Raw genomic sequence first — 72,089 nt, forward strand, 5'->3', positions numbered from 1 at the left:
GGGCTTGATGGGTGGGCTTATCATTTTCTCCGGCCTCTCTTCAACCCCACCTCACCTGTTGCCAGTGTTCTAATCCTAATAAGGATAACCTTGGGTTTTCTTAATGATGTCTGCTGTTCTGTGCTAGGGAAAATAGTAGCCATTCTGCCTCAGAGGGGGTTGGGCTTTGAGGAGGTAGAGGCTTGAGCATTCTCCAAATCATCTTCTTCAAGAGAACATTTGTTCAAGTGGTGTTCAAGGAGTGAGGTCAGGCTGGCTGTCCTGCCGATCTGTACAGGATGCGGAGTGCCATGCTATTGAGGACGGAGTGCCATGCTGTTGAGGACGGAGTGCCATGCTATTGAGGACGGAGTGCCATGCTATTGAGGACGAGTGTCATGTGGGAATTCCTCTCATCTTTCAGTCTTTGTGCGACCTTGCTGTGGGAGGCATGAGGTGCTATCGTACACCCCTCAGGAAGGACAAAGAGGTCATAGAGATAGAGGGCCGGGCTACTGAAATACATAAAGCTAGGCCTGCACACAAATCCACAGGCTTATCCAGGCAGGGTCCTTACATAATTACACACGTAGCTATTTGTGTTTGTTGTTGCAGTGTGTATCTATGGGAGTCATTGTTCCAGACGCAATAGTGCATGATTGCCAGTTTCACAAGGACACGCATGTTCATGTTCATCAATGCATATAGGAGCGTCGTTACATATATGTAAACAAATATATCATATCCTGCTCTTGTACCCCGAGTACTTCTATTAAAGGAGAGGGCAACGAAGGTGGGCAAAGACATGATAGGGGCAGGCAGGGGTGGGGAACGTGATGGGGAACCCTTAAAACTGCAAGAACTATAGGAAAGTAATGAGCTAAAAACTCATGCCTGGCTCCTTCCCACCCCAGCCCTTCATAGGCCCTCCCAGAAGGGCCCAATGCCTCCGTCCCTTCACCTCCCTTGGAGTCCTAGTTTTAATTTGGGCGGTGTAATTTTGGTGCGAACGGTTGGGCGCCTTTCGTTGGGAAATTGGGAGGAATGCAAACAAGATTTCACTTCATTAAACAGGGGCAAACAGTAGAGAAATTGCACTTACTTATGGAAATGACTTTTAAACATGCACAGCATTTACTGGCACTGCCCGAGCTGAAATTCTGCGAGGATTATACATGTGAATAATTCACCATGGGCCAATTAGATCTCACTCTGTCCCTAACCTCCAGCAGACCCCATCCCACTCAGTCTCCATTATGGCGCTGGCTCCCCCCCTCCCCAGCTTCTCCCAACTCCTCTCACTTTTTGGCTTTTACTTTGGAATCCTTGCTGAGAAACAGGTTATCACATTGACCTTCAGAGACACCCCAAGCACAGCGACATCTCAACCATGTTCCCACACATACAGACACAGGGTGCTTCTACCTGGCAACACACACGTACACTTTGAAAACCCAAACATGCTGCTTCGCGATAGGAACACTCAATGACTGCAAAGAAGAGTTTCCAGTGCCCCCGACATGGCTATACATAGTGTGACTACTTAAACACGATACTCATAGACATTGTAACGCTCTAGCATGAGTACAGACACATAACTCATATGTGATAGCAGACAGCCATGCAGTGTGACAGCTGAAGCACGATTCACACAGTCACATGTTGTATCAGCATAAATGCTTGATAACTCAAATAGAATGCCATGTACATACACATGCCAACTCAGAGAGAGACAAGCCATGTTGTTAGGATGCAAATATATTGTCACACAATGGTAATCTATAGAAATTCAAAATTAGAGTCATACACAGAGACACATTGTGATCAGTCAAACTGAATAAAACCATCATGATTTGGGGACAATTCAAAAAAGGCATGTAACTGTGCTGAAACTCATTCTATACCTGATAGCCCTGAGAACTCAAACCTGGCAATGTATACACCTTACACTGTAGAAATACAAGCGCAGTAAACGGTACACTCATGGTGCCAGTTTAACATAATGGTGACTCCCAGCCTGCCCACTGAAACACGTGGTTTACAAGAACACATGGTTGGGTCTTTCAGACATGATGGCATGGATTTAAGCACATATGATGTCAACTGAGACGTCATGTTAATTCTAGTGTGTCGATCCACACATCGTGTGAATAACAACCGCAGCGACACACAGAGAACACATTGCCAGACTTCCAAGGCGACAGTACACTCACTATAACACATCAAGTACTCACATGCTTGCATGTATATGAAGTAAAACACGGAGCATGTTCTGTGACCATGCAGACACGCTGGCACATGGGAGATGATATGCATAGACAGCGCAGGACATACGTGGTGACGATGTCAAAGCAAACACCCTGCAATGAAATAGAAATAATTTCTAAGCCAACAAACACAAACACACTCAAAGCGTGGACATACAAAGGGCACTCCAGTGATGAGGACATACTTGGAGACACAATGGCACTTAGGACGGATACATCATAAGATCTACACACCAGTGCAGGTCTACTGCTGTACCCATATCTGCAGATGTGCCCGGACTCCAACCCCCCACAGGCCTACCACCCTGTAACTGTATCTACTTAATAGGGCAGAGACGGGTTGCCTCATTCTCTCCACTGCAAGTACGAGGGGAGGACAGAGAAAGGAGTAGAGAGAAGGACTGCCTGGCTCAGGGACACAAGACAGAACTTCCACAGGAAAAAAGCCACGAGCCATACTGTGGATGGCTGATACTTAGGGAACACCTGCCCATGCTGCTGCCTTAGGCCAGTCTGGGACAGTGTAAGTGGTAGGTGGGGACCAGGGAGGAGATGAGTGTGTTGGAGGAGCTCGTCAGCATCTGGAGCCTTAAGGAAGCCTCCCAAGATGTCCCCCAGTGACTAACAAGCATCTCACAGCTGTCACCTACCCCATCTCTTCACACTGCAGAAGTTCTTCTGGTCACCACGTCTTGATCTATGTCTACTCTAGGCTAGATTGAAGGCAGGACCCAAGACAGTGCAATCAAAGCCTTCACAGGCAAGAGAGGACGCCTCTTCCAGCCAGGGACTGCCCAAGCTGCTGAGTGGGTTTGGAGAACTGAGAGGATATGTCCATGTCAGGACTGAGCCTTCTAACTTCCCACGTTAGGGTGTGCTGCTAGCGTTGTGTCAACTCAACACAAGCTGGAGTCGCTGGAGAGGAGGGAGCCGTAACTGAGAAAATGCCTCAATAAAAATCAGGTTATAGGCAGGCCTGTGAGGCATTTTCTTAATTAGTGATTGATATAAGAGGGCCCAGCTCACTGTGGGTGGGGCCACCCCTGTGGGGTTCCATAGGAAAGCAGACCAAGCAAGCCATGGGGAGCAAGTCAGTAAGCAGCCCCACTCCATGGCCTCTGCACCAGTTCCTGTTTCAAGTTCTTCTCGTTTGAGTACCTGTCTTGACTTCCTTCAGTGATGGGCTACAATGTGGACGTGTAAGCCAAATAAAGCCTTTCCTCCCCAACTTTCTTTTGGTCATGATATTTCATCACAGAACTAGAAACCCTAAGACACAGAGTTAGCAAGAATTTGGTTACAGGTATCAGCTTATAATGAGATTCATGTGCCACTAACAATCAGTGTCTCTGTCCTGTGGGTCCAGATGTGTCCAAGAGCCACGCCTGCCCTATGCTAGGTATCAAAGCAAGGGCCTTGCATGTACTATATAAATAAGTGACATTTTGAATATTCATGTATTGGAACATGTACCAGAGTGCTTACAAGCTTTATGCTGGTAACCATGCAATGATCTATGTACAGCTGCTGTACATGTGTCCCTGTGAGTATCTGGGTTCAGATTTGACTGGTTTGTTGTATGTGTTTTTACCATGGTACCAGTATTCCTGTGGTATGTCATTTCAGATGAAAATGCTTGACTTAACACGTGAACCATCTCCCCATTAGGGTTGGCCTTCTGTGCCCGGAGGTAAGTTGGTAGGATTTGGTTGTCACATGGTGCAATTCTGCTAAGATCTCAAGACCCCTGGAAGCAAGAAAAGATCACCATACTTTCTAGAGCTACAACAGGTCTCATTATAAGGCTGAAGACCAGAGACTGACCTCTCAGAACCATGCCTATCCTGAGTCTTGTTCTCATGAGTCTCTTGCTCTCTATTTTGGGCTATCCCTATTTCACAGAAGGAGACATTAAATACAGACAGCCAGCAAAGTCATGCTTGACCTGGGGAGAAGGGTGAAAGCCTAAAGAAGGGCGAGGGGCAAGAGAAGATAGGGTACCAGGTATCACGCATCCCCTGTTCACTGTGGTGGAGAATCCCTGGGCCACAGCTGGTCCACTGTTCCCTTTCCCCCCAGTGCCAAGTCCCAGTTATCCCATTCTCTCACTTTCTCTGTCCCCTTCCCACTTTCTCCCTTGCTCTCCCTCTCTCCAACGGGCACATGTCAGAGAACATTATGTGCACCGCAGATTTGCATAATTCAAGAAGCATCAAATTAAATTTGCATAATTCCTTTGATTACACTTGTTATTAAATGTAAGTGACATTGATTTACAAAATGGCCCAATATAAGGTTAATAGCAAATGTCACCTTCCAACAGGGTGAGTGTGTGTGTGAGAGAGAGAGTATGTGTATGTGTGGCAGGGGCAGGTGATTGCTGGAGGAGGAACCTGACTCCTAGCCTTTCTCTCCTGTCAGACACAGTTCCTCTCCTTTCTGTCCATCCCCTCGGCCACCGCAAACTCCAGTTTTTCCTTCCCAGCCCCTGAGTCCTGACAAAAGGACATAAATTCTTTGTACAGCTCACTCTGTTTTTGTACCCCTTCTTCAGTGTTGGGTCCAGGAAAACTAGGTTGCTGGTAGATGCTGTAACTAAAGAGAAGCCCAGAGTTGTAGGGTTACTGGCGAGGTGGCCTGGGATCAGAAGCTGTGACGCGTGGGAGCGCTTTGGAACTGGCCCAAAGGACATTAATGCCGTAGGGAGAGTCATGAAAGGAAGACAGTTGTTTCTGTTCCCAGAGGACCTAAGAGACACAGCAGAGGTTGGGAGGCAGAGTTCTGGGGTTTCACATAGAGGACTGGGGGGGACACCTGAGGTTACTGTGGATGAGGAGACTCAAGTTCAGGGTCATGAGGACTCAGGAGCACAACAGGAGTGTCCTAGGAAACAAAGACTGGAGATGGGTCCAGAGTGCCATACCCTGGCATCCTAGTCACCAGAATCTACTCAGAGTATACAGAGGAAAAGTATGGAAGCTTCCTTCAGCAGCCCTGCAGAAGGCAAATGGTCAAGCCTTGGTACCCAGAGAAGGATGGGAACACAGCCACCTGGGCCACTGTTAGGGACAAGGGCAAAAAAAGCACACAGAGCAGAACCCATAAAACCAACCCCTACCCTAACACTCACACCTGTATAGATGTCCACCTGCACAAGCCCAGCCTGGACATGGGTGAGAATGTGCATGCAGGTGTGGGCGTGTGTAGCCACATTTGGACTTGGAGGCACTTAAAGGCCCACATGGTCTTGGATATCTGGACCATCGATGTGCTCCAAAATGTGGCTTCCTAGTCACCAAAGCACACAGAGCTGGAACTTGCAGACAAATACACACAGACATTCTCACACTTCCAAGTGAATGGCAGGGAAAAGGCAGACAGGCTTGCTCTATCTCAAGAAGGGTCTTCCTTTATGAACCCCAAGATTTCTGGCCTCCCAGAACCCCGGGGGACTTGGAGAAGAGTGGCCGAAGGGAGTTTATTCTGCTCATAGCCACCACCTTTGTGAAAGCAATTGGAGGGTCCCAAGGAAGGGCCCTAGTAATGTTCCTGAAGGGCCTCCCCTGGAGCAGCCCTCCTCCCAGTACTCTTGGTGGCAGGGCCCCTCCCTCATCCTCAATCTGCCGAGTATATGTGTGTGTGTCAGGGGCGGGGGCAGGGCCTCGCCATTCATCCTCTCTCTGGGTGAGGATATCGACAAGGCGGTAACTAATCATTAAACCCACTGGCCCTTTTAAACAAGGAAGTAGAATTATGGGCAGAACTGTGGGGGGCAGGGACCCTGGCAAGGGTCCTTTGAGGTAGACTAAGGGCTGAACTCTAAACATACCTCAGAGCCAAACTCAATCATCATTGTCTCAAGTGCAGACAGCATGGGGAGCTCAGACCCGGGAGACTCACAAACCCACAGGGACAGGTGCTTGAATTCGCACAGTGTCCACAGGAGGCCACATGCACAAGGACATACAAGTGCTGCACTTTGGAGACCCCACAGATAAGACTGCAGGACAGGCGTGGGTCATGACTGCATTTATTCCTACTGCCCAGACTCACCCACCCTCAAATAACACGAATAGCCTAGAGAAAGAGTTATGTTCAGGGATCATAAGGAATTGAATTCAAATCTCTATCTATCTATCTATCTATCTATCTATCTATCTATCTATCCATCCATCCATCTATCTATCCCTAACTAACTAAGTTACTTACTGAACTATATAATCATTATATATCCTAGGCTGGTCCCAATCCCACAAGCATCCTGCCTCAGCCTCCTGAAGGATCACAGGTTTGTGTCACCATGTCTAGCTTCAGGTTCGAAACTTGCTTTGGCCATTTCCTATCACATTACCTTTAGGGAATCATTCAGAACTCTTTTTCTTTAATCTACGCAGAGGTCATAATAGCACCTGTCCATGGAGCTGTTGTATTTAATGGCATAATAAATGAGAGGAATCTGGCTTATATGAGGTGTTGTTACTTCCTGTCATAAGTACTGCCTAAATACTTCCATGTGCCAGGCTGATTCAGGTTGGAGCGTGGGATACAGCGATAAACAAAGCAGACATAGGAGTCCATGTGGACATCATCTCATCCACCCCCATTGAGGGGCAGGTACAACAACACAAGGGATTGGACGTTGTTTTGTCATCTTTCTCGGGTGTCAATACTTTGTATCCTCCAGGAAGGTTTGGGGAGCTCTAAGAATTTCTCCCCCTTTCCTGAGCAAACCCCACATTCTGACTCAGGTGCGCACACACACACCTGTGCCCCCACCATGGTATTTTCTGTTTTGCTTTTCCTATATCTCATAGACCAGGTCCATTCAGGGTGAAGACTGCAGGGGTGTGTGCACAGAGAGGGTGAAGAATGCAGGGGTGTGTGCACAGAGTGGGTGAAGAATGTGGGGGTGTGTGCACAGAGTGGGTGAAGAATGCAGGGATGTATGCACAGGGAGGGTGTAGAATGCAGGGGTGTGTGCACAGGGAGGGTGTAGAATGCAGGGGTGTGTGCACAGAGAGGGTGAAGAATGCAGGGGTGTGTGCACAGAGAAGGTGAAGAATGCAGGGGTGTGTGCACAGAGTGGGTGCACAGGCTCTTCCGTCTTGGTTCTTTGTCTCAATAGACTCACCTCACACCATCCTACGCTATCCAGGTGGGGACACTGTTTGGCTGCCTGCCTCCTGGTTAACAATTTCACAGGCTCCCCTCAGTATTTCTTCTCTTCGACCTCAGCAACCTCTGCTCATTTGGCAGCATCTCCACCCCTCCTCCTTGAGACAGTCTCCTTTCTCAATTTCCATGACATTGCACCTTCCCATTCCCGATCCTCCCAGCTCTGAGGCTTTTGCTCAGCCTCCTACAGCTTCCCTCTGCTTTCTGCCACCTCTAAATGTAGCTGTGACCCCCACCCCATCCTCAAGCCCCTTCTATCCTCTTTGCCTCCTTTTCATCAACTGTCAATCATGTGTGACCTGTAATCTTCCTGGAAATAAATAGCCAATGGAGATTTGTAAGATACACTCTATGTCCTAGATGACAGGGTTGGAGTCTCACCTGCCCGTTCCGATTGGTAAATCAAACTTCACCCTTTGCAGAACTGAACAAGTTAATTTCTTTGGACAGTCTTTCTTGAGGACTTCTGTCCTGACAATATGCCAGGAACCTATACTAAGAGAACACAGCTGTACCTTTGAATAACTTAGAGTCTAGTAGATTCTCCTCCTCCTGATGTCCCTTCTCACCCCTGCCCCGACTCCATCAGTCTGGTCACACAACCCAAGAATCCTCTGGACACTCTGCCTCCCCACCCTTACTTGTCAGCTTCAATAAAAACATCATTTCCCAGAACCCCTGGCTCTAATCATGACCTCTCACTTCTTGCCTCTTGAGTGCTCTCCTCAACAGCTGTTTCTCTAAGATGTAGCTGGTCCCACTCACCCCTACTGATCAATCTGTCCTGTATACAGCTCCCGCCATAGCTTGAAATGTGCTCCCCTCAATACTGCCTCCTCATGCAGGTTCCCTGAAGTCCTAACCCTTGGCACTTGTGACTGCAACCTTTCTTGGAAACAGGGCTTTTGCAGCTTTAACTAAGACATGAGTTCATGTCAGGTCTTACTGTGTAGGGTGACCTTCAGTCCAGCATGACTGGCGTTATTGTGGGGCAAGGAAAATGGCTGGTGAAGATGCAGGATCCAGAAGAAAGCCTTGTGTAGAAGAGGCAGAGATGGGAGCCATGTGGTCACAAGCTAAGGATGTCCCCACCTTCCAAAAGCTAGAAGACACAGGGAAGGATCCCCCTGACCCTCAAGGGCATAAAGGAAACAAGGCTCTGCAGATAGCTTGATTCCCACACCCACACAGTACTAGAGACTGAACTTAGGATGCTAAGCAGGCTAGAACAGCCCTCTATAGTTGAGCTACACCGCCAGCCTTTGAACTTGAAGCCTCTAGAGTAATGAGAGAATAAATTCTGTTGTTTTAAGCCACACAGTTTGTGGTACTTTATTACAGTCCAACTTTGGAATACTCAGTGGTTTCCAACATGAATTACTCTAAATCACTTTATGATAATAGCTATTGCTCCAGAGCATTATTTTCCTATATTATTTCGTTCAAATTTCACCACAATCTTAGTAGCTATTTCAATTTCATCCTGTTTTACTAACCAGGAAACTGAGATACAGAGCCTAAATAAGTCCTTTGAACCACAACCCTTGGACCGAGGTCCCGAGCCTGTACCTTTAATCTCTGGCGATTTCCTCTCCAGTCCAAGTCATCGTATTTTCCTTCTTCTCCCTCCTCCTCCTCCTCCTCCTCTTCTTGTAATTTATTTTTTGGGACTCACTCTGCAGACCAGGCTGGCCCCTACCTCACAGAGATCCCCCTGTCTCTGCCTTGCAAGTGTGGGATTAAACGTTTGTGCCACCACCGCTCTGCGCAAATTTCTTCTTTTGTCATTATTTCCAATCCATTTCTGGATTTCGTCAAACTCTTTGATCGGTTTTCTGTTTTTCTAAGGATCAGGTCTGATGACCCCTCCCTAACAGATCACAGAACGAGAAGAGACTCCTCTGTAATTCCTTTCTTGTGACCAGTCTCTAACAGTCCCACACAGCTTCCAGTGTGTGGCATGTTCCTGGCCTATCAGACACATTGACTGGATGCTCCTCTCTTTGAGGAAGTCACATCACCTATGTCAGGGGCACCGGCTCTGGCAGCAAACACACCTGGCTCTGTTTAGATCCAGGCTCTAGGGCTAAGCAGGCTAAGACCTGAATCTCAGTTAATATGTCTGTAAATGGGGGGAGTGTAGCACCAATTCTCTCAGATACTAGGGGGTGAAAACTGAAAGATCAGAGAAGTAAAACAGACCGCCACTAAAGTTCTTACCTCTATGAAATCCTCAGAACGAAAGGCAAGATCCTGCCTCTACCAATCCTCAAAATGAATGGGCCAGAGATCCTGTCTCCACCTGCTTTATATTCCTATCTCCACCTCCTTAGTGCTGGGATTAAAGGTGTGTGCTTTCCAAGTACTGGGATCTAAGGTGTGTGCCACCACTGCCGGTCCTATGATTAACTAGTAGCTGGCTCCTGACACTGATCTCTAGGCAAGCTTTATTTGTTAGAGCACAAAAAAAAAAATCACCACAGAGTAGGAGTAATAACTCTTTAAAATTAATTAATTATTTTATATGTATGAGTATTTTTTCCTATGTATGTCTGTGTACCACATGTATACCTGATTCTCTTAGAGATCAGGAGATGGTATAGGACCCCCCGATATGGCATTTACAGTTGTGGGCTGACATGAAGGTGCTGGAAATCAAACCCAGGTCCTTTGGAAGAATAACCAGTGTTCTTAACTGCTGAGCCATCTCTCCAACCCCAAGGCTAACGGCTCTTACCATGCAGACATGTGAAAACTAAGAACTTTAGCATCTTGTAGAAGGAACCTTGCTGGTGGAGGTCCCTGGAACATGGACTCATCTTTTTGAAACTAACAAATGGTCTCAGAGAGTCTTCTATTCCTACTCCACCCTGTCAGGGTCTCCTGGTTCTGATATAGCAGTTGACCTGTGGGGACCAGTCTAGATTCACTTCTGGGCTTCTTCGTGAAGACACTGAGAGTTGAGTCTTCTCCAATGACAGCAAGTGAATTCTAGAGACACAGCACTGGGTAGCCAGGTAGGCCCTCCTATGAACATCCCTGGGGCTCAGGAACTCTGCTCTTTCTTTCTTGGAATTTTCAAACCTAGTTCTGATCACCTGCAAAATTCTCCATCCCTTCCAGAAGATTCCATTCTGTACTAAGCCAACTCAAAGTCTTTCCCCATGACTAATGCCGAATGAGAACTGACAGACGCCACACATCGTAGAGCAAGATTATTCCCCAAGGAAGACTCTTTTTTTTTTTTTAAGATTTATTTATTTATTGTATATATAGTATTCTGCATGCATGCATGCCTTCAGGCCAGAAGAGGGCACCAGATCTCATTACAGATGGTCGTAAGCCACCAAATGGTTGCTGGGAATTGAACTCAGGACCTTTAGAAAGGCAGTCAGTGCTCTTAACCACTGAGCCATCTCTCCAGCTTCCAAGGAAGACTCTTGAGTGATATCTTGTCCCACAGAGGTACCCTTTGGGCCTGTCCCAGAGAGGAGCAGAAGCCTGGATGTTTTTTCCATGGGAAAGATATAGGACGACCTAGCAGAAACTTCTGCTCCAAGCTCCAGCCCTTGATGCCACAGTGAAATTGTAAAAGTCTTATCCATACTCTTTTCCCACAAATAGTGTATGAGCAAAAACAAGCTGAGCTAAAGACAGAAGGGACTTAGGTTTGCTATAGACAGATGAAGATGGAAAATTTCAAAATGTCTTGTATATAATAATCCTGGATCGCAAGGGATTCATTAGAGGTGATCCAAAACCTGGGATCACTTGATCGATCTTTCTGTGGTGAGTGGCAGGCAGGTGTGTGGGCAGAAGTCTCTGTCACTCCAGACACCTGTCTAAGGTATGCTCCAAGTAGTGCTTGGTGTGGACTGGCAGCTGGGGGCAAATTCATGGTGGACTCACCATGAATGTGACATTTCTGCTAAAGTATTAGAAATAATTGTCTGTGGAAAAAAATAAAGTTGGTGGGCTGGTCCACTCTAGGGGATCTTCACATTCGTTCTGTGTATTTCTGGTAGCACTGTCTGCTTCACTTTGAGCCTGTCTTAAACAATCTAGGAAAAATAGGAAACCACCTCAATTGGGTGCATATTTGGGAGGAAGTACTGCGCTTGCCACCCCCCACCCCCACCCCGCTCTCTGTCCTCATGCCATTGTGAGAATGTTGATGTGCTGAGTCCTTACCCTGCAACTTGTTCTGCACAGCTCAGCACGCTCAGCTTCTGGGGTACAGCTACCCAGGCTCAGGGTTCAGGCAACAGAGTACTGCCTGCTGCACAGAGCCCCAGGACTGAGGGGGCGGGGTGGCTCTCCGTCTGCTTCCCATATGGGGACATTGTCTGTCCCTGCCTGAGGGGCCACCTCCCTCCTGCTTCACATTGTCCCTTTGCTGTCTCCTGCTGGTCCAAGCCCCAGCCTGCATCTTCCCTTCTCATTAGCCTCCTAGTGGTAGCCCCAGGCAGGACACGGGAGGCTAGGATTCTGTCTGCTCTTCTCCAGACCTGACGCCCCCAGCCAGCTCACCTTGGACTCTTCTCCATCCAGGGCCTCAGTCTTGGCACACAGTGTGTATGTGGAGGGGGCGTCATGCCAGGAAGGCCTCCAGTTACTCTGATGCCTCTGCTGGCCCTGGTTCAGAGCCCTTCACACCCTGTGTGAAAGCCCCATGTTTTATGAATCTAAACCTGAAGGGACTGAGGCTGAGGTTCCACAGTCATTTAGGACTGTCACTTCGTGAGAGGACGAATTCAGGAAGCCTAGGGATGGCAGGGCATTCCTAGCTTGGGCCATATTCTTCTTAGGGGAGAGCTCAAGGGGCTGTCTTTAAAGATAAATTCCACAAAGTCCTCGAGATACTCAGGGGAAAATTAATTAATAAGGCATGGTGTCCAGGGGCGTCAACCCAATAGCCCAGCTCAGTTTCTGCTGTATCCCCAGCTTGGAACCTCACTTCAACAGCCGGACTCTTGACCTTGTCGAGTCAAAGGGCATTTATCCCCGTTTCTTTCCTTTGTTGGCTCTCTCCAGAGCTTACAGATTGGATTCCTACACCCAGTCCCATGCTTGGTTTTAGAGATGGAGCTTTGCTGTGTGTTCTAGGCTGGTCTTGAGCTCACTATGTAGCTCTTTTGGCCTCTTTCAGCCTCAGCCTCCAGAGTGCTGAGATTATAGGCATGCCCCACCCACCACCTGCTTTCCCCTCTCTGAAGTCTTCCTCCTCCCAACATTCAGGACTTAGGCCAACTCTCTCCTCTTGCAGAAGTTTCCCTTGGACCCTGCTATTTCCCTGGATCTTCTCAGGGCTCCTGGCTGACCCATTGCTCAGTTTCTGACTCTGTGACTAGGCTGGGGTCTGAAAGCTTGCCTTTCAAACAAATTCCCCGCTGAAGCTGCTATTGCTGTTCAGGGATTTGAGAACTTCTAGTTTAGACCATTTCCTAGGGCTCAGGATCCTTAAATGGCCAGCCTCAGAGGCACAGGAAACCTGAGGAGCCCCAAAGGCAAAGGCAGAGGAAAGCTCCTTGGCATCACAGTTACACTCACAGGGTGTCTGACATTTAGTGACAAGGGCATGGGACTTAGAATGAGGGGCTTGGGGTACTTGCTGTTGGGCTTGACACCAATCAGTTTCTTTCAGTCTCAATTTCTTTGAATAGAAAAAGGGATGTCAGGGCCAGGAGAGTTGGTTCAGTTGCTAAGAAGACTTCCTTGCAGAGGATCTAAGTTTCGGTCCCAGAAACCAAGCTGGATGCTCATAATTGCCCAGAGCTCTAGCTCTGGGAATCTGATGCCCTCTTCTGGTCTCTGTAGGCACCTGAATGCAAGTGTGCACACACAGGTGCACACACGTGTATACACATACATTAAAGGGAGATACAGGGTCTGGAGACACGGCTCAGCAGTTAAGAGCACTTGTTCTTGCAGAGGACACGCGACTCAGTAGCACCCATGAGTCACTCACAACATTCATAACTTGAGTTCCAAGAGATTTGACCCTGCTGGGCTTAGCGGCACTTGGGAGGCAGAGGCAGGTGGATCTCTGTTTGAGGCCAACCTGGTCTACAAAGTGAGTACCAGGACAGCCAGAATTATATAATGAGACCCTGTCTTGAAAAAAAAAACAGCAACAACAAAAAAGAAATTTGACTCAATCTTCTGACCTCCTTGGGCATTGGGCACATGTGTGGTGCACATCCGTACATGCAGGCAAAACAAATGCATAAAAATAAATAAATATAAACAAAGATTAAAAATGAAATAAACATTTATTTTAAAAGATTTGTTTTTAAAGGTGGTGATAATAATCATGACTCTCGGGTCCCATAATTCTAATAAGATAATACCCAAGAAAGCATGATGTCTGCAAACCTCAGGAGCTTAGTTTTAGCTTTTCAGACTATGCTCTCCATGGTTTGCTCAGCCTGCTTTCTTGGACAATTCTGGTCCACTTACTCAGGGTGGACTGGGCACTTCCATGTCAATCATTAATCAATAAAATGCCCAACAGGTCAATCTTAGGGAGGCATTTTCTCAATGGAGGCTCCTCTTCCAGATGACTCTAGTATGTTTGAGTTGAAAAAAAAAAAAAAAAACAAGCAAAAGCAAAAAGGGAAAAAAAAAAACACTCAGAATACCACGTTAGACTTGTCTTACTGTTGGCCGTGCTGAGCAGGTAGCCCAGGCATCCAGAGGCATACCTGGGACGGGCTGGTTTCGGTAAACAAAGGGACACTGGAAACTACCAGGCTGCACCAGTACTGTGTATGTCTGGGATACCATTTAGAAGAATGCTTTCCTGTGAGTATCTCTTTGTCTGTCTATGCCCAGTCCTCTCTCCAGCCATCCACTCCTACCTGTCTAACAAATTATTTTTGTTTTGTTTTGAGACAGGGTCTTACTAGGCAGCCCTGCTATGCAGACCAGCCTGGCCTTGAGCACACAGAGACCTTCCTACCTCTGCCTCCCAAGTGCCAGACTTGAAAGTGTGAGACACCATGCCTAACACTGGGTCTAGTGTTTGAAGAACCAGCTGTGAGAGATTGGAGACCTGAAAAGGGAAGAATGGTGGCCTCTTTCACCTCTAAGTTCCAGGGATGTGTTCCCTTTGATCTAAGTGACTGTAAAGAACGGTCCATCCAGGGATGCTGGGAGGGGAGGGCTCACCCCAAAGGGAAGACACATCCACCTCCCCATTCTTAACCATGCTAGGCTCCAATGGGCACACCCTGAGAAGACAACTTAGGAGCTGGTCCTCTCTGACTGTTTGACCCTCACATGGTGGGTCTATGTTGGAATCCAGATTAGTTTATATCATCAAAGCTGACTTCCTTTGTGTGTCCCCTCAGCGCTGTTTCCTTTCGTGGGGTGTGTGTGCTGAGTCTGGGTGTGCACAGATGGAGGGGAAGTCAAAGAGCTCCGCTGTGATGCTTCCAGGAAGGCAAGACGGGTGAGCCAAGGAATAAAAAAAGATTTGGGGAACAAGAAGGAACAGAACGGTGTGACTAATAAGTTTCTTTTTGGAATTGGGGCAGAATTACCTGGATCTGCTGGGGTAAGTATTACTTTCTATCTTGAAGAAAAATGTGTGATGTTGATACTGTCTCAGAACAAATAGGCCTGTGACTGATGGATAGTTTACCATTTATGTAGCTGCTTTCATGTACTTTTGACAGCTCAATCAGGATTCCAACAGTTATAAAAAATGATTTTATTCCAGGAAGTTACAGAAGGGGAGTGCGTGCCCTTGCCCCTGCCCTGGGCCCACTGGGTACTGCCTCTCGGAAGACGCAGATGCTGAGCAGGGTGGGGAGGTTCTCTGGTAGGGCATGGGGTATTTTAGGAACTATTTGGCAAGGCTAAGGCCCGGAGGGATACCTGGAAAAACCCACAGTCCTAGGGACAGTGGACTCTGGGAATGAGGACTGTGGCTATCTCTGGAAATGGGGTAGGGGAGGTCACTGGCATGAGGACAAAAAGATAAAGCCATCAAGAACCCAGGAGAGTTGGAACGGGATGAACACCAGCTTTAAGACCATATGGAGGTTTGAGCTTGAATGTGGCTCTCCTGTCCTCGGTCCAGCTTGTAACCAAGCCACTGTCTTGGCTGACCCACGAGCGTGAGGACAAGAAGCCACACTGTGGCCCTCTTGGCCCTCAAGTGGTGGCATACAAAATGACAGTGGCCAGAGCAGAGATGTGGAAGGCACCAGACAGGCTTTCACCACTGGGCACATGTGGGGATGGGGTGGGGGGATGAGGTGGGTGCATTTTGGGGTGGGACTTTCCAGATTTCAGTCTGGAAAAGTCCAGATTCGTGTGGAAGACCAGTTAGAGTCCGCCGAGGTGATGACGCTGAGAAACAGGATTTTCTCAGCTGGGTGTGCTGGCTTTGTTTACAATGGGGCAGGTGTCAGGCCTGTGAGGACCCAGAGCTGGCACTGACTTGTCCTCAGAGGTCTCTCTAAGCTCTGGCTTATGCCTGTGAGAGGATTAGGAGTGCCTTCAAAGGAGTGGCCCTCAAGGTGCTCAGGGGCTCCCCTTAAAGGCATGTATTCAAGCATGTATATGAGTGTGTGTGTGTGTGTGTGTGTGCGTGTGTGTGTGCATATGTGTGTGTGTGTGCTTGCATGCACCCATTTTTCAGCATTGCCCTCCTAAGCAGAATCTAGAGCCAGACTACCTGGGTTTGAGTCGCTCTCCTTCACTTACTAGCTGTGGGACTTTAGACAAATCTCTTGACCTCTCTGTGTTCTGTTCACTTGCAAATCAATATGCGTTAGGCCAGTCTCCAGTAGCATTGGCAGGTTTGAAAGAAATGGCGTTGAGTCTGTTTAGCACAGTGCTCGGCACACTGCGGGCACTCACCCGGTGGGCATTTGCCCTCTTTGCTCTTTTCATAATTCCCAGTGTATCAGCCCTGGCTACATGCAGAGCTAAACATACCTTTATTCAAAAATGCATAGTAAGTAGGGCTGAGACTAGAGACCGACAGTCATGACATTACCTAGCATGTATGAAGCACTAGCTCCAGGTCAGAGTAAGTAAACACTCAGTGTGCAATATCTCATTCATGAAGTCTTTGCCCATATGAACTAGCAGTTTCAGCAGAGCTTTGGGGGGGGCTGAGAGATGACCCAGGACTGAAGAGCACTTGCTGCTCTTGCAGAAGCCTGGAGCTTGGTTCCTAAGACCCATGTCACAGGGCTCACAACCGCGGGGAAGCTGACATCCTCTTCTGGCCTCTGTAGGTATCTGTGCGCTCTCTCTCTCTCTCTCTCTCTCTCTCTCTCTCTCTCTCTCTCTCTCTTTCTCTCTCAATATTACCTGCTAGTCTTCATATGTCTCCCATTTAAAGAGGAGGAAATTGGACCTCGGCCTCAATTTAAAGCCAGCTGTGGTTTAAGCAGTTATAAAAAAAAAAGTGTGTTCTTAGTTAACTGGCCTATCTATAGGGACTGTGGGCCTGAACCCCCAGACCTGGATGCATTTCTGTGACTAGAGGCCCCCTGTTAATTGTGGGGAGGTTTGTGGAACTCAGTTTTTAAGTTCCACCACTGAGGGAGACTTATGGGACATTGGGCAATATAGATAAGTATACGTTCTTTTGGATTATGGACAAGGTGACTCTGTGTGTGTGTGTGTGTGTGTGTGTGTGTGTGTGTGTGTGTGTGTGTGTGTGTGTGTGTGACGGGGTGGGGGTGGGGGAGTGGGGGCTGGGGAGCTGTAGTGGACTCAGTACAGAGAGGTGCTGGGGGCTGCAGACTGGTCTGCTAGCGAAAAACTTCCTGGATGGGGTATCTTTGGGCCTGGACCCCGGCTTTGCCCCAAGGCTGCTCTGCTAGGTGCTGAGAGAGAGAGATGGAGCTGATTGCTTCCCCTTAAACACCACAGATTAAGTGCCCGCAGTGGGCACGGGCGGGCGGGCGGGAGGGCGCATGTCGCTCATGTTACAAATCAATTCATTACCGGCACTCGCGGTCGCCTCCGATCTTCAAGGATCGGGGGTTTGATGAAGAGGATTCATTTCAAGAAATAAACCTTTTAAATTAACCACGAGATGAGGGAGATTTCTTTATTTAAAAAATGCTCAGGCCCCGCCGGCTTTGTTTTCTCTCTCTTATTAGTGTTGTTATTAATAACCCCACCCTCACTCTCCAGGGGATAGTCCACTCTTGCCTGAGAGGCAAGGCGCTACTAGGGGTGCACCCACATCCTGGCATGTCGCCATGTCTGTCTGCTCCACCAGGTCTCCAGTGTCCAATCGTAGGGCTCCATTCAGGCTTGACTCGGGCAGGTGGCTGGTGGCTGGGAACCTGTGAAGTGACCTTGGATGAGTCGTTAGACTTCGCTCACCAGCAAATGAAGGTAGAACTCTCATTTTCTACAGCTGTCCTTGACTGAGGAGTTCAACCCTTGAATGCTTGTCTACTAGCTAACGGGTCCAAAAAGGCCAGGAAGATCACTCAGAGGGTACCGGCTCCACTACCGAGCTTGGTAACCTGAATTCAAATGCCAGGACCCACAGGATGGACGATGAGGAGCTGAAAGTTGTTCTCTTGACCTCTACAGTAGTCCTGTGGTCTGCCATACACATACGTACACAAACGTAATCACACACACACACCACATACAAATCTCGAATTCACAAGGCTGGCTAGGGGCATCGCTCAGGGACAGAGCTTTGGCCTAGCATGTGCAAGGCCCTGGGTCCAATCCTACCTAGGGCAGCCAGGAAATAAATTACAAAGAACTGAACCTGTGTTGTTTCACCTGGTGTGAGCTAATGACTTTGTGTTGCATACATTATGAAACTCTCAAGTCTCCACTGGGTCATCTGTGGAGGGTATAAAAGAGCAGGTATACGGGCAAGGAATAGGACAATCACAAATAATGGTGTGGTACCCGGGGGCAGCGAACAATGGGTAGCTAAGGTGGAGCCAGATCTGAAAGTGATAAAGATGCTGGGCTCCAGAATAACACCAGGGAGAGGCATAGATGAGGAGCTGTGGACAGCTGTGTGTCCATAAGCAGCACCTGGAAGGGCTGGACCTGAGGACCTTCTATTTCATTTTATTCATGATTCCCTTTGGTCTGTCTCAAATCTGATTGATAAGACTATGTGGCTTAGTCTTGCAAGGCCCCAGCAGACAGCAGGGTGGGAAGGGATCTGCATAGGCATGTACTGACTCAGGAGGATGTGACCTGCCAGTGAATGACAGAGAAAGGATGTCTCCCCAAGACTTGTTCACTAAGTAAAAGCCCATAGTTTTTTTCTTGCCACTCCACTCTGCCCCAGTGAGACCTGGCCCCTGCCTCGGGATCTTTGTACAGCTTAAACTAAAGACTGAACCCGAAGCTGCATCCTAGTATGAGGAAAAAATACCGGCACTCAGCAAAGACGGGTGATGCCTGTGGCACAGGCAAAACTTTCTAGAAATGAAGACTTACTCAGCAGAGCATGCAATGGGAAAGACCTTGGGCTCCCTGCAATAGGCTCACCAAGCAAACAGGGTCATGCCCTAAGAATCTGCAGATCATAGAGTTACTATTAAGGTTTGGATAGAAGAGACATCTTAATACACACACACATGCGCGTGCACACACGCGCGCATGCACACACACACACACACACACACACACGCATGCTCTCAGTACAGGGAGGCTGTCTGGCTGTCTTAGTCCACTCAGTCAGTGCTTTGAGAAAATTACCTGGCTAACTGATGATCAGTAGAAGCTTGTTGCTCATTTTGCTCTGGCTGCGGGAAAGTTCAAGATCAAGATGCCAGCAAGTCAGTTTCTAGCCCTGGCTCGGTCTTTGCTTTTTGAGATCCTGCTTTCTTGTTCCCTCCATTCAATCTCTTCAGCAAGGGCATCGAGCCCTTCCAAGTGACCCCACCTGTCAATATGATCACTTTTTAAGTATTAGGACCCAACATGATTTGGAGGTGGGGAGCCTCATCATTCATACTATATCAGAGGGAGAAGAGTGAGGCTCACGAAGAAAACACTGGACACAATTTCCTATGGCTTGATGTGATTTAGGTTTGGGGGAGGGTGGTCCAAGAAAACTTCCTCTTCCTTGCCTCTCCTTTCCAAAGGGAAAGCTAAGCTGAATGATTGATGTAATAGAGAAAGCTAAGAGAAAATGGGACCCAGAAAGGTGCAAAGCTCAGAGCTCTGGGGCAATCAGAGCCTGGGGGACATCAGGGAACCATGGGAGAAGGAGGGATTGGAAGCAGCAGGGCGGAGAATCACTACACTGTTTACATCCTTCTTTTTAGCTTCTATCCAACTGATGCCTGACCTAGGAGTCCTTTCAGAGATAGAGTCTGGGTCCATATTCTTTCAGACTTGTCATTGGCTGGGTGGAGCCCTAGCTCATTCTCTGTGTGGCCCAGGACTTTTTCCTTAGGGGTGGGAGGATTCAGCCTAGACATAGCCTCCCCACCTAGGAAGAAACCAGCCCAAAAGGCTCTCCTGCCTCCTTAAGCTCCCTCCCAGCCTCATTCCCCTACAGCATGGAGGAAGGAAGGGAGGAGAAAAAGGCCTTCCCAGCTCAGGCATAGACCTGCCCAGGTGTGTGGGGGGGACCAGCTCACCATCTCATTAATGTGGAATTGTTTTTAGGTTAATAATCTTGCGTTAATTTTCCCTTAAAATATTGTCTTTGACCGTTAAATGCTCACACTGTTATAAAAAGAACGTAATAAATGATCTTGAAGCAAATTCTCCTGCCAAATGTCATAATTTATTTGCATAATTAGCTCTTAATTTTAATTCAATATGCAAATCCATGCTTCCTTTCCATTGCAGCCGCCTGTTTCCCAGCCAGGCAGCCATGGATTTACTGTGAAGCTTTCTATGGTTGTCAGAGGTGGGGGTGGGGAGGCAGGCACCTTCTGGGGCTGGTGCCTTGAGGAAGGGCTGAGATACACAGACTTAGATGGACAGCCTCAGGGGCTCCCTTCCATCCACAGAGGCCTTTGTGGAGGGACCTGTGCGGAACCAGAACACTAACATAGCTGGGCTTGGGCAGAAATGCTTGGAAACATAGTTATACAGAGACCTGAGGATGAAGGCACAGGATTCCAAACTTACAGGCTGATACATGAAGTAACCCATGGCCGGCCACTGAGACATGTCATACAGACAGAAATATCCCACACAATAACATACAACCATGAAGTCACAGACATAGGACTGACCTTCAGAGACATGGGTATGCCCAGAGACACCTACAAAGGCAGACATCCGGACATATACATAGATAGATAGATAAAGAGATAGACATACATACATACATACAGACAGACAGATAGATAATAGTCTTAAGAGTTGAGGATATAGATCATTGTCAGAGCTAGAGCATTTAGTCCAATATGGGAGATACCCTAGAGGAAGAAAGAGAGAAAATGAATTATTGTTTAGGTCAGGAATGAAGGCTCTTTCCTATAATCCCAGTATTTGGGAAGCAGAGACTGGAAGATTGCAAATTCTGGGCCAGCCAGAACAACGTGCAGAGTTCTAAGCCAGCTTGGAGCATGAGACCAACCATGTCTCAAGACAAACAAAGTCACAGTTTTATTAGGATACAGTTCACACTCCACACAATTTACCTATTCAAATGAACAAGACAATGGCCTTTAGCATATTTACAGGGCTATGCAACCATTCCTACTGTAGCCACCCTCTCTCCCACCAGTACCTTCTCCCAAACCCTAAGCAAACACGACCCTAGTTCCAATCTCCGTGTATTGCTTACTATGAGCACTATATACAAGGAATCACTTCATGTGTGTGTGTCTATGTGTGTGTGTATATATGTGTGTGTGTGTATGTGTGTGTGTGTGTCTTGTTTCCTTACTTAATGTGATAGTTTTTCTTTCTGCTTCCCCCTGCAGTGCTGGGATTAAACCCAGGACCTTGCACACACTAGACAACTGCTCCACCACTGTGCTATACCCTCAGCCTTGGCATTAGGTTCCAGTCTTATGCTTCAGCATAAACAGGCTACTCACTCCTTCGAATAGGTGGGTAGTGTTCACTGTACCAAGAAAGACACATTTTATTTATATATTCATTGGCTGATAGGCATTTGGCTACTAGGGATGGAACCTAGGGTCTCCTGCATAAGAAGACATTCTCTTACTGAACTGTAACTGAGTCTTCCTTACACTGTTGCTATAAGGAATAGGATTCTAAACATTTCATACATTTTTTTCTGTGAACCTCTTTATTTCTCTGGAGTTTATTCCTAGGAATAGAACTTCAAGGTTTGGTTTCCCTGTCCATTCTATAGAATAATAAAGATTTGTTCCAGGGGCATCTCGGGATGTCCACACTGCATTTGTCTATGATGGACACAACATTCTCCGCATTCTCCGTTAGAGTTTTTACTTTCTTCACATGGCCAGACATGCAGAGAAACTCAGGTACTTGCATGTACTCATGTGCTCAGGCACACACACACACACACACGCACACATCACACTGCACAGTAACACACTAAGTAGCCATCACAGCAACCTGGGCAGAAGCATAACCCCCAAGCACAAACAGATGTGCCCAAGGGGATCTAACCAACCACAGAGGGACCGTGAGGACAGGGCCTAGAGGAAAAGATGAAACTGCTGTCAGAGGGACCGTGACAGCTGGAGAAAAGAGCATCCTGACTCAGGGAGGGGCCTGCCGTGGTACCAGACCCGTGAAGCTTGGAGTTTGGGGAGTTGAGAGTCAGTCAAGAGGTGGTGAGCAGAGGCAGAATGACAGGGGGCATCATGGTTGGGCACAGGCTCAGGAGATGGGCTCTGTGTTGGAATCACATAGTCACCAAGACCCGAGTCCCGCTTCCCCATCAGTGTCAGCCTACCCTTCCCATAAGCCAACGGCCTTTGTCCCTTTGCTTCTCCCACCAAGGAAATGTGACCCTCTCCTACCCTTTGCCCCCATCTGACAAGAACTCTGGAGACAAAAGAGATCTTTTTCTGGCATAATTAAGCTTCAAAGACAGCGACTCCTCCCAGGAAACTGATCGCGTTTGCCCTGGCAGAGCCCTCTGGGTGGGAGGGAAGGCCGGCAGAGCCCAAGAGGCCAGGTGACCAGAAAAGCAGAAAGCAAGTTCTGAGACGTGACCTGTTTCTCCTTAGGAAAGGGCCTTATCCAGCAGGGGGCCTGATTAACAATGGATTCCCAACCCCGTCTTCTCAGCGTCCCAGAAGTCCTGGGTGTGGGTGAAGAGAACATATGTGGGTGTGTGCACGTGTGCATACCTAGCTCTTCAAATATGTATTGCTATTGCTGTTGAGACTCCATGCCAGTATGAGAACATGCGCCTGTCCCCATCCCCCCTCCCGTCCCCACCCCTACCCATGCCCCCCTGCAGAAGACTCACTGTGCGGCCTCAGCTGAGTTTTTAACCTGGAGTGATCGCTTTCCTGATTTGCCACTTTAGTACTCTTGTTAATGAATTTTTAATCTTCTTAATGACATTAAACACGGAAAGTAATTAAGGAAAACAAGTTTGAAACTGCTGACTTCAACCCTTTATTCACAACTATTTAATGTAGAATTAATTTGATTTTGCCCATTATTCAAATGAACGCACTACCTTCTCCCTGGCCCCAGGCCTGTCCCCTTGCCCCTCCCTTAAATGCCCAGAGACCCTCTGTCATAATCACCCAGTTATCATTGACCCGAGTGGGTGACAGTTTCCTGGTGACATGTCTGTGCTTCGGGTCTGGGCAGGATGACTAAACCAAGCCCTGGTGGACGGTAAGGAAGACAGTGGTCAGTAGAACTGAAGGGACTCAGAAAGGAGGTAGGAAAACAGGGGAGCACCTCAGAGAACGTCACTGGAGCTGGGGGGGTGCAGAGCCCCTTCCCTCCTTTCAGTCTGAAGTCACCCTTAGGTGCTCTGTGATCTGCACACTCAAATAGTTGATGTTGGAAGCCTTGGGCATTCAGAAGTTTGAATGTTCAGGTTCACGGATGTTTGGCTTTGGAAAATAAAAATCTATGCAACACAAAAGAATCTAATGTTCAAAAGCTCAGGCCCCCGAGTAGCCACTGGAGCAGCAGGCCTCATGGTGTCTATTTTTTAAAAGTTTAGATCAAGAGAAAGATGCTTCCCCATGCTCCAAGCCTTGGGCTGTCATTTTGACTGAGATTCTGGGCAAGAAGGCAAAGCTCTTCAAAGCTGGGCTATAAGCCCTGGACTTCTGTCCTTAAGCGTCTTTTCCTTTTGACCTTGGGTTTCAGGGTCCCGTTTTATGTGAATGTCCATGTGTCTGTACTGGGGACTTTATAGGAGGCAGCAGAGCCATCTTAGCAATGGCCCGGGTGGACCTGACTGCAGTCCTGAGTGGGGTAATCCCCTGATCCATGTCCTTCTTGCTGAAGAGGGGAAGCTAGGCCTATCTATATCTCAAAGAGCTGTTGTAATGACTATTCAAGATGTGCCCCGGTCCATCCCTAGCACCATGTCCCCTGGAAGACATCCCATCAATTCCTGCTCTGCTGGCCCCACGCCCCCAAGGGGTAAAAGATTCTAGGATTTACCAGAGGAAGAAAGTGAGGGCTTCTGGGTCTGGGAACCAAGAGGAGGTCTAGGAAGCTGGGGATCTCCCTTGCTATGCCGAGGGTAGGGAAAGAAGAGCTTCGAAAAGAGGTTGGCTTGGAGAACTTCCTCCCCACCATTGGACGGTTCCAAAAAAGTTCCTCCCTACGGTCTCCTGAGTAACAGGAGGGTTTTCTCTTCCCCTCTACCCCCTTCCTCTTGCCTCTTCACTCCAAACAAGCCTCGCCCAAGTCATTTAGCCCATACCAGCTTCTGGAAAATGACTACTCTTGGCACCCCCAGCCCGAGCACTGAGCCATGACCCGGCTGAACTGAGGCAAAAGTCTCCCTCACCCCCTTCCTCCCATTCCAGGGGCTCCATGGGCTGAGCCGCTGCTACCCCTCTCCTTCCTCAACCCCCCAGCCCCTGCCCCTCTCTGCGTCTTTCTTGATGCTGTTTCCCTGTTCTTCCTTTCTTCCTCGGTGGTTCCCAGTCTCCCTGGCTCTGCTGTGTCTTTCTGTAGCTCCTGTCCCTGTTACCTCTCTCCATCTTCCTCACTGCTTGAATGATCATGGATTCTAGCATGGATTTCTAGCTACAGCTGTCAGGGTTCATGATCCGAGGAGGAAAGCCAGGCTGAGACAGGGGACACAGAAGGAACCGACGCTTGAAGTGGCTGGTTCTTGAGATTTACGCCAGTGGAGGCCAGTGCTGGTACGACATGTGTCTCTTGTTTCCCAATTTTCCTAACCCCCTGTTCCCTTCCTGTTGCCATCCTGAAAGGGCTAGCAAGGCTTCAAAGAGAACCGACCAATGGAAACCACCTAGACACCCATACACACACACACACCTACCCTGTCTCACACTCCTAAGACCCACATCTTCACATAACGCACACTGGAATAACAAACTTGCACACTACCCAGACAGACACACATGAGTTCTGATAAACATGAATGCAGATGCATGCGCAGATACACACAGCTCCCCCCATGCATGCACACGCACACACAGACGCATATGCACACACACACGCGCACACACACACACACACGCAGAGATCCCACAGGCGCCCAAAAGCACAGGGCAATGATTAATGTCCCCTCAGAAAAAGAAATTATATCGAATAAATTAAACTACTGTGGCAGCAAATTGAAAAATAAGGATGTAAATGAGGTTTGAATACTTAATATCGAAGACAAGGGGGGAACGAAAAGGGATGGCTGGGTCCCCTGAGAAGGGAAAGGATGGTCCTTCCTGCCCTGATTTGACTAGTTCCCGTCCACAGACCTCAGAGATGGGTGAGGGACGATACAGAGGATTCAGTCAGCACCAGAGCCCTCTCCTCCTTTCCTCTGGAAAGAAAGTCCCCCTGGAAAAACTCCAGGAGAGGAGCAGGGAGGAGGTGGTGTGACTACCTGGCAGCCCCCCAATGCACAATGGACACTTACTGCTTCCAGCCCTACCTGGCATAGGTGTCTCACTGTCCATAGTCTTCCTAAGCCCTCACTCTCAGGACATTGAAGAAACCTGATCATATAGCTGAGTCCTTGAGTCCCCCTCCCATCCTCCCCATTCCCTCCCCCACCCCCACCCCTCATCCCCCATCTCCGCACACTGTCAGCGCTACTCCAAAGACCACAGACCTCAACCCCCAACTTGCCTTAATTTAATTTACACTAGCCCAGAAGCCCACAGCATACTAGGCACAACCTGCCTGCCTTGTGCCAAACTCTGACTCAGTCCTGCCCTGGACAAATACCTCAGCAGCACACATGCAAACACACATGCTTTCACACAGAGAGACACAAAATCTTTACAGGACATATGACAAGATCTGGTCACACACACCCTGTGCACACAAATAGTCACAAATACACACACAGTGGAGGGTAGCCCATGACTGGGCCCCAGGCCCTGGGGACTGTGGGGGAACTGAGAGCCCTTTCCCCCTCCTCAAGCTTTTAGCAGCCTGTCTCCCGCCCTCTCCCCCCATCCCTCCCTTTTTCTTCCTGTGATACTTCCATAGCCTCCACCTCCTCTTGAACCCCCACCTCACTCGCTAGCTCAGTTTCCCTCACTCTGCCTGTCATGTTTTTCCCTTGTTGCCTTTGTCTCGGACACCCCAGCAGACTCCTGCCTCCTCCACATTCCTGGCGGTCACAGGACCCTGAGTCCCCCCCTACCCCCCACCCCTGTCACCGTGCTCCCCCCATCCCCCTCCTCCGCTTCGCTCGCTGTCGTCTCTGTTCATATATATTTAGTATTTATTTACAAGGCTGGGTTTTTTCCCTGGGCGGGAAGCCAGCCGTGCACAGAAATCCTTAAGATGCTATAAAGCTGGTGAGGTATAAAATGGAAAGTGGTTAGTGCGCTGTTTGGAGATATCTCACCGGCGGCCGGGGGCCCGCGCCGCCCAGCCGCCCCGCTGTAAATCTCCCGGAGTTTAGCGCGCTTGTTTGTACGTGGCCAGGAGGGGAGGCCGCGGCGGGTGGGGGCGCCCTAGCGCCCCAAGTCTCCCTCACAGGCTGTCGGCCGGGCGAGCATCACTCCCTCCTCAAAGGGACAGGGGCCAAGAGGGCCAGTGAACACCCGTCTTGGAGAACAAAGGCTTCTCAGCCGTGCCCCCACACACCCCAGCTGCGTGTTCCCCATCAGCGTGTGCCTGCGAGGCCTGAGACCTTACAGGACTCCCAAACAATCTATGGGTCTCCTGGCCAGGAGTCTAAACATTCACGGGTTCCTCCACCTCCAAAGGGCGGGTGGTGTGGGAAGATAGGGTTCTCTGCTGGAAGGGGAGGGGCCGTGGAGCTTCTGTACCGTTAAAAACTAGGGTGCTGCATCTGATACAGCGGGTGCCATCACACCTGCCAATTCATCTTCCTGAACCTTAGTTTCCCTTTCCTCAATGGGATTCGAGCCGTGCCTGGTTACCGGTGTGGGAAGGAAGAAGAAATCGAGCCGCTGAAGGGGAAAGATTCAGCATAGTACACAGTAGGTGCACAGGAGATGTGGGCTAGGTCTTATTTGTGCCAATCTGCTCAGGCGATTGCTTGTTTATGTGCTTAGTGAGTTGCTCGTCTACTCGTTTATCCAGCTGTTTGTGATATGTCTTCTCCACCCTTCACAGGATTTAAGGCCCGCAGTTCTGGACCCCAAAGTGGGGGATGTGTGCCAGGCAGTGGGGGAGCTCAAGTCTGGGCAGGGTGAAAGCCACATCCGCATTAGGCAGCATCTTGAGGTGCTTGGAGGAAAGACCCCCCCAACCCTCTGCTCCAGACCGCCTATCAGCCACTACTGCTGTCCCTAGAGTCCCCGTGGGGAGCAGTGAGCAAGGAGCAACTAGACTGCCAACCCCCCAGAGGGCAGCCCCCAGCCTGCAGAGTCCGGGCTGGCTCTCAGGAGCTGTCAGTAAGTGCTCTCTGATGGATGAGCTGGGAAGGCTGAACTCTGCCACGATTCCCTCTCGCTCTGGAGGGCTGACTTACCTGTCATCCAGCCTGCACACGCATGTCCCAGCTCACCTGGGCACATGTCAGGAGTGCTGGGCGTGATGACAGGAAACTCTTCTGTGGGCACTGTCCAGAACGGGAAGCTCAAAAGAGCCAAGTCCCTGTCACACAGCCAGACCCCAGCAAGTTCTGCTGTGCTGGCTCATTCATTCATTCGTTCATTCACTTATTCAACAAGTGCGCGCTGAGTGTCTGGGATAGGATAAAGGGAGCACAAGAGGGCATCCCTCAGGCCCGGCTCTGAAGAAGTCTCTAGCCAGGACTTAAGGTAGCCATACAAGCAATGATTAAACTATAAAAACTAAGATCAGAACCAGGAAGTCCGTGTCCAGGGACAGTATGTTCCCCAGAGAATAGAGAGGGGGACCATACCAATAGCCATTGTAGCTGTTGCTACAGAGGATATTCAGAAAATGGCTTTCCTTGTCTCAGCTCTTGCAAGCAAGTTCAGTTGATGGTTGGAGGGGATGCTGTTCCAGAAGGCAGGTTAGGCAGGCAGAGGAACTTGAATGTGTACAGAGCGGTGGGCAATTGCTGGGTGGGGAGTGTTGAGGAGAACCGTTCTGAGTCCAATTTACCTGGCTGCTAAGACCATGAAGGAGAATGATGAGCAGGCTTAGAGAGAGGACCGGGCAGGGGCCAGATCACAGAGGGCTGTGAACATCCGAGTAAGGAGTTTGTGCTTTATTTAGTAGGCGACGGGGAGCCATGGAAGGCTTTTGAGCAGGGAAGTGACGGGATGAGATCTGTGCTTTAGGAAAATTAATCTGGCAGCAAAGTGTAAACCAGCTGGAGACAGTGGAAGTCGGAGATAAAGAAAGATGCTCGACCTGGTGACTGGCGCGTGGAAGGCGCTCGGCAAGTGTGCTAGGTGGCTTGAAGCGGCCAGGGAGTGCTGCAGGAAGGGCTTTCGCGGGATGCTGGTGATGGTGCAGCAAAAATGGGTGCAAAAGACGTCAGGGAAGGGTGGAGGGTGTAGGCGAGTTGTGGTGTGCTTGCCTGGCATGCACAAAGCCCTGGGGTCAGTCCCTAGCCTTGCACAAACCAGGTGTCGCTCAGAAAGCAGAACCAGGAAGACCAGAAAATTAAGGCTATTCTTGGCTAAAAATTGAGTTTGAGGCCAGCCTGGGCTACATGAGATTCTATTTCAATTGAAACAAAATCTAACCAACAACCAAAGCAGACACCAGGAAGTATTTTGGAATTGATTCAGTGCTTAAAGGTGGGAATCAAGAGGGAAGGAATAGAGGTTCCAGAGTTCTGGGACAGAATGGTAGGTTATTTACAAAGCAGGGGACTCGCATGCCCGTGACTGGTCATAGCAAAGACTCGTGGTCCACTATAAGCACACTGGCAATGCATCGTGGACTGGTGGAAGTTTTGCTAGGGTCAGAGGCCCCATGTCCTGCTAGAGCTGAGGACTGCAGGTCCAGAAGCCAAGAACTGAAGATGAAGCCGTCGCTGCCTCTGCCCTTGGTAGAGAACACAGAAAGCTGGATGGGATGCCAGGAGTCGTGGGTGAGCTGGAGGGTCCAAAGGTTGAAAAGCTTCTAGCAAGGCCTTGGGGTTGAATGTGCTCGGCAGAACTGGAGGCTGGACACGAAGTCTGGCATCCAAGGAAGAGAGGTGCCGGTGGAGGGGAAACAGCTGATGGGGGAATTCCCGATAACAGTGGATACCAGGATGCAGATGCCCCCAGGCATAGCGCTCATGAGGTCTCCATCACCTGCTCACTGAGCAGACCAAGGCCCAGACTGACTATTATTTATTACTGCCCTTTCCTAGTCGCCGTCAACCTGGGCTGGGGATGAAAATCAGAACCAATGAGGGGGACTGATTCTTAACTTGGGAGCCCCAAGACTCTCAGATCTCAAAGACAGGGTCTTACTATGGTAGGTCAGACTGGCCTTGAACTTAGAGTCCTCTACTTTGGTGATTATAGATGTGAGCCATCGTGTCCGGCGGCTCACATTCTTTCTTTGATGCAAGTGATTTCTCCTGGGCATGCTTAACCATCTTCTCCCCTGGCACTGGAGACCCCCTCCCCATTGTCTGCTACCCTTAGCCTCATTTACACCCCAAGCACCCCAGGGCCTATAGTGTCCCAGGGTACATGAAGTGGCTAGGAAATCAGGGAACAGAGGAGTTGGGACTTAGAACCTTGCTTCCCACTTAGGAGGAACAAGGCACTGGGAGGTGGTGTGGGGCCCCCCCACCCTCCCGGAGGGGACCCGCAGTCCTAAATGCCCCCGCGCCTTCTCCATATTGTGGGAAAAGCTGCTGCATCCATCACTGTCAGGCGCCGAGTTTGAATAAATTTGAATGCACTGAGCCGTGGGCTGCAGTTTCTATAATATCACTTTCCAGTTTGAATATTTCACTTACTTTTTTTTTCAAATTTCTTTTTATCCAATAGTTTCTCCTTTTCATCTACCCCCACAGCAGCAAAGCTCTCTATACTGAGAGGACAGAGCCTCGAGGGTGTCTGAGATGGGGGAGAGGCCAGGGTTTCACCAGCTTTGGCATCTCCGGCCTCCCACTCACGAGATCCCTGCCTGGCACATGTGGTCCCTACGCTGGAGCCTGCTATTCTTTGCTCACGTAGATGGGGCAATAGCAGATAGTGTGATCCCCACCCCACCTGCAGCCGGCTCTTCTACAGGGCATGTGTGTTAAAGCCCTTACTTCTTCCTACAGGGGCCCAGACCCCTTGTCTACTGACCCCCATTATCCATGCACCCATACATATCAGCTGATACACTGATTTTTACCAAGGTGTTAATGGATGATTGCAGTTTCCCACTCAAAACATCGCCCTTAAGGCTCCCTAGCACTGTGCTGTTTTCCTCTATAAAGAAATATTCTGTTCTGTCTTTCTGAAGCTCTTCCCGATCCTCAGCATATGGCCAACCATCTTGGATAAGGGCTTCAGGAAGAAGTGGGATGGGAGGCTTGGTGGGACACTCTATAGGTTCCCCTAGTCCTGGCCACTGGTCCCATGCTTTGCTAGACTATACCCAGAGCTACCTGCATTGATCATGCGTAGACCCAGTCCAGGTAGTGCTGAGGGGTAGACAGGGAAAGAAAGCACCCGGAAATGAATGAGTCAGGAATGCGGTTGACATGAAGTTGAAATGGGGAGATGGGAGGCAGGAGGTCAAGAAGGGTCTTCTCGGGCTAACAAAATGGCTCAGTGGGTAGGAGTCCTTGCCTAAGCACATAAGGTTAAACCCGCACACCCACACAGTGCAAAGAGAGAAGTAATACAGAAAATTATTCTCTGTCCTCCATATACATGCATGTGCACACACACACGTGCATGCACACACACATGCACAATTGAAAAAATTTTTAAAGGATGGTCTTCTGGGACCCTTCAAGTCTGTTTGTCTCTCCATAGGAGGGTCTGGCTGCACTGCCCACTGGCATGACTGTCACATCAACATCTGCAGAGGACAGTGACCATCCGCAAAGCTTATGAAGACATTGACCGTTAGTGAGGGCATTGCTACACGGGGCACAGTAAGTAGTCAGATATCAAGTACTTCAACCAACACTACTGACCATATAGGGACTATTTTCTTTCGGTCCTCCAAGGAGCCACTGGCCATTCATCCAGGCACCCTCGCAAGCGATATTGCTCACAAAGTATGTTCCCTTCTTCTGACCAGAAGCAGTAAATACCCAATCACGACCATTCACAGTCCCGCATGCTATGTGATGGGAGGGTGGGGAGGCCCCAACAGTTCTTGCTGAGTGTTGTGTTTGTTGCTGTTGTTGCTTTTGTTTCCTAGCAATGATGAACTTCACTGTGCCTGGCCCCCCATGCTTATAGTTAGGCGGTGGAGAAACAGGAGACGGGGCAGGATGGTCGCACTTTCGGGGGCACATGTATGGCCAGGGAGATGGAATTATCATTAGGATTGATATGCATTTATTTATTTAGTTAGTTATTTACTGTGTGTGTGTGAGTCCACGCATGTCTGTTTGAGATGGTCTCAACTATGAATCTCTGGCTGGCCTAGAACTTGCTACATAGACCAGACTGGCCTTGAAATTTACCCATCTCGACCTCTAGAATGCTAGAATTACAAGCTTGAGCCACCACACCCAACTTGTAACATTTATTTTTAACTTTTATTTCTAATGTGATTTTGCTGTATTTGAAGGAACGGCTCAGAGAACACATAAATCCCAAATGATTAAACAACAACAGCACCAAAACAACCAAAAGAGGACATTTGGAAACTACAGGAGTGCAGATGTCAGTCTGGCACAAGGTCGTGCTTACAGGTTGCTTAGCAGATGCAACAGAAGCCCATGCAGTGGCTGGTCTTGCTTTCAGGGAGCTCATACACTGAGATTAGGTAGTCAGGGAGGGCTTTCTGGAGGAAGAGAAATGAGCCAGGGCATTTAATGGACAACAGAGTCCTAAGCAGGCGCAGCATTCCAGCAGTGAGACTACAGTAGCATTGGAGCTGGACATGTGGCCAGGGCTGGGGCAGGCAGGGCTTGGCCATGAGCAGGTGGAAGGGACACTGTATGCTTGGGAGACAGTGAGGAGACAGGAGAGTAATTGTGGGCCATGGACGAAGAGGTGGTGATATGGGTTAGTATGCTAGGAGCCCCGAGAAGGCACCTCGAAGGAGCTAGGCCACACCCGAGTCCTGCCTCATTCCAACACAAGCCCTCTGCTCCCTCTCTGGGGGCCCCACCATCATGAACTCAGACCTGGCATCCCAGTATGATAAACCTTGTGGGGGGGGGCATACAAAAAGGGGCCCCTAGGAAGATGAAGAGACAGGCCTCCTATGAGGAGGGTAGCCTTTCTCCCCTCCCCCGAGTGCCCCGGCCAGGCCTGCGGCAGGAGGGAGTGTGGCGTGAACGGAGGCTCGCCCGCGTACCATGACAGATGATTGACTCGAAACAATATCTAAGGCGATCAGGATAAAGTGCTGGCCATTTCAAGGCTCAGCAGAATTCAGATTCTAATTAGACTTCTCACCACATTCCAAATAAAAATGGTTCCCCTGGTATCCTCTTTGCCTATCAGGTGTCTCTCCCTGATCGCTGGAACAAAACGCATAAAGAAAGTGATTAAAGCCATAACAAAGGCATAAAATTGGAATTATCGCTGCCACCACATCTGGGAGCACAGAGTGTCACCACGCCGCCCCCTCCTCCCCAAACCCAAGCACGCAGAAGTGCTGCCCCATCCAGGCTCAGGGCTGGGCACCCTGAAACGACAGCCTTCAGAGGGCTGAGGAGGAGCAAGATGGGGGCTCAGGAGCAGGGCTCGGGAAGGAACTAGGGTGCCGAAGTTGCTAAATGTTAGAGGCCATAAAATAAATGACGTCAGGAAAGTGAGAAGTTCTAGGCCTAAGGAACAAGGGAGTGAGCAAACCCAAAAGTGAGGTGGGGAGGGAATGGTCCCTGCCTTGGGTCTAGGTGTTTACTAGTGGACATGGACCTTGGGGCTCTTACCTTGATTCCTCAGGGCATGCACACCTGTGCACGCACACATAAACACGCACACACGCACGCGCACACACACATACCTGCACCCCTTACAACATGCTAAGAATTCTAAAACACATGGAATATCATGTGTTGAGAGACTCTTGTCCTGTCAACAGATCCAAAACTCCCCATATGCCTGCGGTCCAGGCAGCCGGGTCCAGCGTTTGCTCTCAACTGCCTTCCCTGCCTACTTGCAGGGGCTCCCTAGCTCTACAGATGGCTGCGTTACCATCGGTCTAAACATGTCTATGTGCCACAGGGACCTCACCACCCCACAACACACATTTGCACGCAGGCACAGCCACACGCATCGGGCCTATAACAATACCGTCACACAGTGCCCATGCCGTGGAAAAGCGGCAATGGCCCTAGCATCTTAGGGTGAGGGGGGCATCCAGGCCAGAGGGGTGCCTCTGGCCTCTCCAGGCCTTTTGCCCTCCTGGCTTCAGCCCCTGCTTTCCCCACAACAGGCAGTCTGGTACCTGGTACCCAGCATCCTTGTTCCCTGTGTGGGGTGGGCAGGCGGGCGGGAGGTCCAGAGGAGGGTGAAGGAGTGGGAGCAGGGCTCTGAGCGGGGACGATATAAAATTAAAAGGTAAAAAGCAGGAACGCAAATGGAGGGTGCTTTCAGCTTTCACATTATTAATGACTCTTCAAAAAATCGGCGAGTTTTCCAATCTTCTCTGAGAAGCGCTTGAAGGAGCTCACAGATGAAACTGACCTTCAAAATGTTCTTTGGTCTTTAGTTAAGAAATTCGCTCGCCATTATGGCATCATTAGGGAAACAAGGATAAAATTACTCCATGGTTAATGACCTATAGTATCTCCCCACCAAAATTTGTTTCAGATCTAATAAAACTGTGCTTAACACACTCGGATGAGTTATGAGGACTGTTCTGCAGGGTATTAAAATGTGGAAAATAGATTTTCCGAAGCTGGGGGGACTGGACTTTTTGAATCAGATAGCAGAATGGAATTTTCTGGGCAATAAATTCTTCCATGTCTCAATTTCATCTCGCGCTCTCTCTCCTGCCTGCCTCTGCCCCTCTCTCTCTCTCTCCCTCACACACTCTCTCTCCCACTCTCTGTCTCCCTCTCTGTGTCTTTTCCTAAAATCCCCGAGCCACACAGAAACCTCTAGAATTTGAAGCCTTCATGAAGTTTGGAAAAAAATAAAAAATTTTTAAAAAAAGAAGAAGAAGACGCAGAGCGCAAAGGTCATGTGTGTGATAACGGGAGACAGAATGTGGGCACGGGGAGAGCGGGGGCAAGGGAGCACCATCCTCCACTGCCCCCTCAGGTGCCCCTGTGCCTATCCACCGTGGGAGTGACGCCCTCCATCCCTCTACTGCTGGCCAAGCTGGTGGGTGTCAGTCTTTGCCTTCAGATCCCAGGACTCACCCATGCTAGTGGCTTCTTCTCCCAGGCCACACCTCTATGGAAGGTGTTGGCCTGTAGGGTACACCTGTTTCTGTCCACTCCAACTTCAAGGAGTGGGAGAGGGTGAGCCCCACTGGCCTTGTGAGGGGTCAGAGTAGCCCTGTTTGACACACCTGCAGACACGCACACGAGCACACTACTGATGGGCACACCTAGATGTTTGGGCCCGCCAGGCTGGAGGCTAAGACCCGAGTCCCTGGCCTAGGCGGTGGCCGGAGGTTTTCAGGGGCTGGATACTGCCGCGGAGAGAGGTGGCTGGCGAGGTAATGGCATTTTGCTCTCTTTAAACTTTAATCTTTCCTATTAATTCCCTGCAACTGGAGAATGTGTGAGAGTTAATGTTCCGTGAACGTGTTTCGCACTCGGCAGTCTCTTCGAGCTAATTACCTTCAGGTGCTAAATGGAGGGAAATTGCAATCCATTTGATGTGAAAAAATTTCGCCTTCCCGTCCCCTGTGAGACATCCTTTTTCCTGAGTGCTGCACAAAGAATGCTCTCTGGGTGGGAGTTTTTTCCTAATGTTTTTTTTCTTTGGCCCTCTCCCCCGCCCCCTTTCTCCAAGACTCTGGGTTCTGCAGGACGAAGGTGGCTGGAGCCAGGAGGAGACTGGGCCTGGCCACTGAGTTCCAGCCCCGGTGGAGGACAGGTGGAAAGGGACTTGTGTGTGCAAAGGACACACCCTGGCTGTGGACCTGGCCCCCGCCCCTTAGAAGCCCTGGGGTGGAAGTGTATTTACACGCTTAATAACACGCTTAATACCAGTGTTTCTCAGCTGCTAGCTTTTGAACACAGATATAATAGAATTTTACAAGCCACATAAAAGCCGTCCTTCTCCTGGACCCTGAACTGGTGACTGGTGGGACGGAGGACAGAGAAGAGAGGGTGAAGATGAGAAGGGGGTTTGAGGAGAGAAGGAAGGGGACTGGGGCAAAGAAAGAGAGCAAAGGGGAATGGCTGGGAGGAAGCTGGGCGTGTGCTCTGTGAAGATTCAAGCGGGGGAGATGGATCAGGACAGTCCTGTCCAGGCTGGAGGGCCCCTGCGGCACCAGGAAGAAGGTGCTGGAAGAGAGTCTTAGCTCTCAAGAGAGAACTCCCACCTCAGCGACCGACCCATCCCTCCAGCGCCATCCTTCACCTTGGACCCTAGACGTGAGCAAAGCCCTCACAAGAAAGACAGCTCAGCAGACCACTTCCTTCAGTCCAACACAGTAGCCTTCGCAAGCTCCATTTGTTAACCCAAGATGAGGCAAAGACTACCCAGGCACGACATAGCTTTCCCGGCTTAACGGATATCAGGTGGAGTCCTCTCAGGGGAGTGGTGGTGTTGTCCGAAGGAAAGGGCAAACCTTCACGGCAACCCGTGTTTCAGCCCACCCTTGGCATTCTCCTGACTTCATGTGTGCCTACTTAGGGTGGGGAGAACATCCATCCCTTCCAACAATGAAGAGTCTACCTGTGGTAAATAATTGACTTGAGTTTATTTATTTAAAAAAGAAAAATAACTTGGGGATGGAGAGATGGCTCAGCAGTTAAGAGCACAAATAAAATAAAATAAATAAAAACAAACTTATTCTCGAGAATTTCAAATATCTATACACATAACTATAGATATTTAAATCTCCATAGGTCTGTTATCTAGTTTCAACAGTGATTAATCTGTCCAAGCCTGTTGTCTCTATTCCCCTTTCCCTCTCCCAGAATCATCTGGAAGCAAACTATAGAGATTAAATCAGTTCATCCACGAATATTCCAAAGTATGTATTCCTAAAAGTGAAGACTCACCACCTAACCGCACATATAATGGAGACCAACTGTAGTTTCTTACTCTTGCCAATTCACTGCCCAGTGTTCAAGTTTCCCTGCTGGGTTTTTATTTATTTATTTTTTTTAGTTATCTTCTTGTTTTCTGTATTTTGCCTGCATGCATGTCTGTGTGCCACACGCATGCAGTACCCGTGGAGGCCAGAAAAGGGCCTTGGGTTCCCCCTGAGACTTGAGTTGCCAGTGGTTGGGAGCTGCCAGATGAGTGCTGGTGGTCTCAAGAACGGCAATGCCCTCAACTGCTGAGCCATTGCTCCAGCCTTCCTACGTGGGGTTTTAACCACGGCCCAACCTCTCGACTCATGGGGCCCACGTTTCCGTTTTCAAAAGACTACTTCCTCTTCTTCTTTCATGAGACAGGGTCTCATTATATCTCCCAGACTGGCCTTACATCAGTGGGCTCGTGAAGCCCTTGTGTCTCTACCTCTTGAATAGCTGGGGGGACAGCACATGTCACCATGCCTAACTTCTTTCTTCTTTCTCGAAGTTTATTGAAGAAATTGTTCACCATTTGTCCTCTGGGATTTCCTTCGTTCTGGTATCATTCAACATGTCTCTCTGTCCCTTTAAGTTGGTGGAGTCTAGAGTTGCTTGGCTTCGGGTTTGGTTTTTTTGGCAAGTCCTGTGTAGCTTCCTGGTGTCTTTCTCTTTATAATATTAGGATTGATCAGCGGACTTGCTTGGCATCCGCCCGCTCTAGCCGTTACAGAGCTCCCTCCATTTTCCCCCTCCAGCTTTTCACCTAATGATTTGAATAACTATCTACCATCATTGACTAGATCCATTATTTCATTACGGGTGGTTGGATTTCTTTTAGAGCTGTTTGCTTTCTCCAACTTCCCATTTGGAAAAGTTAAAAACCTACAGACTAGTTCATTGTTTTAGTGAACACCCACATCCTCAGCTACAATTCACAAACTCGTAACCCACATTTGCTGTGGCACCCTGTCTCCCCTACAACATCCCTCTGCTAATCACCGACAAAGGGGCAGCATTTCACCTAAAACTTTACACTTATAAGAACAAAGGCATTCTCCTATCACTGCACAGTGCATTGATCACCTTTGGAGAATTAAAAATTCACATTCTTTTTTTTTTTACTGTGTGCATGTGCGCGCGCATGTCTCAAGTATTTGTGTAGAGGTCAGAGGACAACTTATAGGAACCAGTTATCTCTTTTCATCGTGTGGATTCTGGAGATAGAATTCAGGTCATCAGGTCTGGGGTGGTAAGTACCTTTTCCCAGGAAGCCAGTCCACTTTCGGGAAATTTAACATTTATTTAATACAGAGTTTGCATTAAAAAAAAACTTTTGATTGTCCCAGTGACATCCCTTATAGCTACCTCAGCCTGTTTCAAGATGCCACATTACATGTAATCGTTTGCCTCTTTATTCTGGAATAGTTTCTCAGCACCTCCCTCCCTCCATCCCTCCCTCTCTCCCTTCTTTCCACCTCTCATGAATTTGACAGTTTTGGAAAGCTCAGGTATATGTCCCCCAGTATGGATTTGTCTGGCACATCCCCATGAGTAAATTCAAGCTAAGCACTTGGGCAGGAATCTCATCACCCCGTGATGTGTCCTTCTCAGCTCGTCATTGCTGGGCACACGATGCCAGTTCTGCCACTGTTGGTGAGAACGGTCTGATCACTTTAATGTGGCATCATCTAGATCATCTAGATTTCTCTAATGTGGTGTGATTTCCCCTCCTTTATAGTAATGCATTTTCTATGGGTAGATTTTTTTGACTGTGTATTCTTTCATCTAGTGTTTTTTCTTTTGTTATTTTATTTGTATGGCTGCTTTGCCTGCATGTATGTCTGTGTACCATGTGAGTACCTGATGCCCTCAGAGAGCATCGGATCCCCTGGAACTGGAGTTATAAATGGTTGTGAGCTGCCATGTTGGTGCTGGGAATCAAACCTGGGCCCTTTAGAAGAACTGTCATTTCTTTAGATAGATTTAATGTCCTGGAGTAATTTACATGTTGTGTAGCTCACTTTTGGCCTAGTGGGAGTCCAAGCCACCTACTTGATCTGGAAAGCCTCTGGCCACCACTCCTGGGATGAGACAAGACAGACCTACTAAGTGCATGACAGGCAGACTCGGTACCAGCTCTGAGCAGGGAAGGACCTGCCACTATATCAGAGCCCTTGGGTTACAATGAACCAGAGATTCTGACTTGGAAGTTGGGGAAATCACTAAGGCAAGACACTTCCTACTGAAGGGGTAGGGGTGGGATCCCCTTCTCTGACTAAGCCACATTAGCATGAAGATTAGAAAAGTAACCAGAACCAAAGCACAAAGTGATATTCACTGAACACAGCCAGGAGTTGTCCTAAAAGCCAGGTGTGGGACGCAAAAGCAGTCCCGCATCCTGAGACACCAAAACCCGCTTGACCTTGTCCTTCATGATGACGTTGGTACGACTCTGTTCGCATGCATCCAGGTCTCGTGCCCTGTCCATCCAAATCCCCAGCCCCTAGTGCAGAAATCTGACTGACACACTTTGTTCCAGGCAGGGGACTCTGCTTAAGTCAACTGTGGCCAAATGGGGTTCCAGAGAGTCCCCCTCTGTTGGGGGAAGAGTAGTTCCCAAAGAAGCCTGGCAGATATCCTGAGAGTGCACAGCACAGAAATAAGAACACAGCTCTCCAAAGGATGGGCAGCTAAAAGCTCTTGAGAACAGCACCAACTTCAAGGGCAGGGCCGGAGCCCCAGGGAATTCTGGGAAGAGGTGACGGATGGGACAAATTAGGCCACATTGCTGTGACCCATGGGCCAATCATGGTGCAGTAAGCTTGCAAGAGCATGATATAAAGGGGAGAAATGTCCAGAATGTAGGGTTAGGAGCATCGGTAGATGTCTGGACAGCTAGCGGGTGGAGCACAAGATCCTCACTTATCTCGAGGATAACAAGTCTCCTTCAGTTCCCTGACACCTTTCCCATGGTCTGCTAGACAATCTGTACCAAGCTTTCCACATGGCCTTGAATCCGGGAGCCCTTTGGTCTCTCCCACTCCCAGAAGTGAGCTCCCGGAACCTGTCAAAGGTCTTGAATGCTTTCGAGGTCCACAGAGGAGTTGGTTCTTCTCAGATCCAGCTTGCTACCTTTGCTCATCACGGGGAACTCTAGCTAGTGCTTCATCTTCTACCCCCTGACTTTACAAAGTCTGCAGGGGGAAAGTTTGAGTAAACACAGATCTAAACCAAGCATTTATAATTGATAGCTAAGGAAAATAGCACACGCGTTTCCATGGTACACAAAGACTGGCTGGGCACCTCTGTCCTGGCAAGGACAGGCCAGTGCAAATGCAGTCAGGACAGAATATATCCTTCAGCCCATGGCCATTGCAGAGGTGCTTGGCCTGGCGAGACTCAAGTCACTGTGGCTGTGCCTCTGCAATGCCCTCGCTAGCAAATTTCCTTATTGAAGTCTTCTCTTTATCAATAAGAAGTGGCCTATTTTTCCTTGCAAGTGCTTTTCTCTTAAATTCTTGTCTGATATCAATATTACTAGCACAGTCTCCCTTTGATTGATAGTTGATAACATACCATTTTTGTTTGCTTGTTTTGAGGCAAACTCTTGCTATGCAGTCTAGGCTGGCCTCGAACTCATCCGCCTCACGAATGCTGGGATTGCAGGCATTCACTACGGGCCCCTCATAACACATCTTGACAGCTTTATTTTCTCCCTTTCTGTGAATTTATGTTTTTTTCATCAACTTTTTAAAAATTTCATTATTATATTTTTATTTCATGTTTTATGAAACTCTTTGGTGAACAGATGAGACCTGGATCATTATTTTATTGCTTAATTAAAAACTCTTACTGTAAATATGTATATATATATATATTTATATAAAATAAAATATGACCACATGCACCCTCCATTTCCAGCTCTCCCTGCAGTCTCCCCAACACCCCCTCTTTCTCCTAACTTCATGCCTTATTTTTAGCACACTAAATTCAGTTAGCCCTGCCCATATATATATGGGTGTGAGACCATCCATGGGAGCATGGGGAACCCTCCAGTGGTTACACCCCAAAAGAAGAAAGGGTCTCCCACCTCAGCAACTGCCAACAACTTCTTAGAAGGGTGGGATCTGGAGAACATCTCCCCATCTGTGCAGGATTTTGGTGGGCTTGATGCCCAGGAGCAGATCCAGATATGTTTCCTTTCGTAGCCGTATCCTACAAACCCACCCACCGATCTTGTGACGGATGCACTTAGATTTACTTCTGTCTGATTCCTTACTTTATCCATCTGATCTTGTTTTCTGTCTTTCTCTTCCTTGTTTCTTTTTTCTTTTGCACCAATCTTTTCTTTATTCTCTTGTTACAATGCTCTTGTCTCTTGGTTTAGAAATTAAACATATTTTTAGAGAAGTGAGGGACCTTAGTTTTTGTGTGTGCAAGCACAAACACTTATGCATGTATGCACATGTATGTGTGCATGTGGAGGCCAGAGTCAACCTCCTGTATCATTCCTTATCCTTTTTTTTTTTTTTTTTTTGACCCTGGGTCTTTAATTGCCCAGAGTTCACCTAGTAGTCTATGGCCAGAGAGTATGAGGGAGCTCCCTGTCTCTGCCTCCCCAGCTCTGGGACCCACCATGCATTTTTTTCACATGGATTATGGGACTGAACTCAAATCCTCAAGCATTATACTGACTAAATCATTCCCTTCAGTCCTACCTTTAATGTTTAAAAACTTCTCTAGTTTTAAATTTTAAATTTAAATTTTAAATTTACAAAAACTAGTCAATTGATTTCTGTTCTTTTAAGTGGCAGGAGGCCTTAGTAGGCAAACCAATCCTTCCCATCTTTGTGTGTTCATCAATTAGGATTTTAATTTCATCATATTTTTATATTCTTTCAAAACCATTATTATTATCCAGATTTATGTACATAGTTACTGAGTTGTTCACCTATTATTGTTTCTAACAGTCCAAATTTCCTTTTTGGGTCCAATATCCTTCTTGCTGAAGTACATGTGTTAAATATTATTTTATTGTGTTTAATTTGAAAAACGCATTTACTATGTGTGTTATGATGTATGGACGTGGGTGTGCATTGCTACAGCTGACCGTATGGAGGACAGAAGACAATCCTGTGGGGTCGCTTTCTCTCCTTCCACCTTTACATGGAACTGAGGATTGCATCCAGCTGATCAGGCTTGACCAGCAAACGCTACCAGGTGGACCCTCTTGTAAGCCCTATGTGGTCTCTTAAAAGAGATCTGTGAGTCAGAAACTCTCTTTCATTAGAAACTGAAACTGTCTTTTTACTTTTCTGTATGGGGAGTGCTTGTGCGCAGTAAGGGTAGCTGGGGATCGAACTTTGACCTTTGCTCCAGTCCTTGGTGTCCTGTGTCGTCCCGTCCCCTGCTGTTGCAGTTTTATGCTTTTGTTTGTTTTTGTTTTTTGTGACAGCGTCCAATTCTGTAGGCCAAACTGACCTTGAATTTGCAATCCCTGTGCCCCACCTCCAGGTTGCTAGAATTACAGGCTTGCCAGTCTGCTTTACTTTCTGTTGTTTGATAATAGTCTGGCTTTGGGAGTTTAAGTTGACTGTTACTTTCCTCAGTAATCTGAAGCTGTAACTTTCTATCTTCTGGCTTCTGTGGCTCCTGAGCAGCAGCCTAGGGCCTGACTGGTTGTTACTGCGCTGGTAGCCCATCAGTCTGTTGTCTTCTGTGCTCTGCAGTCTGAGTAGCAACCTGTTTTTTTTTTTTTTTAAACTTTTTTGGCTCAGAAATCCAATTGTGTTTCTTTTTTACTAGGATTTCATTCCTGCATTCAAAACTGAAAAATTCCCCCACCCCACTTTCACCTCCCTCTGCTCCTGTCTGGACTCTATAATATCAGTTAGACCTTGTTTATTCCGTACTTCTCTTGGCTTCGCTTTTGTAATTGACTTTAACTGTGAATTGTGTTTTAGGTACTTTCTAAGATAATCTTCCACTTCGCTGGCTTTCTCTTCAGTATTGTTAGATGTTTAATCTTCTACCGGTGTGCTTAAGCATTGCTCTGTTTTAAGTCTAATTGGTTGTTTTCAGCTCTTCTTTTTTCTCCTTTATAATTTTATTTTGAGGCAGGGATTCTCTGTGTAGCTCTGGCTGTCCTGGAATTCTCTCTGTAGACCAGGCTAGCCTGAAACTCAGAGATCTTCCTGCCTCTGTCTCCTGAGTGCTGGAATTGAAGGTGTGTGTTACCACCCCCAGCTCACCCAGCTCATTATCTTTTTTATCTTTTTTGTTTTGTTTTATTTTGTTTTCCCACTGGATTATTATCTCATTCTTGCCTTTTAGACTTGTTGTTTCCTGTTGGGGAGGTCATTCAATAAGTTTAATTAGGTCTGGTGATCCCTCTGTCAGAACTATATCCAAAGGAAATAAACTCAGTATATCAATGAGAAAGCTGCACTCCCGTGTTTATACACAATAGTGGAGAGACAGAATCAGCCTAAACATTTATTGGCGGATAAATGAATGAGCACACAATAGAATAGTATTCATCCATTGAAATGAAGGAAGGATGGATTCTGGAGTTAGATTGCACAGCTGGGTGACCAATAATAATGCAACCCACACAATTGGCTACAAGAGAGGACTTTGAATGTTTTTACCAAAAAGAAATAGTAAGTGTTGGAGGTCACAGATATTGTAGTTACCCCAATCTGATCACTATAAAGTATACACAAGTATGAACACACCACATCCTATCACACAAGTATCTACAATCATTATGTCAATAACGACAAAGCATATATAATTTCCCCCATGTTTGTAGCCTTTCTCACAGTGGCTCACGGCCTCCTCAGCTTGCAATTTTTGATTGCAAACTCGTCTCTAACAGAATTAGTTTCTTGTGGAGTCTTGCATAGCGCTGGCCCTGGAGAAGCTCTGTGGTGAACCCTGCGGGTTCCCATCTACCGACAAGTTTATTTACCGTTTTCTCCAATTGAGGTTTCCACCTCTGTGAGTAGTGGGACTCTCACCTCACTCTGTGTTTGTGACACAGGCCCAGGAAGGCCAAGGATGACTCTTCCCTACCTTTAGTTTCTGAAGACAAAAGCCCACTCTGAACACCCCCAAGGAGGAGTGCTTTCTGGCCCCTCCACGGAGCTGCTGATATTTGATGGCCTCAGGGAGGGAGCCCTGCTCTGACTTCCTCATGGGCAGAGGCCTGGCTCACTCCTCTACCTTCCTGGCTATTCAACTCCAGCTCAGCTCATGTGACACATTGTTGGCTCCGGAGACCATGAACCGCCCCTTAAGTTACATTCCCTTAAGCACTGTGGATTTGGTTCTCCTCATCCCTGCACATAGGGATTTCTGGGTACTGCTTTAGAATGTGGCTGTGTATTTTCCAGTTGTTACATTGGGTAGATTTAAAGCTGTTCTATGTACAATCATTATTCCATAATGTTTCTATTTCAAAGGCAAGATGTCACCCTACTCACCCGCCGTCCCCTCAGACTTCCACCCGACCCATTTCTCCCACTATAGGGACTGGACATACTCTTATCTCATTCAAGTACCTAGCCCCATTCTCTGCAGTGACTGGATCCAGCAGTAAATAGTCACCGTGGTTCACATTGCTATTGTTTTATTATTTTAAGCCCTAGCGTTCAGGGTGACGGATAATCTGATTGTCTGGTCTGCTATGAGCACTTGAAGTGCACAGTCAGGCAGCTGCACGATGGCATCACTCATCCGAGTTCCATTATTCACGAACAGCGCCTTCCTCAATCACCTCCAAGGACAAATCATCTATTAGACCAACGCATCTTAAAGTACAGGTTGCAATCCGTTAGCAGTCATGAAATCAGTTTAATGAAAGAGAATCAAATAGAAAAATCAAATACCACGGTGCATTATGGAGGTAGCAAGGGACCGCTTAACGAAACTTTTGGGGTGTGCGTGTGTTTGCTCAGTCGCCATGCAACATGTACTTCACAGTACAGCCAGGACTTCCTGTGTATCCGATAGTCTCCTTTTCTCTGAGGTCCTCATCCAGCTCATCATCTGTTTTTATCTGGAAGGCCCATTTTTAGGATCAAAGAAATACACAAAGTCAGCCAGGAAAACTCATGGCCTATAGTTTCTTAAAAGGCATTCAAGCCCCAAGGTGGGTGAAGGCTCCCACGAAGGTCCACACGGGCCTAAATTAGAAAGATCACGTATGGTCAAGGATACTCAGACCTGTAATTCACACAGGTTCCCTGTGCTCTGGACTCCCAAACTATTATTCTGTCTTCCAGACCCTGGATGACTCTTAATTTTTTTTTTTTTTTAAGACAAAGAACAACCGAACCCTCCAAACCAGGGTCTTACATATCCCAGCTGGCCTTGACCTGTCTGAGGATCTTAGACCTCTGGTCCTCCTGTGCTGGCATTACAGGTGTGCAGCACCACAAGAGTTTAAATAATGCTGAGAATCAAACCCAGGACGTTATGAGTGCTTGGCAAGTGCTCTACTGACAAAGCTACAACCCCAGCCCCTGGCATAACCGGTCCACGGATGTTTAATAAGCCTCTGAGACCTATAAACGCTGCTTCTGGAGGTTTTTGTCCTCACAGGCTGCTCTCAAGGCCACCATATGATGTCCGTTGGGAGGACACCTGGAATGACACCCTTGCGCTCAGCTCCCGAGCAGCTGCTATCTGTAGAACTAACTCCCTACACAGACTAGAAGGAAGAAGTGCCAGGCATAAATGCCTCAGGTTGAGCAAGAGCCCCCTTGCCAAGAACTCCAGCCCTCACCCCTCTCAGCACCCCTGCAAACTGCACAGGGACGCAACCCATTTCACATACAATGAACCCTGTTATGAAGGGATTTGAGCCTCATTTAACTCCTACTTTCGGTGTATCCCACACTGCCAAAACATGAGGAAGCCTATTTTCTCTCCCTAAACATGGAAATGCGCTGATATTTGTTGGGTTCCTACTATGCATCGGATACACTAATCTCCGTGGTCCCATCTGACTGTCGCAGCCACCCCATGAGTTAGTGTGAGCAACCCATTTTACACCTGAGGGCATCAAAGAGGTTAAGCAGCTTGGTTGGAGTCACCTGACTGGATTTGCCAAACTGAGCTCTAAATGCCTATTCTACAACCTTTTAGTCAAAGCGGTTAAACGGTGTCTCGTACAGTCCTTCGCTAAAGGGCTTCACTTCCAGCAAGGACCTGGACTCTAGGCCTCAGCCTCGAGGAACTAGTGCGTCCTCTCCACGACTGGCCTTGGAATGTAAATGCAACGCCCCACCCTCCCCATCCCGGCTCACTGTGCATCCTTGGCAAGTCATTTACATCTCTGAACCTCAGATTACCCACCCGTAGCAACAGGACTTTGCCACCCAGAGGGCTGCTGCAGGAGAGGCAGAAAGTGACACTCGGAAGATAATTTATAAAGTGCCACACAGCTTAGGCTACAAAGCCGCGTAACTGGCCAGCTGACTGAGTCTGCAGTTTCAGTTAGATTAGCAACTCCCTCTGCTCTTAGAAAAAAACTCAAAATGTTAACTTGACCTTGTGGGCCAGGATGATGTGGCTTTCTGTTCGTTCTGGGTCCTCACAGTGTCCCCACTTCCTGGTTCCCGTGCTCTTGGAGTTCTTACGTCAGAGCGTTTGCACGTGCCGTTTTCTACTCCTAGACCGTTCTTTCATCTGTAGCTACAGCCCCACCCCCACACTCTCCATCCCCACTCTGCACACTAATTTGCTCATTCTGTGGGTAGCAGATTAGTTTTGTGAGACTGGCCACACTGGAGTAGGTTCCTACCGTATTTCACACTCTGATAGCACGGGCTGTGTCCCTTCCACGGCATGAAGAACACAGTTACTTCCTGTGCTCCACAGGAGTGGTTGTTATGGTTTTAATATGTGTCTTCGCTGCCCCCAACAGCTGGCAGAAAACATGGTAAAAAGTAAGGGCTGCCCAGGTATTTGCTGAACACGCTTTAAGAATCCAGTAAATATTTTTGGTTTTAAACTTAGTCTTTAGCAGCTGCCATAATCATTATCAACAATACACACATATACATATCATATCATATCATATCATATGTGTGTGTGTACGTGCGTGTGTGTGTGTGTGTATGAATGGACGGATGGGAAAAAAAAAGAATCCAGTAAAGAGCCAGATGGTGGCACACACCTTTAATCCCAGCGCTCAGGAGACAGAGGCAGGTGGCTCTCTATGAGTGCGAGACGCAGCCTGGTCTACAGAGCTAGTTCCAGAGTAGCCAGCACTACACAGAAAAACCAAATCTCAAAAAACCAGAAAAGAAAAAAAGAATTCAATAAATATGAAGAGAAACTACTTTGTTCCTATTTTATCCCCTCTTGCAGACATCATGTATTGCATTGAATATGCAGCAAAAGCTATCACCTTGTTTCCAACCCTATGCTGAAGCAGTCTCTCATACAAGCGTGCTCTCAGAAGCTGGGCCCTTGGTGCGGTGGCTGCATCATGGGGGCAATCACTGTCTAGTGTCCTTATGACAAGGGGAAGGAGGAGCTGCTGCCAGGCCTCCTGCCACACGACGTGACAACACAGCACCAAGTCACCACCTTTGTTTTTGTTGTTGTTGTTCTAGTTTTTGACACAGGGTCTCCTGCAGCTCCGACTGGCCTTGAACTCCTGATCTTCTTACCTCAGACTCCTGAGCGCTGGGGTTCAGATTCACCACCATGCCTAGCACAAGGCACTACTATTGACCCACAGAGAGCAGCAGGCCCTCATCAGGCAGGGGCGCTGCAGGCAGCCTGACCTTGGACTCGGACTGTGAGCAATAAGTTTCTATTGTTTATAACAGTTCAGACTTGGGGGTGGCCTGGTAGTAGGCTGGACAGACTGACCAGAACCGGCCTTCTGAACAAGAGAAAAGACTTCTATGCCCAAACACTTCATTAAAAAGATGATGGAACAGGTATAGACAGGTTTTAAATTTTTTATTGAATTTAAAATATACTTATTCTTTGACAATTTAATACATGTGTACAATGTATCCTGATCATTACCTACCCCATACTCCACCCAGACCCCTCCAACACACCTTCTCTCAGCTTCATGCCTTTTCTCTTCTAATTCATTGAGTTCTAATAGTGCTGCCCAAATAGGCATGAGTGAGAGACTACCCACTGAGCGTGGGCAACCTACCAGTAGTCACTCCCCCAAAGGAAATTGACCTTTCAACTGCTAACAGTGAGGCCAGCTGGGGGTGGGACCTCATTGGCCCGGCCCCCATCTGTGTTTGATCTTTTGAGCAAGTAAGCTCAGCTGTTGAATTCACAGGAGGGCCAGCCATGCTGTGTCCGGGAGACAACCTCTCAGAGCAGTTTTCTGTCTGCCTCCTCTTTCTCAATGTGCCCTGAGCCTTGAGGAGGAGGTGCTATCCATGTCCCAGGGCTGAGCATGCACAGTCACTTTTTCTCAGCAGTTTGATCAAGCTTCAGCATTAACCACTGACCATTTAAAAACTAAAAGCTTCTTAGACCAAGTCTGATAGCAGTACCAGTCATAAGCATCAATATTAAGAAGTCAGTCTGTCCTCACATGACCACCATGGACAAAGAACACTTTCATAGTGGGAAATCTATGGAAACAAGAAGCCAGGACATCTCTGGGAACCATGAAGGATGCGCCCATGGAGAGCACTGAGGAAACGGGTAGCAGCAGCTGTTTATCCACAAGAGTCAACCTGCTCTACACGCAATGCGGGGGAAAGATCCTCCGTCTACAGTGGATGAAACGCTCTGGCTAACAGCTTAGGCTTCCCAAACCCAAAGAGGCTCAATCACTGATTGACTAATAACAGAAAATAGCATCTGCTTGCATAGCAAACTGCTCTAGGTGCTGACGACACTGTGGTGAGCAGACACTGGAGCTAGTACCACCGCCAGGCCCAGGGCAGACAGAACTTACCCAAAGCTAGCTGGAAGCCCAGCTCTCCCAGACACCAGGCTTGGACTGCAACCAGGTGTCAGGTCAAAGGGCCTAACAGGACAGGAAGAAATGGGCCCAGGAAGGAACGCAGCCTCTTTGGGTTTTCACCCAGGCTGAGGGTGCAGTGATTGTCCTCTGATAGGAGGGTGGAGGGGTTGCACACCAAGAGGACGAGCCAGGCCCTGATGTCGTCCTCCTGGGAGTCTAGGACAGGGCAGCAGCAGCTCTGAGGTGGGAGGGGGGTTAGCTGCCTAGAGGGTGCACACTCAGCAAGGACAGTTCAAAAGGAAGCTTTGATGGGGCTTGCTGGTACAGCTAGGATGCCACAGGCTAAAATTACTGTACCTGGTCCACTCTGCTAGTTGGGCACCAATTTGTTGTGTGAGGTCACTTGTTTGTTTCCCGCTGCTCAGCCCCGAAATAATCAGACAGAAACCATATTATTAGCAATACTGTTTGGCCAATAGCTTAAGTGTATTTCTGACTAACTCTTAAATTAACCCATCTCCATTAATCTGTGTATCGCCACGTGGCTGTGGCTTACCTGGTAAAGTTCTGGTATCTGTCTCTGGTGGGGCTACCTGGCTTCTTCCTGACTCCACCCTCTTTCTCCCAGCATTCAGCCTAGCTTTGCCCCCCCCCAGCTCTACTCTGTCCTATCCACAGGCCAAAGCAGTTTCTTTATTAACCAATGGTATTCACAGCATGCAGAGGGGACTCCCACATCAAGTGTGCAAAGGCACTTGCTGCCAGTGACAACCTGAGTTCAACCCCCAGGGACCCATATGGCAGAGGGCAAAAAGAACTGCCTACTTGCCCTCCAACTTCCATATGTGTACAGGGAACAGGCCACACATATCCCAATAAAAATCAGCAAGTGTAACAACCACAACAACAAAAGTTCCAGCCCAATTCTATTGAAATAAAAGCAGACAGAATTGAACTAAAGGAGGCCACTGCTGACTGTGAGCGCAGACTGTGTTGACGCAACCCAGCGCCAGTATGGGCCTCCTCTAGTGCCTGCTCCAGAACTCCCGCAGCCTCTAAGGACATCAAGACCTCTCCTTCACACTCCTCACAATCAGGAGTGTGAAGTGTCTTTCGGGACACTTCCCTGACTGTGGGAAGCTGTCCCCCGACTTCCAGCTCTTCCCTGCCCTCTGCATTCCTTTTCTCACCACGACACTAGGAAGAAACAATGCCGTGAGTAAAAGTGCAGCTTGAAGTTGGACAGAAACCTGAGACGTGGGCAGGGTGAATCTCCCCTGAGCCTTCCTTTCCTTATCTATAAAATGGGGCCAATGAGACCTTCTTCAGTAATTAATTGAGACGTGTATAGAAGCGCCTAGCATGGAGCCTGGAAGAGAGTAGCCTTCAATAAGTTTTAGTCATTATTACTGATATCAAGACAACTTTGAGGACAACCTGTACTTACCTGGCTCACTGGCTTAAGTGACACCATCCATCCTGTGTAGAACATACCGCCTGCACTCATGGCTCATCGAACGCTCACAGCCAGGACGCTGTGCGCCGTGGCCCCCCCCCCCCCCCCCCGTTTGGTTGAACTGCATGCTCACCAAGACTCATTTGTTTTTACCTCAGCCTGTTTATGCCAGCTGCACATATTATTCTTAGATAATTTAACTAAATGCTACAGAAACCAATAAAATATGCGGGAAAAAACTAACGTCGCTGCTTCCAAAGATTTCACAACGGTGGGTTGCTTAGAGTTTGTATCAAATCACGATTGCGCGCTGGTGAGATGGCAGGGAAATAAGTGGGAGAGCAGAGAAGACCCGGGCTCTGCCCCCACACGGCTCCCTTAGCCCTTCCAGGCTTCCGTTCCCGCTGGCCAATCAAAGCTGAAAACAGGGGAAGGAGGTGGGGAGCTCTCTAAAATTAAAATGTATGTATGTATGTATATATATATATATGCAGTAAAACATTTAAATTTCTTATGTGAGATCAACAAGTACAAAGCTGTTTTATTTTTTGAAGCTGAAGGTATTAGTCAAGGCATTGTGGACGTACACCACGGGCCAGGGATGATGGTGCCGACAGTATAAGACATGTCCAAAGTCTGAAAAGTGAGGAGAATTTTTGCTTTATTTTATTTCTAGCTAAAATAAAACATTTCTGGAATATGATGGTCAACTAGAAAGTGATCCCAGCCTTTAAGAACAGAGGGAGACAGACAAGCTGCTAATCACTGTGGGCCAGCGTGGAAGTTAACAGGGCAGGGGGAGTGGGTGCTCAACTCAGACGTGTGGAGAAGACTGCTGGATGGACTGGTCCTGAGCCGGCTCTGCCTTCCCTCACCTGCCTCTCTCAGTTCCTTCCCAACCCTCCTCCATAATAAACGGGCAATCACTACAGATCATCAAATGAACTGCCAAGGCGCGAGCGTGGTGTTCAGTGGACAACCATAGAAGTCGGTTCTCTCCTTCCACTGTGCGGGTCTTAGGGCCTCAAACTCAGGTTACCAGGCTTGCTGGCAAGCACACCGTCACCTGCAGAGCCACCTTGCCAGTCCTGTATGTAGCGTCTTCACACTATTGCCTTATGTATTAGAGCCATAGCCCGATTCATCCCTAACGTCGGCAGCTTGCGTCTTCTTCTATCAGGGTTGTGAGAGGATTGTCAATTGTATTGATTTTTTTGTGTTACTGATTTTCTCTACTGTTGTCGTTTCCAATTTCACTCATTTTTCTGTTCTTGTCTTTATTATTTCTTTCTTCTGCTTGCTTTGGGATTATTTTGCTTCCTCCACCCAGCCACTACCCAATTCTTGAAACAAGAGCTTAGATTGTTGATTTGAAAGTGTCCTGCTCTCCAGCATGTGAGTTCAGTGTATACACTGCCCGTCCACCAAGCTTTGATATATTGCATTATTATTTTATTTAATTCAGTTAACTGTGAGTGTGTCTGCATCCTTGCATGTGTGTATACATGTGCATGTGTCCGTCCACACATGCGGAAGCTAGAGATTGACATCAGGTGACTTTCCTAGTCACCTTCTACTTTATTTTTTAAAAAACCTTAACGATCTATCATTTCAGTACCACATGAATGACTGGTGCCCACAGAGGGCAGAAACTGGAGCTACAGATGGCGGTGAGCTGCCATGCGGTTGCTGGGAAGAACCTGGGTCCTCTGGAAGAGCAGCCAGTGCCACCTCGCCGACCCCCACTTTATTTTTTGAGACAGGATCACTCTCACTGAACCTAGAGTTTGTCAGTCAACTGCACTGACTGGCCAGCCAGGCCTGGGCTCCTCCTACCTCCAGCTCCCCAGGATGGGGTTACAGACACTCCTACTCCACCGGCTATGTAACCGGGGTGCTGGGGAGCAAGCTCAGGGCTTCACGCTTATCAACAGGCATGCCGCTGACAGAGCCATCTCCATGGCCCCTAACTTAGCGTATTTTAAATTTCCCTTGTGACTTTCTCTTTGACGCCTGAATTATTTACAAATGTGTTGTTTTGTTTCCAGTGTTCAAAGATTTCCCTGTTATCTTCTGACAGCAGTTTCTAAAAATAATATCTGTTTTGCTTTGGTTTGGTTTGAGACAGGGTCTCACTATGTCAGCCTGGCTAGCTTGGAACTTGCGGTGTAGACCAGGCTGGCCTCGAACTCATAGAGACCTGCCTGCCTCTGCTGTACCACCAAACATGGCTAAAGTTAAATATTTAAAAATTTCATTTGTAGTTGGAAAACACATTCTATATGTTTTTAAATGAATTTAAAAGTTGTTTAGGAGTTGGGGTACAGGCCTTTTGGAGCTGAGGCAGAAGGATCACAGGTTCAGCGCAGGCATGGAAGGACAATTTAATGAGGTGATGTCTCAATGACTTCTAAAGGGGTTAGGATATAGCTCAATGGTATATGCTTGCTTGCCTAGCATGTGTGAGACCCTGGGTTCAATCTTCAATACTGGGTAAAAAAAAAAAAAAGTTCAGTTTGCGTAATGGCCCAGGATGGGCTATCGTGGTGTATGTCCAGGAGGAAAAAAATGTTCATGGGGTTGGGGCGAGTGGGTATGTGTGTTACAACTGACTTGTGGAAACCAGAAGACAACTCTGTGGCTGTAGCTCTCCTCCTCCACCTCTATGCGGGTTCTGGGATCAAACCCAAGCCAGGCTTGACCAGAAACAAAAAGTGCCATCCCGCCAGTCCTACCTATAGGGGCTGGGAAGGATGCAAATTTAGCTCTTGCTGGGTAGTTCTCCAGACCTTAGGTCAGTCCTGTTGGCTGTAGGCATTGCTCAGTTCTGGTTTTCCATCCTCCTGAGTAGGGGCTGGGAAGTCTTCAGTGGCTAACGTTTTCCTGCTTCTTCCGGATCTGTCAGGTTCTGCTTCCCACCCCGCAGTTCTGCAGCTCACTCCACAGACATGTAGGATTCTTGGGTCTTCCTGCTGGACTGACACTCATTATTTCACAGTATCCACTCTGTCTCTGATAACTTTGTTCCATCGCCTGCTTTGCCTGATGCTGATGGAGCCATTCCTGCCTTTGTGATTGACACTTAGGAGACGTACTTTCTTCCATCCTTTTGCCTTCAACCTGGCTTGTTGTGTCCTTATATTTGAAGTGAGTTTCTCATACAAGCTATGGTTGGATTGTTATTTTATTTTCCTTTTTTGTTCTGCTAGGAGTTTAATCCAAGCCTTGTATATATTAAACAAGTGTTCTGCCTTTGAGCTACGTCCCCAACTATGGGACAGAATTTTTTTTAATATTTATTTATTTATTTATTATGAATACAATATTCTGTCTGTGTACATGCCTGAAGGCCAGAAGAGGGCACCAGACCCCATTACAGATGGTTGCGAGCCACCATGTGGTTGCTGGGAATTGAACTCAGGACCTTTGGAAGAGCAGGCAATGCTCTTAACCTCTGAGCCATCTCTCCAGCCCCTGGGACAGAATTTTTAATTCTTCTTCTTCTTCTTCTTCTTCTTCTTCTTCTTCTTCTNCATCTGAGAGTCTCTTTTTATAACAATGGATTGTCCAAGGAATTTAATTTTGCCTTCAAAGTACATATATTAAATGCATGGTTCACAATGCATCAGTGTTCAGAGCTGGGGATTTCGGGAAGTGTTTGGATCATAAGTACTCCAACCTCATCAGTGAATTGATTCACTGGTTCATTTGTAATTAGATTTTGATTGGGAACTGGTGGAAATCAGAAAGTTGGCCAACTCAGAAAAGGGAGGTAATTGGGGTATAGCCTAGAAAGAAAGCATCTTGTTTCTAGTCTTTCCTAAATCCTCCTTACATTTTGGCTGCAATGGTGTGAAAGTAGCCACTTTCTTCTTCTTCTTCTTCTTTTCTTCTTCTTCTTCTTCTTCTTCTTCTTCTTCTTCTTCTTCTTCTTCTTCTTCTTCTTCTTCTTCTTCTTCTTCTTCTTCTTCTCTTTCTCCTCCTCCTCCTCTTTTTTTTTTTTTTTTGAAACAGAACCTCACTGTGTATCCTTGGCTGGCTTGAACTCACAGAGATCTGCCTGTCCCTACCTCTCAAGTGTTGAGATAAAGGTGTGTGCCATCATGCTCAGCTTTTAATCATGATTTTTATTCAGTTGTTTTAAACTCTGCCTTTATGGATATAAATTACTTATATTTAAAGTAATTGTTGACATCTGAGGACCTAAATTTGTCATTATTTATTCATTTGTGTGTACATGCTTGTGTTTGGAGGGGTGTGCACGTGTGTGTATATGCTTGTGTGTTGGTTATATGGATGTGTGTATGCTTGTATGGGTGTATATACACATGTGGGTGCATGCTTTATGGGAAAATATACATGTGTGTATGCTTGTATGTGGGGTATATGTACATATGTGTCTGCTTGTGTGGGGGTATATGCATATGTGTGTGCATGTTTGTGTAGGGGGTATATGCATGTGTATGTGCATAATTGTGTGAAGGTATATGCACGTGTATATGCATGCTTGTATAGGGTATATATGCATGTGTGCATGCATGCTTGTGTGGAGGTATATGCATGTGTGCATGCATGCTGTATGGAGGTATACGCCCATGTGTGCATGCTTGTGTAGGGGTATATGTACATGTGTGTGCATACTTGTGTGGAGGTATATGTACTTGTGTGTGCATTCTTGTATGGGGTGTATATATACATGTGTGTGCATGCTATGCTTGTATGTGGAGTATATGCACATGTGTGTCTACTTGTGGGGGGGTATATGCACATGTGTGTGTGCCTGCTTGTGTGGATGTATGTGCACATGGGTGTGCATGTTTGTGTAAGGGTATATGCATGTGTGTGCATACTTGTGTGAAGTTATATGTGTATGTGCATGCTTGTGTGGGGTGTATATGCATGTGTGCATATGTGCTATATGGAGGTATATGCACGAGTGTGCATGCTTGTGTAGGGGTATATGCACATGTGTATGTGCGTGCTTGTGTGGGGTGTATATGCATGTGTGCATGCATGCTTGTGTGGAGGTATATTCACGTGTGCATACTTGTGTGGTGTGTACATGCACATGTGTGTACATGGAGGCCAAAGGCCAGTGTCAGGTGTCTTCCTCTATTGCTCTCCACCTCACACTTTTGAGCAAAAGTCTCTCACTGAACCTAAAGTTCAACATTTTGGCTAAGCTCGTTGGCTAGGGAGCTCTTGGGATCTTCCTGTCTCTGCCCCTCAATGCTAGGATGATAGGCATGTCTGGCCACGCATGGCTTTTTAATGTGAGTGCCAGAACTTTGAACTCAGGTCCTTATGCTTAGACAGCAAGACTCTAACCCGCTGAGCCATGTCTCCAGCCACTGTTTTACTTTTTGCTTGTGTGTTTCTTTTTCTGTGGGTAACCTGAACACTTTTAAGAGTTTTACTTTCATTTTTTTATAGTCGTTTTGGGTACACTCACTTGGTATAAGTTTTTAAGTTTAACTATCACACCTTGTACACACAGAGCACATAGGTCACCATAAATTATCAGCACAAATGAATCTTTCTCCCTTTAATTTCTATTATTCTGCAACTTTGGAGCATGGTTATCTTAAGTATGGCTTCTACATCCACCAGAGAGTATTTCAGCTTTTGAGTCAACAGTTAAAAGTAATTTGGAATATCTAAGAGGCAAAGAGAATCTTTGTAATTCTACATAGTTTCGCTCACTGTGTCTTTCTTCTTCCTGTTCCAACGGTCCTTCTGTGTGTGTGGTGTGTGCATGTGTGCACACGTGTACAAGTGCCCGTGGAGGCCAGAGGTCAATGTCAGCTGTCTTCCTCCATTGCTTTCTAATCTTTTGAGTCAGGGTCTCTAGTTGAAGCTGGAGCTCATTGATCCCAGACTAATTGGCCAGTATCCTCCAGTCTCCTTCCGGGAGCCTCCATCTCCACTTCCCCAGGGCTAAGACAACAGGCGAACACCACTGTAAACCCCCTCTTTTCTTTTTTTCTTTTTGTTTGTTTGTTTTATTTTGATTTGATTTGTTTTGTTGAAACAGGGCTTCTTTGCATAGCCCTGGCTGTCCTGGAACTATCTCTGTAGACCAGGCTCACCTCAAACTCACAGAGATTGTTTGCCTTGGCCTCCCGAGTGCTGGGATTAAAGGTGTGTGCCACCACCGCCCAGTCACTGTACCCAGTTTTATAGGTGGGTGCTGGGGATCTGACCTCAGGTCCTCATGCTTGCAAGGCAGGCACTTTAACAGCGGAGGCATCTTCCCGACCCCCACGTTTCCTTCTTTGACCATTTTCTTTTCACTTAAGGAACTCCCTTTAGCCACTCTTTCCGCAGAGGTCACCATCTGCTTTTCCTTCATCTTGATAGCATTCTCATTTCAATCCACCTCTCTCTCTTCCCTCCCTTTCACTGCTGATTCTGTGTTAGGCACCATTACCAACTAAAGTCTGACATTTACTGGAGGGCTCATTCTTGATGTTGTACATTCTACGGGCTTAGGCAAATGGATACGAGCGTGCGTCTGCCAGGATAGCTCCATATAGAGCATTTTCACTATCCAAAGAATCCTGGGCACCGCCTACTCACCCTCCCCTCCGCATATCTCCAGGAAACCAATGATATTTTTTTTTCTATTTCCAGCTTTGCCCTTGCCAGATCGTCGTATGGCTGGAAGCTGATGGTACACAACCTTCCCACAGTTCCTTCTTTCATATCACAAAACCTACAGCAAATCTTCACAGTGACTTTGTTCGTATCACCAAAGCTTAGAAGTAATTAAGATAGTCTAACGGTAAGAGGAATGACCTGTGCAGTAGATGGAGAACTAGTCCACACTAAACAGTCAGCTACTAAAGCACGTAGGTCGCCTCCATGCTTCCTGTGGCTTTAGTAGTTGACTGTTTAGTGTCGTTATAATGTTCACTGCTCCCCCTCCCCCATCCCCATCCCCTCCCACCGGACAAATGGAAAGGAATGTATGGTAAGAGTATGTTGATTCTGTAAGAATTATGTTCCAAAGTGGCTCTCTCTTCTTCATTTCTTATGGTGATTTGAATGAGAATGGCACCAGTGGCTTGGCCCACAGTTTGAAGTTTGAGTGCTTGGTCCCTAGTTGGTGGGCGGATTAGAAAGGATTAGGAGGTGTGGCCTTGTTGGAGGAGGTGTGCCATGGGGTGGGCTTTGAGGTTTCAAAAGCCCAAGCCAGTCTCAGACTCCTCTCTCTCTCTCTCTCTCTCTCTCTCTCTCTCTCTCTCTCTCTCTCTCTCTCTCTCTCTCTCTCTTTCTCTCTCTCTCTCTCAACAAGGTCCCAACTAAATGCAGTCTTCTATAAGCTGCCCTGATCACGGTGTCTCCTCAAAGCAACATAACAATGACTAAGACATTTCTGAAAGAGATTTTTGCTGGATTTTCTGCACTAACAGTCCTTTACTGTCAAAGTGAAGCCACTTCCTTCTGGCCTCTATGGTTTCCTTCCTCCCTCCCTTCTCCCTCCCTTCTCCCTCCCTTCTCCCTTCCTCCCTTCTCCCTCCCTCCCTCCTTCCCTCCCTCCCTTCTCCGTCCCTCCCTCCCTCCCTTCTCCGTCCCTCCCTCCCTCCCTTCTCCCTCCCTCCCTCCCTCTCTCCTTCCTTCCTTTCTATGTTTGAACCCAGAACCTCACACAAGCCAGGCAGGAGCTTCACAGCTAAACTGCATCCCAGCATTTTAACTTCCCCAGCGCGGGAGATCCAGCCCAGGCTCCGCCATGGAGTCCCATTCCCCAGCACCTCTGAAACATTTTTCTGCCTGTTTCAGCTGCTTTAAAGTCTTCGTTGGATAATCCTAACATTTTTCCCACTTCTCCGTTGACACCTATTGACTGTCTTTTTAAATTCAGTTTGAGATTTTCCTGGTTCTTCGTATGAAGAGTGATTTTCAGTTGAAACTCAGACATTTCGGGTATGAGATAACTCTCCATCTTATTAAACTCTCCCTTTTAGCTGAGCGCTTCTAACAAGGTTGCGCAGTTAAGGAGGTAAGATCATCATCTCTTGTAACTGCAAAGTTGGGGAGACATGGATTTCTCATCTGCCCTCCAATGACCACTACCAGAGAGTTAGAGAGTTCGAGCCCCTCCTAGGCCCCCAGCGACACCATCCTGGCAGCAAGGGCTGTTAGCCAAGCCTCTCCTGCTAGCTCTCCAATGCAGAGAGGGAAGAAGGGAGGGGTGCCTCGCTGCTGCTGGCCCCCACATACCTCCAGCGAGGGTTTTGCTACCACTGGGGAGATGAGCACCCAGACTCCCCAGTTGCCCTCCCTAACAGTCCCATGTAGTAAGGATTAAAGTGCAGGCTTGCTTCCCCATCTTTTGTGGGCTTGGGTAGGGAGTGGGCTACAGTGTTTCCTGGGAAATTTGCTGGAGTGGAGCTTTTATTATCCAAAAGGTGTCTCCTTAGGTTATCCATTTCCTAACCCTTTAACTAGAAAGAAAAGGAAAGAAGGAGCAGAAGTATTTGTTTGTTTGTTTGATTGATTGATTGATTGTTCATTCATTCATTCATTCATTCAATTTTTCTGCACATTACTGGTTTCTTTAGCTTTGAGCCTAGGATATTGGTGTGAGACAAAAAGAAAACTTGGACAATTTACCAGCAAGATTTTCCTCAGGTTCTGTGGCCTCTGGCTGATCTGCCTTCACGTCATGTTTCAGAGTCTTTTGTTTGCTTTATTTGGAATATGCACCAGCATTAATCAGTTTGTGGAGAAATTGAAGTGTGTCTATATTCCCAGGAGAGACAGCTTCCTTTTGATCGTTCTGATGCTAAACATTCTGTGGAGACTTCCCGATACAGAGGAGACTTCTAGATACAGTGTGTAGGCTCTGTGGAGTGAGCAGGAATAAACCAATCACGGTTCCTGAGAAAGACAGCATGTCTCAGCCAGCCTAACTTGAAGTTAAGGACACGGCTTGGAATCAGGACAGATTCCCAATTCTATCTCTGCCTCTTCCAAGTTTGTTCCATGACCTTAAACAACTTAGTTAACCTCTTTAGATCTCGGTCTCGGTTTTTAACACAGGGGGCAGGTACCACCAACCTCCTGGGCTGCTGGAAGCTTTGATGAAATCGTGTGTGTAAATCACTTTGCATCGTGTCAGCACATAGCAAGTGCTTAGTAAATATTAGTTGTTGTTGTTCTTACAAGGCAGCCTGTGCCAAGTGTAATAATTCTCCCTTAGCCTTGTCCTTTCTAGACAGAGGCGGCCTCTTGTCTTTGTGCACGCGCCTCTCTCTTCTCCATTATCAGCTATGGAAACCTTCTTAACCTACAGTCTCCTTGGAAGGGTGAGACGATGGATGTACAGGATGGGGGGTGACGGAATGCTCTGCGTGTTTTCATTCCTGCACCCATCCACGCGTCACTTCAGCAAATCTCCGCTGAACACTAACCCTGTGCTGGTCACTTTAAGTCACGTTTCCAGTGTGGCGGGGAAAGCATCTAAGCAGTGGGCAGAGTCTAGGTGCTAAGGAGACAACCAAGATACTCTCACATTCGCAAGAGGAAAAAAAGTCGCATTTGGTTTGCAGAGTCAGCAGAGGGTTAGGGGCAGAGAGGGCATTGGAGTCTGATGATGTCAATCAGTAGGAAGCGAAGAAAGCACACACTATGTGTCTATGCATTAGCTTTAAACAACAGGAGGTAGAGAGCTTAAAATATTACCACTTACAACAGGACAGAATTAGCAATGTCAAATACTAGAGATTAGTCAGATCTGAAGTATGTAAGATCTATACTCCCAAACCTACCAACCAGGGATACAACTCAATGGTCTCATACTTGTCTAACACGAACTAGTCCCTGGGTTTAATTCTCAGCTGGGGAGGGGGTGGCATTGCTGAGGCTGAGGAGATGGCTCAGCTGGCGTAGAGTGCTTGTTGCACAAGCATGAAGACCTGAGTTCCGTCCCTGGCACACACAGTCTTAGTGTTGTGCTCCTGTAAACACAGCACTGGGAAAGCAGAGATAGGAGGAGCCATTAACTGGTGAGCTCTGGGTCCCAGTGAAAAACTGTCTCAATAAGCAAGGCGGACAGCTCCGAGGAACATTTGCAGTTAGCCTGTGGCCTGCACATGCACACGTGTACCCATCCTACACACACACACATACACGCGTGCGCGCATGTGTGCGTGCACAAGAAACAAGCTAATTCCAATACAAGGAGAACATGGTTGAAAGAAGACCCAAATAGCCTGAGAATAATCGTATGTCTATTCATTGTAAGACTTATTAGTGTTAAAATAGTCATAATTTACAACTTTATATATAGAACCAATGCAATCTCACAATCTTAGCAGATTTTTTATTTTTAGAAATTGATACATGAGTCTAAAACACATATGGGAATCATGAAATCCTCAAATAGAAAAAAAAAAAAACAAAAACAAAACAAGGGCTGGAGAGATGGCTCAGTGGTTAAGAGCATTGCCTCGTCTTCCAAAGGTCCTGAGTTTAATTCCCAGCAACCACATGGTGGCTCACAACCATCTGTAATGAGGTCTGGTGCCCTCTTCTGGCCTGTAGGCATATACACAGACAGAATATTGTATACATAATAAATAAATAAACAAATAAATATTTAAAAAAACAACTTTGGGAAGGAAAGAAGTTGAAAGGCTTTCACTACCTGATTTCAAGCCATATACTTGATATCAGTATAAAGACAAATAAATCAATGGAAGAGAATACAGTCCTGAAATAGAAACTGCATAAATGGTCAATTGATTCTTGACAAAACTGGGAGTAATTCAGTGGGAAAAGGATAATCTTTTCAACAAATGACACTGGGACAATGGATGGCCACTTGCAACAAGAAGCAAGATGCATCAAAGCTGGGCGTTGGTGGCGCACACCTTTAATCCTAGCACTTGGGAGGCAGAGGCAGGCAGAACTCTGTGAGTTTGAGGCCAGCCTGGTCTACAAGGGCTAGTGTCAGGACAGGCTTCAAAGTTCAGAAAAACCCTGTCTCAAAAACAAAACAAAACAAAAAAAACAAACCAAACATAAGATGCATCAGTTATGAGCTGGAGGTGGACCTCAGGTGGTAGGCACAGTGCATGTCTGGCATGCATGAAGCTCTGGCTTTGCTCCCCAATGCCGCATGCACCAGGTGGTGTGGTAGCACATGCCTGTTGCTTCAGAACTCAGGAAGAGGAACTGGGAGGGTCAGAAGTTCAAAGTTGTTGAAATAGGAGCGGCGGGGCTGCGTCCCCAACACCCCGGCCGCTTGGCTAGCTTATGCCCGAAATAACAACACACAAACTGTATTCATTTAAGAACTGCTTGGCCCATGAACTCTAGCCCTTACAGGCTAATTCTCGCACCTGGACTAGCCCATTTCTAATGATGTGTGTAAGCACCCCAAGGTGCGCTTACCGGGGAAGAGTCTAGCCTATGTCCATCGTGGTGTCTCTGCTCCAGAGAGCAGAGCTGTTGTCTCTCCGGGAGCAGAGCAGAGTCTACTCCCACATCTACCCGGGAGAGCTGAGCATGGCGTCTCTTCGGGAGCAGAGCAGAGTCTGACCTCACTTCCTCTTCCGCCCAGCATCCTATCCTGTTTATTCCGCCCACCTATCTTTTAACCTATCAGGGCCAGCAGTTTCTTTATTGCTCAGCCAATGAAATCAACAGATTGATATATGACACTCCCACATCACAAAGTCATCCTCCTCATACCAGTGTGGGTCCAGACTGAAACACATGAGACCTTATCTAAAAAACAAAAACCACCACCACAACAAAAGCCTTCCATAAGAAGGCAAGAGAAAAACCTTAGTGCTCAAGTTTGGTAAAGATTTCCTAATTAAGACCAAAATATAAACTAAAATCAATGAATTGAATTTAATCAAATTAAAAACGTTTGTTCTTCAGAAAATACTGCTTTTAAAAAAAGGTTATTGCGGCATGGTGGTGCACACTATAATCTCAGCACTTGGGAGGTGGAATCAGAAGGCTCGAGTTGGGGTCCAATTGTACTACATAGTCAGACCCTGTCACAAACAAAACAGAAACGAAATAAAACTGAAAAGCTGAGCCACATAAAGAAAAATTTCTTTGCAAATACTCACCCAGAAAACACTTGTTAGTATAGGAACACGGTGAGGAACTGGGAAGACGGCTCAGTCAATAAAGTTCTGTTGTGTGAGCAAGGGGGCCTGAGTTCAGATCTTCCATGACCACATAAAAACCTGGGTGCAACACAGTATAGCTAACCCTACTGCTGGGGTCAGGGGTGGGCGGTGGATATCTGCAACTCACTGGCCAGCCAGCTGGACTGAATCAGTGAGCTCCTGGCTTGGTGAGACGCTCTGTCTCAAAAACTAAGGTGGAAAAGAATCTAGGAAGATTCACAGTGGTACCCGGGGCATCCATGTACATGTGTGCAAAACTGTGCAAGCACATATGCACACACCCACATACACAAACATATATATATATATGCCACATATGCCACACACACAGTTAAGATGCACACGCGCACACACACACACCTACGCACTAAAGAAAGAAGACAGTAAGATAACAAGACAGCTCGTTTTTATTATTGTTCTGAAGCAGGGTCTCATATATTCTAGGTTGGCTGCAAATCCTCTACAGAGTCAGAGAAAAGACTATGAGTGGGAGCAAGGAGAGCCGGGTGCGGGGTGAGGGTGTTCTTCATCTTGCCTGCAGTGTTGGTCTCCTGGGTGTGTTCACACCTCAAAACATCCAGCTGTGAACTCAGCAGTCTGTTGTAGGTCAGTTCTTCCTGCCACTTTGGGCATCAAGCCTAGGACTTTGTGCCTCCAAAACTTTGTGCCTCTACTAAGTGAACCACGGCCCTATCCCCGGCCAGGAGGATATGAACAGGGGTCCCTGATAAACCTGGAGGAGAGGAATAGAAGGGCAAGAGACATGAGAAATAAAAGCAAGACAGGCTTTCTGATCCAGCTACACTTTATTATTTATTCCTCAGAAGCTGTTATATAGCAAATGGGCAAGGGAGAGAGAAGGGTGTCAGGTCTGCTGGAATTCAGGTTCGGAGACAACCCTAGCTGATAAGGAAACACGTGGGTACGTGATTGTTCACTAACAAAGGAAATGCTAATTGTTTCTGAAGCCTGGGGCCTGCAGGTCTCTAGGCTAATTTCTTAGGTCCTGAACTTGCCCTGCAAAGGTGAATAACTTACTTGTGAACTTAAGGTGGCTGTAAACAAAATAGAGATGTCAAAATACACTCAGGTCTTCCTCTGCTTCCCACACTAGCACACTAAGTACAGCAGGACACGCGAGTAGAGATGCAATGCCTAGATAGACAACACAGCCTGCAGGTAAGCCTGGCAGGTAAGCGTGGCATCCCTACCTCCACTTGTTCATGCTGACATTTAGGCAAGTTCCTCAAACAGTTTTCATCCCTTTTTTCAAAATAAGAACAAATTCCCTCACTCACAGAATAGAATCCTTATGACCCATAATACCGTCCCCCACCTTCCTTGCTGTCTGCGGCATGGGATGATGGCACCGGTCACAGTTCCCCACTTTTCACACCCCCGGGGATCACACCCAGGTCCACAGCTGCCCTGTGCTCCCAGATACAAACACACTTCGTCTCCTCAGTGCTCAGAAGTGAACAGTGAACCGGCACTCCCTCAAGAAGCGCCTCAAACCCCAGCTTCATCTCCCACAGGTGAAGTTGACCCTTCACCCTTCCTGGTGTCAGTCACCCAAGAGAGGCGAACTGGGGGTCACTATGAGTGCCATCTTTCCCATCACAGCCTTCATCCAAGCTATCACCAAGCCCTGCCATTTGGGTCTCTTCAAGGTTTTTAAACTGACCCTTGCTGGTTCTTCTGCCCTCACCACATCTTTCTCCAGTGCCTGTTGCCACCAGCTGTGCCCCGATGTCTCACAGTCCAGTCTGGGATAGTGTTGGCTTTGTATATGCAGTCTCTCCCCCAAAGGCTCACATGCTGAAGGCACACACAACACAGCACTCACAGAGCTTTAAGGAAGTGGTTGCATTATGGAGCTTTGCTCTACTCCATCAGTAGAGACATAAGTAGGCTGGCTCAATCACTATTGGGAGATGGTAGAAGTCAGGCGGTGGGACCTTGCTGGAGGAAGTGGGTAACCAGCAAACGTGCCTTGAAGGGTGCACCCTGTCCCTCCTTCTCTGCTGTTTACTGTGTCTGTCCTCATGCTATGATGTCTCGAGAAACATTGGCATTCTCTCTATTTTACAGAGAAGGGAACTGAGGCAGAGTATGGCTGAATAACCTGAGAAATAGCCACAGAAACTATTCCAAGGCACAACTTGCAGTTACAATGTTGTGCTTCTCTGAAAACCCCCTTAATCAGAGGCACAAGCTCTTCGGTGGCGCAGAGCAGCAGACCTCTGTACCCAGCTGCGCCCCTCTTCTGTGACACCTGGGCCTCTGAGTTTTAGCACACGCTGTCCTTTCATTGGAAAGGTCTGTTCCCTGCGTGTGCTGCGCCTTCTTTGGAAGTCAGCCCAGGCAGTGTCTCAGATGGAGATCTCCCTGCATCTGCCCTGTTCCAGCCAGTTTTGAAAGGGGATAGTGAGAAGTGCAAACAGCCCTCCCAGACGCCCGTCCTGATGGTCCTTAGCCCCAGTTATTGGGAGCAGCAGGCCAATGGTGCTCCCACAGAGAATAGCTTCAGCTAAAGAGAGTGGCCTTGCCCAAGATGACTCCTGTTTCTGTGGCTACCACATCCCATGATCCCTCTGTGTGGGATACAAAAGTGAGCCTTCTAGCCCCAACTTAAGAAACAGCCAGGAGGTTGTTCTGGCTCCACCGTGCCAGGGCTCGGTCCTGATTTCTTCCTTTCCCTTCCATAGCTTTTCATCAAGGGTTTCCTTCATATTAATCTCCATCTAGCAGCTGACCCTAGAGGGCCATCAGGGTTTGTATCTCCCCAGATGGGCTCTGAGCTCCCCAAATACTCAGAGACTCCGGACTGGGCATTCCTGAGAAGGGCAACAGTCCTCAAGGGATCGAAGGCAGGTATTCCTGGGAGCCCCAGCCCCAGGGGCACAGTGTGGTAATAAACCACAAAACCCCGGCTCCATTGATTCACCCGGTCATGGCTTCTTAACCAGATAATTCATCTCCAGGTGGCCCTGGACTTCCTGACCCCAGGTGAGTCATTAATTTGGTGATTGTTGTTCTCCTGTACTCAACTGAACCCCTCCCCCTGCAGCCCCCAAACCACACTGTGAGGTCAGGGGATTGATTTCAGCTGATGGGAGGCAGGCTGCTCGGCGGTGGGATTTCAGCACCCTGTCTGTCAAAGGCTGTGACTGCTCAGAGAACACGTTACTCATGCTCAAGTGGCTTTTAGCCAAGGCAACTTCACATCTGAGTCACAATGTCCAAACGCCAGGTCCCAGTCCTTCAGCCAGAAGGGCAGTGCCGGGCCTGGAACCAGAGCAGCCACGGGTGAATCCGACATCTTCTACTTCCTGTCCCTTCGACTACCAAAGCCCCCTCTCTCCTGGGTTCCCCAGTGACACCACAGAAGGATCCTTAGCACAAAAGAGCCACTCAGTACCAGTGGCTCCCTTCTCTGAACGTGAGATCCTGACTTCGCAGACTAGAACGCAACAGAAAAGCAGCTAACTTTCACATTACAGGCTGTCTGCCGGGTTGTTCTTAGCACCCCACTTACACTTCCTCCCCACAGTTCTGCAAGGTTGTGTTATCAGTAACCTCGTTTTGGCAGATGAGGAAACAGGGCCTGGAGAAGTCGCACAGCAAGGGAGAGGTGGGGTAAAGCTAGCCCAACAGCTGTGAGGGTGGAAACAGCAGAGCTGGACCGTGCTGGGCAGAGCTTGAATGCCACACTGATCCACACTGTCCTTACTGGAACAACACTAGAGGAAGAAACACCAGCCAGCGGGATGGGGCAAAGATGAGGCCTGAGGCTCTCACGGGAGTACATGCAGGGTGTCTTCTGCCTGCATCCTTGTGAAGTCTCCTCCACCACTCTCTGGCCCCTGACAGGCCTGTTATCCTGTGAAGAGAACCGGGGGACCTGAGGATCATCTTGGGATGGCCTCCTGAGATGGCCCTTGGAAGTGGCCTGCTTAAAACACCAGTTCTCTTGATGCCTGCAGTGGGATCCAGAAGCTGTTAACTCTGGCAGCTAGAGGGAGGGTCAGGGAGGACTGGGGAGCTTGGCGGCGTGGAGACTTCGGCATGGACATTCCTTGACAGATTATCTAAGAGAAGCAGAGATACCCCAAGCAGGATCCATGTAGAGAAGAGAAGGAACCCTCCAGAAGAAATGGGACTTAACTGGTTTGTCCTCAGAGCACCAGGTGGTCCCTGGTGTGCACCGGGCCTCAAATAGCTCACTACTGAACTAGAGACTTGGAGGACACTCACAGAATGCTCAGGAACTGAGGCAGGCACAAACAGGGAGGAGGCAGGCTTAGGTGGGGAGGGTGGTGGGCCCATCTCTGCTGCCTACAACACTGGCTTGCAACCACTTCCCTGTGACCAAGATGCTAAGACTGAGCATGCTCCCAGTTCAGTTCCATGGCCTGGGGTTGAACGGACAAAAGCAACATCAGGAATCTAATCTCAGGTTCTTGGACTCTTGGCAGGAGAAGGTAGGAGAGGCAATCAGGAGGAGAACCATGGGCTGAGACTTAGTTTCCAAGTGGAGAGGACAACCTGGGGTGGCCAGAAGGGGGCCGGGGGGTGGGGTAAACAGATGCTCCCTTCCATGCTACTCAGCATCTCACGCCCAGGCCCTGCTCAGAGGCTGCGCTTATCACTGGGCAGCAAGCATGCTATCTGAATGCTGGGGAAGGCAGGGTTTGAGCCATGGCATGGGGACACTTAGAGACATATGAGGACAGGAAATGGGGAAGAGGAGGCCAGAAGGAGAAGAGAGAGGCAGAAAAGAAATTTGGAATAGACAGAGGAGCTAGAATGATGTTTTTCCAAACAAGAAAATGCCATGGTTAATAGAAATCTTCAATAGGCGATACACCTGAGCATTGGGACCTGTGGGTTCTGGCGAGCCTTCCAGCCCTCAGCTCCTTGGTTTCTCTCTACCCATGTGTGAGTACATACAGTCACGTGTCCATGTCTCTCCCCTTGCTTTTTAATTGGTCTAACTAGCCACATATCTACAGTGGCCAGTTTGACTATGTGCCTCCCTTTGCCCACCTGCCCACCTATTTTCCTACCTGTTCTCAGGTCTATTTAACCATCTGGCTGGACATCCATCCACCCGTCCATAATACATCTGCCTGCCTGTTAGTGATCTATGCGTCTATATTCATCCTCCCACACCATGCTTGATTTATCTGTAAATGAATCATCCTGTTTCTTCATCTGCCCGTATAAAATTGACACGTAGGTACCTACATGATCTAGCATCAATCTACCTCCATGGTGGTCTGCCAACTTCCCCACCAAAGTATCTGTTCATCCGCTGCTCTCTACAGCATTCCGTTCATGTTCCCATCGCTTGGCCTTCCCTCCCTCCTTTCCTGCAGCCCCGCTTCGCTATAGCTACAATCCTTCGTTCCCAAAATGAGTGAGCCCTTCCTATGTGCTCAGATCTGCACTGGCCTGAAGGGAGACACTGAAGATAGATCAGACGATTTCTGTCCTCAAGGAACCTGTGGTGGTTTGAAAGAAAATGGCCCCCAAAGGGAAAGGCACTACCAGGAGGTGTGGCCTTGTTGGAGGGACTGTGTCACTGTGGGGATGGGCTTTTGAGGTCTCTTTTGCTCAAGCTTCCCTCGGTGTGACAGCCAGTTGACTTCCTGCTGCCTTCCAGTCAAGACAGAGCACTCTCAGTTCCGGCATCACGTCTGCCTGTATGCCACCATGCTCCCTGTCGTGATAACAGACTGAACCCCTGACACTGGAGGCCAGTGACCCCAATTAAATGTTTTCTTTCTAAGAGTTGCTGTGGTCATGGCGTCTCTTCACAGCAAGAGAAACCCAAACTAAGACAGAACCTATCATGGAACAGAACGGCAGTGATTAGGGACAGACGTAGGAGTGTGGACAGGTGCGCACAGGTGCATGGAGGAGCGTCCTCTCAGACTGAAGGCTTCCAGGAGGCAGTGGCAGTGCCCGGATGGCTACCCATGCCCTCATCTGTCAGTCTTTCCATTTATGCGCATGTTCTAGTCCACATTGCGAATCCTCTGATCCACCGTGGCTTCTCCCCCCAGAATCCCCCTATTTGTTGTCTCTGTCGGGTGAAGAGCTGGCTTCCATGTGCTGCCGGCAGCCTCCTTCTAGTCTACCGTTGGTCATCTTCCTCCGTGTGTCTTTCTCCAGCCTCATCCATCTCTCCATTTTCAGTTCTCTGGCAAACTGTTGGTGTGGGCACGGGGACACACGCATGCTACAGCGCACATGTAGTAGTCGGAGGGCAACCTTGGGCAATGGCCTTTATTCTCCACATTGTTTGCTGCTGTGTGCCAGGTAGCTGCCCTGTGAGTTTCCAGGGGGTGTTCCGATCTCTGTCTCCTATCTTGAACTAAGAGCGCTGGGATTTCTGATGAACACTACCACTTTGCGGTTCTAGGACCCCAGACTCAGGTCTTCACACTTATGCAAGGTACTTGACCCGCTATTCACCTCCCCAGCCCTAGACCGTGGCCATTCTGAAAACTGAGGTAGAGCTTCTCAACAGACTCCTAAATTGACACCCTCCCAGGAGCCACAAGTCAGTTGTCAGAAGTTTATCATTTCACTTTTATTTATGTATTTTTTTTTTATTTTGGAGCACAAGGTTTCACTGTATAGCCTTGGTTGTCCAGGAACTAATAGACCAGGTTGGCCTTGAACTCGCAGAGATCTGCCTGACTCTGCCACCCAAGTGCTGGGATTAAAGGCATGCCCCCTTCTTGCCAGGCTTATTATCCTATTCTTAATCCCTAGCAAAGAAATGGAATTATAAAGATACTCCAATGAGCAGTTAGGATTCATCTTTGGGGCATGGGAAGAGTTCAACCTTCTTCTAAGTACTTGGACTCCAAACACCAAGTGAAAGTGGGTTCCATTGGCAGAGGGATGCTGGGAAGTGAGACAGAGTAGTTGGGCAGGCCACTAGTACGGCCTGCTCCGTTCTGTACACCAAGCTGTGTATTCACTCTCTGGGAAATCAGCTGTCCATCTAACTATCTGTCGATTGATTAGTCTGCCTGTCAGTTGTCCTATCTGTCAGTCAGCCTTCAGAACTGTCTCCCTGCCTGCCTACCCATGTCAGTCTGTGTGTCCATCTGCACATCTCTTTGTGTCTCTATTTGTCTTTTGGTCCTATCTAGAAATAAATGCGCTCATCAGTTTGTGTTTAGTCAGCACGCCCATCTATCCGCTTGTGTTTCTGGCCACTATTGCTCTTCTTTCTTCTTCCTGCCCCACATTTAACATATAGACAGCTCTTTCGTTTATTTCTCCCCAGGGAACACTTTAACTCACAAAACTCATTACCCTGGACAGACCACAGACCACCGGACCCAAGCAAGAAGGACAGCAATGGGTAGGGGCAAGGCCCCACAGTTATCTCCCTACTAAGGAGCCATCACTCCCTTCTGGTTTTGCCAGAAGCAGAGCTTTTGTGGTCTGGCCATGTCCTCCCAGGCTGGAGTCCCTTCTTCCTTCCTTCCTTCCTTCCTTCCTTCCTTCCTTCCTTCCTTCCTTCTGTCCTTTCTTTCATTTTTTTTGTTTTTGTTTTGTTTTGTTTTTTTTAAGACAGGGTTTCTCTGTAGCTCTGGAGCCTGTCCTGGAACTCACTCTGTAGAACAGGCCTCAAACTCACAGAGATCCGCCTGCCTCTGCCTCACAAGTGCTGGGATTAAAGGTGTGCACCACCACCACCCAGCTCTTTCATTCTTTTTAATGGGAAGGGGGATCTGGAATTATTTATTTTATTCATTTTTAATTGCTTTTCCCCCAAATAATGAGTTTCATCATGACACTCATTTATTCTTTTTTTAAGCCTGCACCACTAGTGCCGGCTTTTTTTTTTTTAATTTATTTATTATGTATATAGTGTTCTGGGCACCAGATCTCATTATAGATGGGCGTGAGCCATCATGTGGTTGCTGGGAATTGAACTCGGGATCTCTGGAACAGCATTCAGTTCTCTTAACCTCTGAGCCATCTCTCCAGCCCCCCCCTCATTTATTCGTAAGTAAATATTTATTGGGTACCTACTGTGTGCCAGGCCTCTGTTAGACGATGAGGACGCAGATGTGAACAGAAGGGTACACATCTACTTCTCTGGGCCTTAGAGTCTATACATAGATGCAACCCCACTTCCACAATCTTATTATTATGACTCTGTCTTTTGAGGCAGGATCTGTATAGTCTAGAACTTCCTATATAGCCCAGGCTGGGCTTGGAGTTATGATCCTCCGTGTGCTATGGTTAGTATGATTAGTTTGGTTCTTACACAGCTTTACATATCAGCTTTTCAGATATACACTTATACATATACAGTTGTATCCACAGTTGTAGCAGCCTCTGCCAACATTCATTGGGCTTCATATATGGATGGCATTTTAATGCTATTCTGAAGCAGCACATCTACACACACACACACACACACACACACACACACACAGAGAGAGAGAGAGAGAGAGAGAGAGAGAGAGAGAGAGAGAGAGAGAGAGAGAGAGATCATTCACTTCCATGGGACCCCTCCCAAACAGGGTATGGTGGTATTCTTTATTTCTCTTCCCACCCCTCCATGACCTTGAAGAGCCATTCCTGACCACATAGTGTGTCTGGTATAAACAGGGCAACTCATGGCACAGAGATGGTCAGAAACACACCCACTTCTATTCACATCCCTTTCTGGCACAGGAGTTACTTCCCATCTGTCTCTCGCTGTGCCTGCGTCTTTTTCCTTCCTCCTGTCTCTGGCTGCCTGCGCCACATGTCCCTAGTGACTCTTCTGAGTTTTGTTTCCATGGAGGGGAGGGAGTGTGTGGATCTAAGAATGGCTCTCTGTTGATGCGGGGTGTTTTAGTATTAGGGTGAAGTGCTTGGGGTCATGTCAGGATGTACATTTGAACTGCTGTGTGTTTGTCTGTCTGTCTGCTGCGGAACTCTGTGTGTTTTTATCCAAGTGCACACGCACACACACACTCACACATACATACATACATACACGCACGCACATGCCTGGCTCCCCTAATATGCTGAACGGGCCATTACACCTCTTGCATGCGGGGCTGAGGGTGGGTGGGGGGACAGAAGGAGGCAGCAGGATTCTGTAAGAACATTAAATCCCAAATAAAGTAGAAAATATTTTTTAAAATTACCGACTTCCCGTTTTCTCCGAAATGGAGTGAAACGAGGCTGGTCCCGAGGCAGGGGCTCCGCAGGGCCAGCCACTGGAAAGGGGCAGTGCTTTATTTTTTATTTTTGTAATAAGAGGAACTGAATTAGAAAAAACGGGGAAGGAAGAGCAGAGTCAGATTGTTAAAGGATTCAATGAGCTGTGGCCAATGTATTCGAAAGGTGCTTAAGGCAGCAGAGCCGTTCACCAAACACACGCTCGAGCTCGCACACGCACACACACTGTCACATCCACAGGCACACACAGCCACACCAAGCGCCACACACCGCCATCACACTCACACGATGGAGACAAAGGCACATGCGGCCAGATTCACCCTGGGATGTACAGCCAGGGACACAAAGACATACTGTCCCACACCTGCCCTGAATGGCCAGCACAGCCTCTGATGTGTGTATGTCCATCGAAGGCTCCAGAGCAATCAGATGTACCCCAGGAGATGCAAAGGAATCTCACAAGCACACACCCACACTCATGGTGATAAGTGACACACACTTCTAGTCACATACACACACCAACCACACACACTCACCACACACACACGCTCACCACACACACACACATGCTCACCACCCACACACACTCACCACATACACACACTCACCACACACACACACTAACCACCCCCACACACTCACCACCCACACATGCTCACCACCACATACCCTCACCACACACACACCCTCACCACACACACACGCTCACCACCCTGGATCTTCCCAAATCTGTTCACACAACCCACAACAGCCATAATATGAACATCTACACACCTGTACCCCCTCACAGACTCACCCCAAAGAGCCCACAGCCCTATGACTCCTTATTCTCTTGGTCAGGTGCCCCCGTGACTGAGCCACAAAGATCCCAGACCTCCAAGCCCTCCAACACCATCACTCACGGTGACCCACACACCCCACATGCGATTATTAGTGATGATGCTGGGGGCACAGGGGTGGGGTTCAGTGGTAGCACTCTTGCCAAGCATGTTCAAGACCAGTACATTCATAGTGAGTTTCCATCGGACATCTATTTAAGCCCAAG

Source organism: Alexandromys fortis, unplaced genomic scaffold (genome assembly GCF_014885135.2).
Source record: "Alexandromys fortis isolate MF-2015 unplaced genomic scaffold, M_Fortis_MF-2015_v1.1 scaffold_16, whole genome shotgun sequence".
In the NCBI taxonomy this organism is placed as follows: Eukaryota; Metazoa; Chordata; class Mammalia; order Rodentia; family Cricetidae; genus Alexandromys; species Alexandromys fortis.